The 72,089-nt window shown below is 36.9% G+C and overlaps 1 protein-coding gene across 1 annotated transcript; it reads right to left on the reverse strand.

Annotated features, from left to right (window-relative positions):
- Positions 1-7,199: 7,199 nt before the first annotated feature.
- TMEM67 (transmembrane protein 67) lies at positions 7,200-57,630 on the reverse strand. Its single transcript, XM_080802491.1, has 28 exons — positions 57,396-57,630; positions 55,669-55,757; positions 52,996-53,089; positions 46,028-46,127; positions 44,438-44,507; positions 44,268-44,342; positions 38,341-38,403; positions 37,097-37,251; positions 36,878-36,986; positions 36,039-36,125; positions 35,709-35,774; positions 33,613-33,769; positions 32,954-33,077; positions 31,133-31,238; positions 28,356-28,412; positions 27,199-27,297; positions 25,159-25,257; positions 24,823-24,909; positions 23,559-23,658; positions 23,329-23,468; positions 21,586-21,726; positions 18,123-18,203; positions 17,517-17,633; positions 14,579-14,695; positions 14,366-14,470; positions 13,363-13,465; positions 9,752-9,894; positions 7,200-8,437 (listed from the first exon to the last, which is right to left on the reverse strand). The coding sequence occupies exons 1-28, from the start codon at positions 57,619-57,621 to the stop codon at positions 8,357-8,359; spliced, it is 2,991 nt and encodes a 996-aa protein (XP_080658617.1). The 5' UTR covers positions 57,622-57,630; the 3' UTR covers positions 7,200-8,356.
- Positions 57,631-72,089: the final 14,459 nt, after the last annotated feature.

The following is a 72,089-nucleotide window of genomic DNA, read 5'->3' on the forward strand; positions in this document are numbered from 1 at the left end:
TTAAGGCATCTGTAGGCAGACCTGAGTGACAAGGGACCACTATTATTTAGGCAGCTCTGAAATACCATACAATTCTTCCCTCTCTTAAGCTGAAATCCACTCTTTCTTAGCTTCCATTTCTAACCCTAGTTTGTACATCAGAGCTATATGGATATTAACGCCATCTTCCATAGGACAAACATTTGAAGAAAGCCGTCATGGTCCTGGTTTATCTTTTTCCTAGCTCCTTCTCTTACTCTTCCTAGAAGATCTTTAGATCTTCTACCATCCTGATCACCACCCTCCAAAAAATCCAATTTATTAGGCTTCTTAAAACCAGATACATTGAGAACTAGACACAATACCATGGATAAGATGTGAACAGCACATAATTAGGGCCATTTCCTCCTTTATTTTGGATACTCAACTAATGGGGCCATAAATTACATTAACAACCTCATCCCGATGTTGTTCCATATTGAGCTTTTTGGCCAGGTGAAACTCCTACTCTTTTTCCGGAACGTTATGTTGGGTCAGTTCTCCTCCTCTGGATTTTCCTGTCTACACGTGTCTTGGGTATACCACAGAAGCATTCAAATAAGTAACATGTCACATTAATTTGTTTTGTGGGTGTCCAGTAATAATTCAATCACAATGATGCACAACACTCATTTTGCGCTTACCTATTCCAGGTAACTGATCAGGATTATCTCCCTCGAGCCTTACAATGACCCTCTTAAGACAGATATTACGCAGTTTTAGAGATGAGGAACAGGCTCACAGAGATTGAAGCATCTGCTTATAATCACACACAAAGGAAATGGAGAATTCATGTCCAGATCCCTCAGAATTCAAAGCTTTTGCTCTGAGCTACAGTTCCACTCTGCCTCTTTATCTAATCATGCAAAACATCAAACAAGCCATTAAAAGAGGGCTCTTACCAGATTTATAATAATTAAGAGCAGACAGACTTAGAGAAATGGGTTTGGGGTTCTGGTTTGGTTAATGTCGAAGATAAATACTGTGGAGCATTAAAGCTCATGATCCTTTCCCTTCCAAGGGTTAGAGTGAAAGTGATCTAGCAACTTACAAAGGTGTCATTGAAAATGTCCATTTAATGAGTCTCTCCGGCAGTTGGCATTGCTGGGCTCATGACAGAGGCAGCTAAAAAGAATACTATGGAATGACACCCAAATAATTATTAAAATATTGGGAATCAAAGTGCCATGCAGACAATAGGCTACAATTATTTCTGGTCAGAGCAGGCTTGAGAAAAAAAGTTCAATAGTGACTGACAGGAGGAAGAAAAGAGCTCTATGACTGGTTTGTAAACTAATTTTTTTTAATGCCCTGCTCAGCTAACAGCTGTTTTTCCCTGCTGCGTCTGTTCTGCCCCTCAGTAACTGACAACAAGAGCGGCTGCAAAAGAAAACGGCTAATGTGAAAATAGGATCAGAATGAGGCCCCACCCCCAACAAGGAGCAGGCCTTGCCCAATTAGGATGAAGACATTGGCTTTAGCCTTGTCTTCTGAGCTTGTTGTCTCCTCCACCTTCTAAGTAACAATGCTTTCAAACTCTACGTGATGATGACTTTGAGAGACACTCCAGAAAATGAGAAATGTTCATTGTGTGGAACCAAATTTAGCTACCTAAAACTAAAAACAAAATCTTGCTCTGGTTGCTGTGAAGGGGAAGCCAAAAATAGGAATTAGATACAAGCAAGCACTTTTTTTTTTCCTTGCTTTGAAATTGCACTTTTGACTCTCAGAAATCCTTTCTTTACGATCAGTCAGTTCTGTGAAACAGCTGCTCCCAGGACCTCTCTAAATGAAGTTGCTCCCACCACAGGACCTTTGCGGAAGTTGTTCCTTCTGTGTAGAAATCTTCACCCTCATTCCCACCCCATCATCCTGGCTGACTTCTGCTCATCTTTTATGTCTTAGCTGAATTGTCCTTTCCACCGGCCTTTCGAGACTACTCAAACTATTTCAGATATTTCACGTTTTATGTTCCTGTACCTTATAGATTTTCTTTTTAGTGCTTGTGACAGACAGAATAAGGGCCCCCTGAAGATGTCCACATCCTAATTCCCAGAACTTGTAAATACATCACCTTACATGGTAAGGAGAACTTGGAAGATATGATTAAGTTAAGGATTTTTAGTTGGGGATTATCTGGTGGGCCCAGCATAATTACAGGAATCCTTACAAATGAAAGAGAAAGGCAGGTATGTAAAGACATTTCTATGGGATATTTCCCATAGAGTCCCCATTTGGGGAGATTTGTAAAGGAGGCATTACATACTCTGAATAATGGTTTGATTTTTTTTAAAGGATTTTAAAAGGACCTTTTTAAAGGATTTTTTAAAGGATTTTAATAAAGGATTTTTCTCTCTAGGAGAAAGATGAAAGTGTATTTCTATTTTTAGCATTCAGTTCGTAAACCTTAGCTGAAAACCTGAGAGTAGTGCACAATATTATTGGAACCCCCCCAACCCCTGCTGGGTCAATATAAATGAGGAGTGAAGTGGTTGTCTCTGGGCTCTGCAGGGCTGGGTTCTGCGCTCCCCCAAGGAAAACCCGGGAAGGCTTAGGGTGCGCTCTACTGCCATCTGCTGTCCCCTCTAGCTTCACATACACAGCAGAGATGTTTCATGGTTTGAGATAAAAAGAAATCCAGTGGAAAGTTACAGACTGATCGCCTCCACTTAATGTAATAAACGTAGCTCTGGAAACTTCATTTGCTCCATATCCTTAGCAACAATGTTAGGTTTTTTAATGTTAGCCATTTTGGCCGGTCTGTGGTGAGAACTCACTCATGGATTTTATTTTGTATTCTTAGGATGACTAAGATGAAACACTTTTTAAATACTGATTTTTATTAAATACAAGAATGAATGTCCCTTTTGGCCTGTTTGGGGATCAGATATGTAGTGTTGGTGCTGTTAGTGGCGACTTTATCCAACTGAGACAGCTAGCCACCCGAAAGAACACTTTGCATGCATGCGTAGTGAACCTTTGGAAATCCTCTTTTGAGAGATGCATACTGCAGTCTTTTGCCCATTTTCCTATTGGGTTTGTCTGACTTTTCATTACTGATTTGATGAGTTCTTTATTCTGGATGGAAGTGCTTTGTCAGAGAACGTGTTTCTAAATACTTTTCCTATTGAGGTTTGCCTTTTCATTCTTGCAGTGGTATCTTTGATGAACGGAGTTCATGTAAATCTCAAGTTTACATTTACATTTAATGGAAATAGAACTGTACATTTAATGTAAATTGTCAAGTCCAACTTACCGACGTTTTCCTTTAAGGTTAGTGTTTTTTGGGTCATAAGAAATCTTGGCCTAGACTGAAGTTCTAAATATATTTTCCTGTGTTATCTTCTAGAGGCTTTAGTGTGTAACCTTTCACATTTATATCTACCATCGACCTGAAATTGGGTTTTGGGTAAGGGCGACATGGGTATAAGGATTCTATTTTTTCCTGCCGTGATATTCAGTTGACCATTGAAAAACCACGCTGTCCTCACTGCACAGCATATCACAGATCAAGGGACTGTAGATCCGTTTCTAGACTCCGTTCCAGTGCCGTTTGTTTGACCTGGGCAGACCCACAGCCATGGTCTTTTTTGTACTAATAATAGATGCAAAGTTATTGTTTTAAGCCTACAGACTGCTTTATGTTGGGCAATTTGTCCCCTGCTACTTCTAGCACTCCGAACAATGTGACATTGCCTTCCAGCTGGCCCCAGAGACAAATCTGGGTCTTTCTTTCCGAATTAAATATTAATAGGACTTACTCCTGTGACTTCCACTACAGTAACGCTTGTGTAGTACTAGCTATGTGCCCGACATTCCTTGAAGCACTGTATGCTCGTTAACTCATTCAATCCTCTCCCAAACTCTAAGTGGCGGGTACTACTATCCCCTTTTGCAGAGGGGGGATGTTTTGTCACAGAGAGGTAAGTAACTTGCTCCAAATCACTTAGCTAGTAAGAGCCAGGAGTTGAATACACTGAGTCTGGCTCTGGATTTTGTGTTGTCAACCACTACCCTTTGCTGCCTGTCTTATTGGCATTGTCTTTTTGTTTTTTGTTTTGTTTTGTTTTGTTTTTAAAGGAACCAAAACATGCAGCCAGGCAACGGAGGGTAGAAGCACCAGTCTCCCAGTCCATGGACCACCCATTATTCCAGGGTGATTTGACTGTGGCAGATCCCTTCTTGCCCCCTCTGTCCACTCATTCCCTCTTTGGGGTGTTAAAGTAGTCAGCTGGTAAACTTCGCTTGGTTAAAGTCTTTATACACTGTGGCTTGATGTAAAAATCTTTAATGATGCAGCTCTTATTTTCCTTTCCAAACTCCTCTCCCTCCAAAACCCCCAAATGTACTATTTCCTGTTCTTTTATGTGATGGAGACACAGGAGAGGCTCAGGAAAATGAACTTGATTATACTCACAGGTCCTAAAAATAAGAGGTATGCCATGCGGGTACTCACATCACCTGGAGCCACATGGGGAAGCACCAGTGTCGGTCAGGAGGCAAAACAGGAACAAGGGGACAGTTTAGGTCACAGCTTTTATCAGTTTCTCCATTTCTGCAAGAAGGCAAGGCGGGCCAGGGTAGACAGGATTGCCTAGCCTGAGTAATTCCAGGCGGCTCTAAGCTACCATGGACTCTAAGGGGTGGTCCTTGGTTGCCTGGTACCCGGTCCAGTGGTGATTAAGGCAGAGAGATATTGCTGGGTGTATGGGCCAGATGGAGATACGGATCTGGATGGGTAAGTCTGCATGTCAAAAGCATGCTCCTGGCGAAGCCCTTCACTGAAATTTCAATCCCAGGAAAATGTTTAAGTAAGTCTCCCTAGCCAGAAAAAAATTTTAAGGTTTCAAAACATCATAACATACAGCAAAATTTAAAAATATAAAGAATACATGTATTTTGTATTCAAACGACCTGTAGTGCCCAACCGCTATGGGCTTCATCTCAGAGTACAGACTGTTCTTGCTTTGATTGCCCTTGTCTTCTTTCTTTCTTTAAAGACTTTATTTATTTATTTGACATAGAAAGAGAATGAGACAGCACAAGCAGAGGGAGTGGCAGAGGGAGAGGGAGAAGCAGGTTCCCCTCTGATCAGGGAGCCAGATCCCAGGACCCTGAGATCATGACCTGACCCAAAGGCCAATGCTTAACTGACTGAGCCATCAGGTGCCCCTGGCCTTGTCTCCTTTAGATCAAATACCATTTTTCTCAGGTAGAAGTCCTAATGACCACAGATGCACAGTTTAGAGCTTTCCCATCACACCTTGGTGGCTGTAGCACTTTTCAGATCGCTGGAATCATTGGTTAATACACCTGCTTCCTCTACCAATTCTAAGACCCTTCTGAAGGGCTGTTGAGTGGGAAGAGGTAGAAATAGCGTTTGAATGAATAAAGGCATGAGTAAATGAAACTCCCTTCCAAAGACAATATTCCACTCTCTCCCTTTTTTCTAATCTGTGTCACAAACCATGTCCTTAACACCGTGTGATGACAGCTCCTTCTTTCCTCAGGTCACCGATGGCTGTGACATCTACCAGGGAGGGCCCCTTCCTGGTAAGGCTAGGGGGCTGAAGTGGAAGTAAGGCTCAGAATTTCTGTTGGTCAGTTATTGAGATCAGTAACCTGGGTTCAAATAGTATGAAATTATTTCATTAGCAAGACAGAAAATATATTTGGAGGCAGGTGTTTTAAACTAAAAATTATAAAAATTCTAATGTTCATAGTCCACGCACTGCTGTTAAGTTTATCTTCATGAATTAACCCTTACAATAAGTAGTAAACAAAGGGTATTATTTCCATTGTAGAGAGGCAGACCAAAGCTCAAAGATGTCAAATGACTTGTTTTAAGGTCCCAAAGCTAATAAGTGACAGGGGCAAAATTCTAACTTGAATCCAGGGCTCCCATTATTAAATCTGGAGCATTTTCCATTAAGCCACATGGCTCCTTGACTTACATTTATTTCCCCTCAGCTTTTATTTGTCAGTATTTGTAGACAACAAAAAGGATCCATATTTCATATTTCATGCCTGCAAGCACTGAGTTAGTGGTCACTGTGAATGCTTCTCAGTCTGGGGAACCAGCAGAGCCTTCTCTGAAGGGGCTGTTAGGACAGCAGTGGGAGAGAAATAAGCAAATATTAACATCTCATAACACAGAGACTGATCTGCAGAATTATGTGAGGGGCCCATGCATTTCTTTTCTTTTCCTTTTTTTTTTTTTTTTTTTTTTTGAGGGGATTGCCTATGCATTTCTATGGGGGACACTAAACACACACCAGCTTATAAAGAACCTCTAGGTGAACCTAGAGTTTGCTTCATTATGAAATGATTAGGAGACTTATCAAATGTTTCTAGGTAATCAGTAAAACTGGGGGTATAAGATGCAAAGTACTGTAAATTGGTGCTACAGAAATAGACAAAAGATTATGGATCTAACAGAAAATTAGACACCTGATTACAGAATTTAAATTGTAGCAATATGAACAAAGGAATCCACAGTATATGTAAATTTGAACATTTTTATGTATCTAAACAAAATAAAAAATAATATTGTATAAAACTAGTGTAGGATGATTTTTTAAAATGCCTTTTCTCTCTGTGCATTTATTAGGTGAGCCAACTCATCCTAATTTTTTTTTTTAAAGATTTTATTTATTTGACAGAGAGAGATAGAATCACAAGTAGGCAGAGCAGCAGGCAGAGAGAGAAGGAGAAGCAGGCTCCCCGCTGAGCAGAGAGCCCGATGTGGGGCTCGATCCCAGGACCCTGAGATCATGACCTGAGCCGAAGGCAGAGGCTTAACCCACTGAGCCACCCAGGTGCCCCACTCATCCTAATTTTTGAAATTGCTATTTTCAAACATTCACACTAATATTGACTTCTCATGTGTGGAATGAGAGTTGAATTTCTTTCACATGCTTTTGAGCAAGTGGTTTTAAAAATCCATAGTATTACATTTATTTCTTTTTGCAGCTTTTATAAAGGCAATCCTGTAGTTTGACCCTTCAGAAACTGTAGTTTCAAATACTTGACTTCTTAGCCCTACTTCTTTCTCTTCGGTCATCCTTACAATTCAAAGAAATGTAAAAGATTCAACTCTGGCAAAGGCTGGGGACATGGACCACAATGGTGTTGTTCATTCCTAAATGTTAGTTTATGAAATACACATTAATCAAACAGGAAACAGAGACATCAAATGTTTTACTCCATATTTTCAATTCAAAAATATAAACAATATTTACATAACATTACATTTAAGTATTTACATAGCATTAACAGAAAAGGCAGTAAGAAATGATGGTTTGGGTGTTAATGATCATTATACTTGAAATATAAGATGTCTTTCAAGTACATGGTATACAATGAAAATCGTATCATGGAAAATTATTAACTACATGACTCAGAATTTACATTCTGGATCCTAATATTTTTTTTCCTTATTTAAAAAAAATACAAGCCTACTGACTTATGAGGCCTAAGTTTGTTTTCAATAAGTCACCCTGTCAATATAACATGATAAATTTATAGTTCATTTTTATAATCTTTAAACATAACTAAAAAGCAAAATTTTGGGAGTGCTCTTAAAATATTAAGTAATTTAAAATGTATGAAAAACTACATTGGGGAAAATGTCGTACACTGACTTTTTTTTTAAATGTAAGTGATATTTAAGGTATATACATGCTTGATGGGAAGGACATATTGACTTAATGATACAGGTATACAAAGGAATGAATATAGACCATTTCATGAGATACCTATTAATCCAATAGTGAATTAGTCCACTGCCAAATAGGGTAAACAATTAAAATAAAGCAAATTGAGTCAGCAATATAAAATTTCAAATTTCTAAGTACTTGAAAACATTTTTCAACATTTATTTACCATAACATACGTAAAAACTAGAAAATACTACACTGAAAACTAGGTTTGAACTTGGAATTAAATAATTTTGTCAATGTGAGAAAATGTAAGCAAATCCCAGTTTATAAAATTATCTACAGAGACCAACAATGGGGACTGTTTTATCATTAAAAAGTGTTCTGCTGACAGCAACACTTAGATTTCTTTTGCCCCATTGTCAATGTATCTAATTTATGAGTTGGTGAATTAAATACCACCACAAATGGGAAAACAACATTTTTCATTATATCACATTATATATTCACAAAGAAGTTATGTATCTACAAGTTATAAAAATAAATCTTTCTTTAGATCAGAAAACAAATAAAAATAGAAAAATTTGTATTAAAAGTTATAAAAACTACAGCAAACTAACCTGATAATTATGACTGTTTTTGACACAACTATATTGTCTTTAGGTTATCTATTCAAAAAATTAAATCAAAAATCTTTGATCCACCAATGTTTTGGATGCCAAGTTCTTCTGTCCTACTGTATTCCGTATAAATCTAAAAATCTGGAAAAAGAATTAAAACAATTCAGAATAAAACATATAGAAAGAAAATTAAATATGTACATCAATTAAAAGATCTAAATTAAACTAGGTAATTCTCTCAACTATTTACTTTCATTTATTAGGCATCTGTATTCCATGGTGATACACAAAATTGTTTCAAGAGTATTTATCATCTTTCATAATATCAAAGATTACGTATCAAAGATCACAATATCACAAAGATCACAATATCAAAGAAGTACATATCCCTCTTTAGAATATATCTTGATGAGTTAATAATACAACCTGCTCATGTTCACAGGGATACACCATCAAATATTTTGCAAGGCAACTTACCTCTAGCCCTAAAAGCTCTGGAAATATCAAAAAAACTGTTAGGGATAGAATTTGTTTATAATTTTAGATCTCTGTCAAAGACTGATAAATTATATATTACTAACTCATATACTTCCTCAACATGGGGGAATACCTGAGTGATATTAATAACAACATTTCCAGAACAGATCTGTCATTTTTTTAAAAATCTCCACTTCAGGCTCCATTCCCAACCAGCAGTTGTTTTTTTATCCACACAGGTAGAAAATCTGTTGACAGTTCCAGTAAAGGGGCTTCTCTGTGGCTGAGTCCTGAGCTCTTTGGAGCCTGCCTTTTTGTTACCTTAACATCTGGCACAGAGGGTGAAGGGAACTATAATTACTGCTACCTTTAAAAAAAAAATTCAACTTACTTAAGTTTTAGTTAGTTAACATATATGGTAACATTGGTTTCAGGTTCTAATTACTGCTACTTCTGGCATCTGGGAGATCAACAATTGCAGTATCTTCCTACTGGATTCCTTTCACATTTGCTCAAGCAACTTATGCCCTCCACAATACCCCAGTATTTCAATGACAATGAAGGAGAGTGTAATTGGTTGAAATGTTTCTTCTTTTTTTGGTGGGGATAATTATATTCTAAATCTTAACAAATTCCTAGTGAAAGCAGACACTGTTATTCTCTGCTATAAAATAGCTACTTCCAAAGTATTTGTTTTTAAGGAAATCCAGTAAAAATTTTTATTTTTTTTTAATTTTTATTTTTAATTAAATTTTATTTTTTTAAGATTTTATTTATTTGTTTACTTATTTGTCAGAGAGAGAGAGCACAAGCAGGCAGAGTGGCAGGCAGAGGGAGAGAGAAGCAGCCTCCCCACTGAGCAAGGAGCCTGATGTGGGACTGGATCCTAGGACCCTGGGATCATGACCTGAGCAGAAGGTAGTGGCTTAACCGACTGCGCCACCCAGGCGTCCCTCCAGTAAAAATTTTTAAACTTACCTCTTGTTGTAGGTATGTAAGAAAGGCTGCTAGAACAAAATTTTGGCAAGCCAAATCCACAACACAGAAGAACAGCAGATCAAAAATAAGAAGAGTGGCTTCATTTCCATAATATAGAACACTGCTGAAAGAATACCCTTCATCTGTTTTTTGAAAAAAGCATTTTATAAGATGAATTAGAAACTTTAAAATAGAACAAACTTCTGATAAACTTCCAGTGATAAAATCTGGATATTTAAAAATAGCATAACAGAAATTACTATTTATAATACTTCATGGTTGTCAAAAAAAAATAAAGGGGATTAAAATTTGCTAATCTCAAAAGTTAGGCAAGGAACCCTGCTCATAAAAAGTAATTCTAACATTTGTACCAAGGATTGGTAACTGCTAGTAATGTAAGTATATAGTCAATATCTTTCAAAGACCAGGTAATGAATACCCCTTATTTGTTTATATAACAAAAGGCTGAGGAATCTCAGAAAGATTCTCTAAGATAAAGTGAAAAAACAAAAACAAAAACAAAGAACAAAACGTGCAAGGACTGAAAAGTGCATAGTGAGCTGTAATTGTGTCTTAAATAGTCCTCTAAGGTTAGTTTCATATTTTGTGTTTATTTCCCTTGCCTTCAAGAGACATATCTAGAAAAAACTGATGTTCTGTACAAATTTCTTTGCCTCTCTTTCTTTGACCTCCTGCTTGACAACAGCAACTTTTTTTAAGATGCAGTTCAAACTTCTCCATGTTGCCTCTTCTTGCTTGACTCTACGTCTGGTTAGATTTTTCACTCACTATTCTGTACCTAACCTGTGCCTACACACACTTCCTCACCAGCATCACCCCACTCCTACATTCAAGATGCCCCCTGGTCTATGCTGTGTATCCCAGGACTGGCACAACACCCAATGATGCAAGAACAGGTGATATGTAGGCCAGGACACAGGTTACACCATTTCCATTCTTACCAACCCATATAAGAGATTATTAGTCACATTAAAAGTGACATATATACTACCTTTTTAAGGATAAGAAACCAGGCTTAGGCACTATTTCTATCTTAGATATCTACGATTTTTTAAGAACTTGGATAAAATGATAAACTAAATGTTAAAGATTAATCACAAATGTTATTCTTCCTTAAGTGTTTTATTGGTTTTCCACTAAAATCTGAATTCCCATAAAATTCCCATAAAATCTGAATTTTATTTTCACTCTTGCCCCTTTTATTTAACATACTACTGGAGGTCCTAGCCACAGCAACTGGACTAGAGAAAGAAACAAAAGGCATCTAAATTGATAAGGAAGAAGGTAAATGGTCACTATTTGCAGATGACATGATACCATACTTAGAAAACCCTAAAGATGCTACCAAAAAACTACCAGAAATAATAATGAATTCAGTAAAGTTTAGGATACAAACTCAATACCCAAATATTAGTAGCATTTCTATACACTAATAATGAAGTAGCAGAAAGAGAAATTAGGAAAACCCTTTCATTTACAATTATACCCCAAATAATAAAACACCTAGGAATAAATAACCAAGGAAGTGAAAGATCCTGTACTTTGAAAACTATAAAACACTGATGAAAGAAACTGAAGATGCCACACACAATGGCAAGATATTTCATGCTCACGGACTCATGTTCATACTCCCCAAAGTAATCTACAGATTTGACGTAATCCCTATCAAAATACTAACAGCATTTTTCACAGAACTGGAAGAAATACTACTAAAATTTGTATGGCACTACAAATAGCCAAATAAATCTTGAGAAAGATTTAACAAAGCAGGAGGTATCACAATTCCAGATTTTAAGATATGTTATAAAATTGTTTTAACCAAAACAACATGGTACTGGCACAAAAACAGACACATAGATCAACAGAACAGAACAGAGAATATAGAAATAAACCTACACTTACATAGTCAATTAATTTATGACAAAGAAGGCAAGAATATACAATGAGGAAAAGACAATCTAATAAATGGTGCTGGGAAAACTGGACAGCTACACGCAAAGAAGGGAATTGGACCCCTTTCTTACACCAAACACAAAAATAAATTCAAAATGTATCAAAGACCTAAATGTGAGACCTGAAATCATAAAACTCCTAGACATAAACAGTAATTTCTTTGACATCGATCATAGCAACATTTTTTTCTAGATATGTCTCTTGAGGCAAGGGAAACAAAAACAAAAACAAATTATTGGGACTACATCAAAATAAAAAGCTTTACACAGTGAAGGAAACCATTGATAAAACCAAAAGGCAACCTACTGAATGGGAGAAGATATTTGCAAATGACATACCTAAAAAGGGGTTAATATCCAAAATGCATAAAGAACTTACACAACTCAACATCAAAATACAAATGATCCCATTTAAAAATGGGCAGAGGAACTGAGAGACATTTTCCCAAAAAAGGCATATAATGATGGCCAATAGGCACATGAAAAGATGCTTATCACTAATCATCAGGAAACTGCAAATCAAAACCACAGTGAACCTTACACCTGTCTGAATGGCTAAAATAAAAAAGACAAGAACTAACAAATGTTTATGAGGATGTGGAGTAAAGGGAACTCTGTGTATTGTTGGTGGGAATATAAATTGGTATAGCTACTGTGGAACCGTACAGAGGTTACTCAAAAAATTAAAAATAGAAATACCATATGATGCAATTAATTCCACTACTGGGCATTTACCCAAAGAAAACAGAAACACTTAAATTCAAAAAGATACATGTTCCCCTACATTTATTGCAGCATTATTTACAGTAGCTAAGATATCAAAGCAGCCCAAGTATCCATTCATAAATGAATGGATAAAGAAGAGTAATACATATATATTCACACACACACACAGTGGAATATTACTCAGCCATAAAAAAGGGTGAGATCTTGCCATCTGCAATAACATGGATGGATCCTGAGGGTGTTATGCTAAGTGAAGGAAGTCCGAAAAAGACAAATACCATATGATTTCACTTACATGTGGAATAAAAAAAAAAGATGAATAAGTAGACAGACCAAAAGCAGAATCAGACCTATAAATACAGAAAACTGATGGTTGGTGGGGTGGGGAGATTGGGGGAAGGACAAATGGGTAAAGGAGAGTGTGAGATATAGGCTTCCAGTTATGGAATGAATAAGTCATAGGAATAAAAGGTACAGCATAGGGAATGTAGTCAGTGGTATTGTAAAAGCACTTCACGATCAGATGGTGAACACTTACGGTGAGCAGAGGAGATACAGACTTGTTGAATCACTATGTTATATACTTGAAACTAATGTAACATCATGTCAATTATATTCAAATTTTTAAAAAATCTAAATTTTATGTGTTTTTCTATCTCTTCCATGTCTACAACTAATTTTAAAATTCAGTTTTTTTACTCTTGTGGAATAATTATCTTTTATATGTTTGTTTCCTGCTACATGACATAATAAAATGAAACACAGAAAACTACTATAATACCAAAAAGTTAACCAAGTTCATTATGTTTCCTTTGTTTTTATATAAAATTAAAAGAAAATAACATAAGTACTTTTTTTTTTTTCAAACTTTGAAAATAGGAATCAAGTGCAGCAAAGGCATTTGAAGGATACCATTGTAAAAGATGCTTTTTTCCATTGGTTCCATGAATTCCATTCCAAGAATTCTTTCAAGAAGCAATTTATCTTTTATAAAGTAGTCCATTTCCTTATGAACCTAACATAAAAAGACAAGAGTCATTTCAAAAATAGCAGTGAAATGTTTCCCAATTAATGTAAAATCAGAAAGGGAGAAAATGAAAAGTGAATAACACATGAAGAAAATCTGTTCTTTAAAAAAGACTGATTTGGTGGGGGCGCCTGGGTGGCTCATTTGGTTAAGCATCTGCCTTTGGCTTAGGTCATGATGTCCTGGTATCGAGCCCGCATTGGGCTCCCTGCTCAGTGGGGAGCCTGCTTCTCCCTCTGCCTGCCCACTTCCCCTGCTTGTTCGCTCTGATCTCTCCAACAAATAAATAAAATCTTTAAAAAAAGAAAAAAAGGCTGATTTTACTACGGTGGGCTTTACAACAAAATTTTCTTTAGAAATGTTAAAAAAAATTTTTTTATTGGAGAGCAAGTGAGCACACGCACAAGCAAGGGGACTGGCAGGCAGAGGGAGCAGCAGATTCCCTGCTGAGCAAGGATCATGACCCAAGCCGAAAGCAGACACTTAACCGACTGAACCACTGGGCGTCCCAAGAAATGTTTTAAGTTTTAAAGGTCAAGGGCTAGATATACTTGAAATTAATTTATAATAAGCTTTTCAGGAATATAACCATAGCATAGCATATTTCTATATTTAATAAATATAATAATGTTTCAGTAATTAGCTAACAAAATTCCAGCAGACATACTTTAGGGGAATCATCATTTTGCTAACAGATACATAAAATGTCACTTTATTTTTATATAACCTCACCCTATTCTTAAGCCACAGTATTAATTTTGATAGGTACAAAAAGAAGGTCTCTAAGTCCACTGACTTAGTTAACTAAAGAAATAACTGGAATTACTGGTTAAATTTTTAAAAATTGTATTTTGCTTCTAGTTGAAATATAAACACTGACATACATACATGATCGATGAAAGAGCCAAGAAATTTATTCATAGTATGATATGCTTTTATACTCTGCTCAAAAGTACTTGCTGATGAACTCAATAGTCTGGCTGGGCCATTTTTCTAATGTGAAAAAAAGAGATAAGAATAAATGCAACATGTCTTACATTCTTGGTTTTTAAGTAACATGAAACACTGGCAAAATATACCCAAATTGTACTTTATACAAACCCTTGTGAGTGTCTCATGAATTCTGTCATAGTGTTGTCTCATCTGGCTAGAAATTGCAATCTGAAAAGTCTGACCATCTGTGTTGGGTACCAAACCTCTCTGGCTACACAAATTTTCCTGAAAAGTTAAAAAAATTAAAATAAAGATCACTGAAGTTTTGCCTATTTCAAAAAAAAAATACAACATTTTTCTTTTAGTTGGTATCACAAGATACTGAAACTGTATTTGAGACAGAGATTCTAACATTATCCAACGTTCTCACTCTCCTCTGGGTTTTACTCATTTCTGTGTTGTCCTATGCTGTTTGGGGCTCTGTATCATCTCCTTTTACCCTGCTTTAAAAAAAGAACCCATACTAAATTCATTGTATATTGATATTCATAGCTTTCTTTATGATTAACTCTATTGCTCTTTAATGCATGCCAAAAAGCCTAGTCTTAGATTAACTATTTTTATAATTATAGTCTTTTTTGTTTTCTAAAAAATTAAAGAATACTTCCTTAATTAAATGCAAAAAAAGGTAATGTAATACATGACCAAACAGTTAATGTCATGGACCAGATCTCCAGTTCAGGTTTCCCTGACACAACTTGAATCCTGACAACCACAAACATGTAAAATTTTGTCTTACCCCACCCCCTATCTACTTCCCATCTATGCTTCAGGGTCAGCTCCAGTCCTGCCTCCCTTCTCTTGCTGTATTTGCCTACTCCAGAGCTTAATAATCTCTTTGTCCAAATTTAATCTGCAAATATAATATAACACTTGGTTTTCTACAGACTGAAAGGAAGTCTACATGCATTGAATTTCTCTATTAAAAAAAAAATACAATCTTTCCTTTTTCCTGATTAAAAAAGCACATGTTATTGCAGAGAATTTATAAAATATAGAGAGGTACAAAAAGAAAGAAAAGAAAAGTCACCTATGAATCTCAACACCCAGAGATACAAATATTTTAAGGTATTTTATTTCCAGTCCTTCATCCAGGCATATAGATATAGATGGCATAAAACTGGGATCACACTAATTTCTTTTTTTTTTTTTTAATTTTTTTTGAAGATTTTATTTATTTACTTGAGAGAGAGAAAGAGAGTGAGAGAGAAAGCATGAGAGGGTAGGGGTCGGAGGGAGAAGCAGACTACCCGCTGAGCAGGGAGCCCGATGCAGGACTGGATCCCCGGACTCCAGGTTCACGACCTGAGCCGAAGGCAGTCGCTTAACCAACTGAGCCACCCACGCGCCCTCTTTTTCACCTAACATTATATCATAGCAACTCTCTATGTCATTAAGTATTCTATAAAATACGATTTTTATGTCTACTTAAGAATTTCAGTGTATGAAAACCCACTGCTTTAATACTCTCTTTTTGCCCTTATAAATAACACCTGTAATAAAGATCCCGAGCCTAATTAGCTATTCATATTGCTAATTATTTCCTTGAGTTAGATTCACAGAATTAGTGAGTCAAAGATAATGAATTCTTTAAAAGCTCTTGGTATATATATTTCTAAATGCTTTCCTGAAGATTTGTAAAAACTTATCCCAAGACCAGTAGTTTTATGGGTGCCCATTTCACCATGTCCTTGGTACTATTAAGTATTAGCTTTTTTTAAAAAAAACTTGGCTAATTTGAAGAGGGCAAAAATATTATTTTTTATACATATTTATTATGAGCTATACATTTTTAAGAGGTTTATTAGTCTCTTCTATTTCTTATTTATGTACTTAATAATTGTCTTTTTTCCACTGAGGTTTTAAGTGTCTGCTTAATGATTTGTATGACTTCCAATATTGTTATCAATATCTTTATCATATTTATTTATGGGAATTTTAGCCAAATTCTTTTATTTATATGATTATTGGCTATGTAAATATTCTCCATTAATAAAGTAAAATAAATTAATATTCCCTTTATGATGCTTTCTATTCTTTATGCTTAAAAATTCATCTCCCAATCTCAAATATTCTTTTTTTACATTTAACCTTTCAAACCAGGTATAATTTCTAACAGTTAACCAACCAGTTCATGTATTAAATAAATCGTTTTTCTCTGAGATGCTATTATCATATATTAAATTCTTATAAGTCACAGGTATAGTCCTTTAGTCATAAATCCTCTTGATTTTTCCTCAAGTGTTTATTTTTCTTTTTAAACTTTACTATGGATGTTTTCTAATGTACACAGTACAGAGAACAGTAAACCATCCATCACCCAATGCCAAATCTGTGAATACTTCTGTATCTCTAACAAATAAGGTCTTAAAAAAACAAAACAAAACCCACCATGCCATTTTCACACCTAACAAAATTAATCATTCCTTAATATAATTTAATATTTAGCTCTTAAACCTTCCAGATTATTCCCAAGGATTTTTAAATTTTTTTATTTTTTTTATTTATTTTATTTTATTTATTTATTTATTTATTTTTTCCCAAGGATTTTTTTAAATTTTTGGTTTAAATCAGGATCCAAAGTCTACACGCTGTACTTGTTTGTTTTGTTTCTAAATCTCTTTCACCATCTGACAGTTCCTCCTCCACCACCACCACCCATCCCTCCTCTTTATGTGCCTTGGATTTGCTGGAGACACTGGGTCATCTGTCCTGCGAGACATTCTGCATTCTGGGTATGACTGATTGCTTCCTATGGCATTATTTCATTGATCCCTCTATCTCCTCTACTTCCTATAAATTGGTGGTTAGATCTAGAGGCTTGATTATATTCAGGTTCCATTTTCTCAGGCAAGAATATTCCACAAGTAATGTTATGTACTTCCTATTGCATCATAACTGGACGTGATTAATGTTGGTTTTCCCAATTTCCCCTTGTAGTAAGACTGAGCCAGTGTGCTGATTATGTCAACCTGATAGCTCATTATAAAGCTCCCTGTCAATCTCTTCTCAGTTGAAAACTAAAAGATGTTAAATATATTCATACCGCTTCTCTTTTAAGGTTCATATTCATTTCTTCCATATTAGTATCTGCATGCCCATGCACTGATCTACCATGAATGTAATATCCAAAGCATCTGTGAGATAACAGAAACACTGAGATCTATAAAAAGAGAAAAAAAGAATAATTAGTAACTCACATAGAAAACAAAGAAAATTAAGTTTTTCTTAAAATTGCTTCCTTTCTCAGAAAATAAAGAGGGTTGAATTCCTGGAAAATATATAAATAGGACAATAAAGGAAAAAGGATAATATTATTTTAAAAAAGTAGACAGAAAAGAGATTGAAGATATTTTCTAAGAAAGGAAGAAATAGGATTGATATATGAAAATTATTTTTCAGGGACTCTGCTAAGTGAATTTATTTGTTGGATAAAGAATTCATAATTAAGAAATTACAAATGAAGAAGAAACTAAAGCAGTAAACATTAACTTGTAGCTCATTATAACTATCTCTGGAATTAACAATCAGTAGGAAATTGGACTAAAAAATTCAATCATACCAAATCACTTTTAAAGCCTCTCTTAAATGTACTCATGACCTTTAAAAAGGGAAAAATAACAGTTACAAGATAAAGTCAGAAAGTACTTACATTGCTCATACAGCATAAATCCACAAACTGTCGAATTTTATCTTCTATGAATCTCTCATAAAAGACAACAAAGAACATGATCTGAAACATAAAGCCAAGTTCATGCTTATTAGCTTTTAAAATTTAATTTTCTTTTATAGCCACAGTGTAGTATCTTAAGAAAAAAGAAAGTCCACCAAGGAACACAGTGGCCTCAAAATGGTTCCTGTGGGATAAAATCCTATTTATTATCTCTGATTCCTCTGTCAAAGAAATAAGGTTTTGGAATTGTGTTAAGATTTATTAAGGGAGCCTATTTCGAATTTTAAAAACTTTCCTGTATCATTGAAACACAATAGGACTAACGGGGGGAAGAAAGAGAGAGGCTTTAAAAAACTTAGCATAAACCAATGTATTAATGGCCAGATTTACAACTGGTTCTGCAATCCTACCCATCTCCTAAATTCCAAAGCCATTAGAAAACTTGCTGCTTTCAAATTAATCTTCTCTGACAGAGTAGCAAATAAAAGCATACATCAAAAATTCTATTTCAACTGCAGATAATACATTAAAGATTCAAATGGAATGGTTTCAAGTGTTCTTAGCTTTTACAATACTGGAAAAGGAAATTATTTTATAACTCAAAAGAGAAAAGTTTACATCTTAGACCTAATTAGATATATTTCAGAGAAAGATAACATTTCCTAAACACCCAGTTGAAAGGTGTCCCCCATTCCTAACTCCCGTCCGCCTCGCCTCCATTTACTCCATATCTCATCTCCCTACATGCCCTTTACAACATTTGCCACAATCTGTAGCTTGTTCTTGTTAACCATATCCTTGAGCCCAGCACGGTGCCTAGAACACAAAAAGGGGGGCACCTGGGTGGCTCAGTTGGTTAAGCCTCTGCCTTCGGCTCAGGTTGTGATCCCAGGGTCCTGGGATCGAGCCCCACATCGGGCTCTCTGCTCAGCAGGGAGCCTGCTTCCCCCTCTCTCTCTGCCTGCCTCTCTGCCTACTTGTGATCTCTCTGTCAAATAAATTAAAAAAAAAAAAAAGAAAGAAAGAAATTTTAGAACACAAAACGGACTCAGATATGTGAATGAATAAATAAATGAATCTACAGCAGCTGATTACTGAACACACTTCGCCAACATTCTGTATACGTCTTGTTTTAAATCCCTTTAAAGGACCTGAAAAACAGCAACTTAAAATTTTAAAACTAAAGGATACCACCTAAAAGTTGAAGAAGCTGGGTTTAGGCAAATAACAGGAGAAAACAATAAAGACTAACATTATGAGAATCAAGAAGATTTTTTTGATTGAAAAATCAAGAATCTTTTTTTTAAGATTTTATTTTATTTATTTATTTATTTACTTACTTATCTACTTATGAGAGAAAGAAAGAGAGAGCACACATGCACACATGTATGCAAAATACTAACAGGATAATAGCAGGGTGAGAAACAAAGAATGAGGTGAGATGGTGGTGCCCGAGATGACTAGTTTCTACCCCAACAATCCTTTCCCCTTTCTCCTTGGTGACAGACCCCTCTTGGAGTGGGCACATTGCTGCACAGCTAAGAGACACCAGTGCAGGGAGGCGTGGCCATGTGCCAAAGTTCTGGCCAACAAGATGCTGAACAGCACTTCTGAAAAGGCTCTCAAAGACAAGAGAGGGTGAACCATTCTCCCCGACTCCCTCCTTCAACTCCAACAGCCTTCATGGACCACAAGGGAACCTGAGAGATGGACGTCCTGAGTGGCAGAGCTTCTGAGTCCTGGTGGCAATACGTAGCCACTTTGCACTGCACATCTCCATTCTCCTTTCTCACGGGACGTAACGGTCATTTTAGCTGCAGCCACTGCTATCTTGGGTTTTTTTTTGTTGTACTCAACCAAATATGAAAAGCTTCAGATGCATTCCTTAAAATTCTCTACATCCAGATGAATCCAATATACTCAGAAAAATGTATACTGGTATATCTTTAAAATGAATTATTTTCTCACTATCATATTGATGATAAACATCAAACCCCATACTCTTCTGATCCTATGTCAATTCAAATTCTAATGTTTGGCTTTCTTTTCTGATTACTAAGCTATCCCACACTGGATCTATCCCTGTAGCTTCAAGTTTAAACAAGTCTTACCAATTTAAAATAAACATAAATTTTAAAAGTCTATTCTCAAGTTACAGAATGCCACCTGGAATCAATTCTGTAGGAATTTTTGGATTTAAATCCCACCATATTTAAAAATGGGCTGTTTTTGGCAGAAATTTGTTTGCAGGTTAGAGGTAGTTTAACCCGATCTTTCCAGAGGTCCCATGTTCATTTGATGACTTAAAAGTTCAAGGAATTTTTAATCAAACAGAAAGGCTCTTTCCATTCATGGGAGTGTCTGGTAACAAGAGAAAAAAGTACAGATATTAGAGTTAAGTTCTTTAGCTGATGCTTTTCTTCCATTCTCTCTCTCTCCCTTTTTTTTTTAACATCTAAAAAGATAGGGAAGCAAACATAGAAAAGTTCCTTTGTGGGGCGCCTCAGTGGCTCAGTCAGTTAGGGGTCTGACTCTTCATTTTGGCTCAGGTCATGTTCTCAGGGTTATGAGATTGAGCCCCATATAGAGCCCTGCACTGGGATCCGTGCTGGGCGTGGAGCCTGCTTGGGGTTTTCTCTCTCCCTCTCCCTCTGCCCCTCCCCCTGCTTGCCCTGTGCATGCAAACACACACACACACACACACACACTCTCTCTCTCTCTCTTTCTCTCTCTCTCAAATAAATAAACCTTAAAAAAAAAAAAAAAAGGAAACAATCCCCTGTCCTGTCCTTCACAGGACCTGAATCTGAGAAGATCTATTTTAAGTTTCAATTTCCTCAATAAATATTTCAACAAATATTTCACAAGGAGTACCAGCAATCTGCGTGAAACTTAATGATATATAAATAAAAGTAGACAGTGAGTTGTATTTCAAAAATAAAAAGAAAGAAAATATTAAGGGTAGCTTAGCCATCCCTATAGTTTATATAAACTAAGCTATGGAGTCCATCCTCTGACTAGAAAGCCGCAGGCTCTCAAAGACCCTTCAGAACTCACTATGGATAAGAAAGTGAACGAACTCTTGACATCAGACTGCCTGGGTTCAAATTCCGGTTCTGCCAATCTCTAACTGCATGACTTTCGCAAACTATTTTGCATTTCTGTGCTCCATTGTCCTCATCTATAAAATGAGGATACTAACTAAGCCTACCTACAAGGGCTACTGTAAAGATTAAGCTAATATGTGCCATGCAATTAATTAACACAGTGCCTGGATTATAACACTAGGTAAGAATTAGCTATTAGCTATTATTGTTGTTCTTGCCATTATCTTCTTTCTGTTGTAGAAACCAGGGTGTGATCAACAGCTGAAGATAATTAGTATGTAAACAGCTATAAATATAGAAAGGCAATGTTGCTGAGAAGTATAATCTGTTGTTACCTGTATAATTCCAATGACGAGCCAAAGAACAGTAGACACAGCATATCTCAAAATGCGGCTGTAAGGAGCTATGTAGCTAGGTGGGCTTCTAGAAAGACTAGAGGATGAGTCCATTAATGCTAAGTTCTTGAATCCAACAACCTGGAGTAAAAAGGCAAAATTTAAACAGACATAAATAAAGAAAATAGCTCTACTCTGAAAATGAGACATTCCTCCCTATTTCTTACCTTAAAAACTAAGATATTTATGTAAGTTTATATAAACAGTAGAAAATCTAGGTAAAAATAATTATGCAGTATTTTTAATTACAAAGAAAAAAATTAGTTCATTTGGAATTCTCTTCAATATGACTAAAGGCCAAATGTAACCTATTATACACACTGACAAAACTCAAAAATTTGTCAAAAGAATAATACTTTTTTCAGTAAACTACCAATGAACAACCAGCATTTCACACACTTTGAACATATGCCAGACACTATGTAAGATACTTTTTTATACTTTAAAAAAGTATTTTCCACAATGTGTTTTAAGGAAGATACCTTCTTTGATAAAAGGAAACCATGGTTAAGTAAGTGTGGTCTGTACATTACACTCATGTTCATGCCTTCCACTCCCTCAGAATAATGGCTCTGGGAAGTTTCACAGTGAAGAAATCGACATGATTTTATTGAACCCAATGTTTCCCAAATGTGCTTAACAAAAACAATTCTTTTTCATGTAACACCTTTTAAAGCTCTATAAAACACTCTTAACAAACAATACTATAAATGAATTTTTGAAAAATTGTTCATATGCCTTAGAGACACAGATATTCTTCTATTGGCTTTAAAAAAAGGAAAGAAGAGGAAAGGAGGGAGAAAGGAAGAAAAGAAGGAACATGGAAGACAGATGTAAGAGTTAACAATTCATATCTAACTTTATATAAGCAGCGAATTCCTAGGAAAAGTTATTACCCACAGAAATGGTTTTCATAGTTCAGTCTCATATTCAGTACAGAAGACTTCCTTTAATAATACCAGCCAGATCTGTGAGATAACCGTGAAGGTATCATAAGTGTGTACCCATTCTCTGTGCATAGGTCAGCTCCAGCTCCAGCTCTTAGCGCTGAACATAGTCCATGGTAGGCATTCAGTGATAATTTGTTGAAAAATTTCACCAATAATACTTGTTCTAATGCAGAATTCTAATTCTAATAGGAATGTAAATTAGAGAGGGAGGAAGTTTTTTCCAAAACATAGATAACTAGGCTAACTTTAGAGCTACCGAATCAAACATCATCTCTAGTGGTGAGGCCAGGCACAGTACTTTATAAAAGTTTCCCAAGGGACTGTGATACAAACCAGTCATTTAAAAGCCGTTCCTTACCCAGAACAGTCAAACTGAAAGAGACAGAGTAGAATGGTGGTAACTGCCAGGGGCCAGGAAGGGGGAATGGGAAGTTGCTGTTTAATGGGTACAGAGTTTCAGTTGGGCAAGATGAAAAGAGATTTAGGAGTTGGTGGACAACAATGTGAATGTACCTAACAGGATTGAACTGCATACTTAAAAATGGTTAAGATGGTAAATTTCATAGTATGTATATTTTAACGCAATTTTCAAAAGGCACTCTTTGTAATGGCTTGAGAGCTTCAGAAAACTCTTTAGAAAACTCTTCCACTGATGTGAAAATGTAGCTGGAATTATACAAAATTAATATTTATGAGGTACACAGAAGTTTCACACAATTACAAAAGTTTATACCTCCAAAAAAAAGAGGACAGTAAGTATTTGAAAGAGTGGATTAATTTTTCTCACAGTCTGAATTTCATTCCACTCATTTGCTACAAAATATGTTCTCCATATGCTCACAGGAACCGTGGCACTCCGAACACCACCCTCACCTGGTCAGAGAGATAAAATAAGTAAAAAGGTTTCATCTTTGTTCTGAAAAAGTAGCAAAAGAATTTTGGTACAATGGTTACTTCAGTTACCTTCAACAGCTTTAAGAACCTTTCCTTTAGGTCGCTCCCAATCAATAAAGAATATATCTATGGTAATCTGGGATATGAACTTATGTAAAAATTGCAGAGCCTGAAAATGACAAACAAAACATTTGAAAAGTATCCACATTAAGCCTACTTATGAAAATAATGATTTTTTTTAAAGAAACAAATATCCTGTAATCACAAGAATATACAATTTTCACAAATGACAAATAAAGTTATAATATCATTAGGGGATCACTAGAAGCTCATCAAATAACATGGAATCACCAAATTCACAAAATTTTCATACACATTAATCTGCCTTCTCTTCTTCTGTCTTTCTTTAAAATAGGGATATGAAAAAAGTAAAAATCCTACCTCTTCTTCATACAAGGGCCATGCCTAATTAATGCTTTCCCAAGGTTTCCAAAAGCATACTTTATTTTCTAGTCCATCTGATTTCTTTATAAGTAAAGGTATTTTTCAGCTATAATTTGCTGTCCTAATTAAAGCTTTAAGATGCCTTCTCTATCTTTTTTTCTATTCCTGGTATTGAGATACTTAATTTTTAAAAATGTGTTGTTGAAACACATCTTTTTCATTTAACAGAAGTAGTATGTTTAATCTAGGCTGCTCTTCCTCGTAGATGCATTATTCATCAAAGGATAAAAGGATAAGGACAGGATGATTCCTCTCTTCGAGGAGCTCACAGATCAATGGGAAAAGCAGACACTGAATAATCACGGGACCACGGGATGGGATATACCAGGGGCATGTTAAGGAGCTTCACATACATTGACAGAACAATGAAATAGGGAGAGGGGATGCCATGGGAAGAGGAGAAAAGGAATATGGAGGAAGAGAAAACAAATTCTAAGACCAATTCATCATGTTATTCAGGGTGGTACCTTTTACAGTCCACTAAAGAGATAAAATTCATACCCAAAGGTATTTTATCCCATTATGAATGCATCGTCAGACTTTAAAAAAGAGAGTCATAAAATGAATTATCACTTTATCAAATTAGCTCTAACTTGTATTAATCCAAAAATACTTACTATGGCTTCTTAGGAAAATCACTTAAGCTTGATTTTCAGAACGAACTATTATAAATAAAAGTGGACATCCTTGGTAAAATAAAATAATTCATGCTTCCTTTTAAAATCAAACTAAATTTTACGCCCAAGCCTTTGAAAGCATTTTAGTTTTAAAGACTTATAACTTTATTAGCAGGTCTTTTAAATTCAGGAACCCGTCCTTTGAAACTTACCTTCAGAGCAAAAGCACATCCCACATAAGTAACAAGACGTTCTTCCTGAGCAGGCACTGGTAGCAAAACAGAGATTGATTTCTGTGCCTATGATAAAAATTACACTGTCAAATATGACCACACAAGGTTTTTAATAAACACAATATATAAACCAAAGAAGCATAGAAAAGGAAGGTGGTGATACTCAATAAACAGCACATTCAAGAAATGGTGGTTTAGCACTTGCCTCAATACTCTTCATCAGAAATACCCCCAAATAAAAATAGGTCTGTTATAAGGACAGCTTACCAGTTATTCAGGTATTAATATTTAGGTTAAATTCAGGAACTCACTTACTTTGAAGAAAATAAGCCAATAAAGACCTGTTCCCAGAGTGATGATAAAGAAAACATTGGCCAGATCACCAGCATAGTACACCAAGAATTTCGTAACTGTCTGCAATTTAAGAAGAGAATTATAATTGTTAGAGACTCAATCTATTTATACTGTCACTTTCAGCAATATATTCTCTATCCAGTTTCTTAAGCTTGAAGACTTGTTTGATGTATACATGGATCACTCAGTTATAAAGCCCAACTGTGGCCACCTCCTGGATTCCTTTGGATCTGTACCTTTCAGTCTATTCATGAAAGCACCTGTCCTACCCAATCCTTCTCATCTTTCACCACCTAAGAAAGTTATATTGCTTACTAATTCTTTCCTAGTTTGGAGCCCTCCACCCCAATCAGCCCTTCATACTACCATCATAGTTAGTTTTCTAAAATGTAAATTGGACTGTGTCACTACCTTTCCTAAAAATGTACAGTGACTCTTCACTAATAAATTCCAGATCCACAAAGTCCTTTACAACCTAGACCAAAGTGGACTTTTTAGCCTTATCTGCCAGTTTCGACCAATTACTCCGTGATTAACTTGCATTTCAACTATTTTGTGGAATGAAATGGGCACTGTTCATTATTTCATCAAATATTCTTTCCTTCTTCTCTATGGCAAACTCACATGAGCTCTGAGAATAGTGACTAGATCTGTCTTTGCTATCACATCCCCCAACACCTGGTAGCGTTCTTGGCAATCAGAAAGTAGGTCCTCAGTGACTACTTGTGGAATGCACAGATAACCCAACCCAGCCTAAAGTTCACTTCTCTGGAAAGCCTTTCTTTCTATTTTGAACAGTAAACCAAGCCCCACTCCTCTGATTCCTTGGCACACTGACTTTGGTGTCAGGAAGATATTCCCGTACAAGGAAGTCACTACGTTGCCTTTTTCAAGTTCTTCATCAGCACAATGGAAATAAATAGAACCTATTACTGAGTTGTAAAAATTAAATGAGTAGAGGGGTGCCTAGGTGGCTCAGTAAGTTAATTGTCCAACTCTTGGTTTTAATTCAAATCATGATCTCATGGGTCGTGAGATCATGCCCTACATCAGGCTCCACGCTCAGACGGAGTCTGCTTGAAGATTCTCGTCCTCTGCCCCTCTCACTGCACTCTCTCTCTCTCTCTCTCAAATAAATCTTAAAAAAAAGTATTAAAAAATTTTAAATGAGAGTTTATTTTACTTCTGCCACAATTTCATTCTGTGTAAAATGGAAATGATAATAGTATCTAATTTCATAGAGCTACTGTGAGGATTAAACAAATCATAAATAAAACTTAAAAAGGCACCTAGCATGTAGCATATATTCAATAAATGTTAGATAAAAATAAAAACAAAGATCAATTAAAAAAAGACTAATGGAAGTAAAACTATAAAGTTACTAGAATAAAACCTGGGAGGAGATGTTGAGATTGGGAGGGTTTTCCTAAAAAAATATTCTAGAAGGATATGAAAAACTAATCAGATGTGACAATATCAAAATTTAGAGTTTCTGTTAAACAAAGTAACACACAGATAAAAATAACAGATGGGTCATATTTGGAAGAGATATTTTAACATCAAAAACCAAAAAGGGGTTCATATTTAGAAAACACAAAAAACTCCTTTAAATAAACAAGAGAAACTGGAAACCTAATAGAAAAATTTGCAGTTTACAGAAGGGGAAACCCAATGATTAATAAAGTATATGAGAAGCAGAGAAGTGAAAATGAAACCAACAATGATATACTATTTATACTGCCAGATTGGCAAAAAATGGAAAGGCTGGAAAAATACCAGGCGTTGGTGAGGATGTGTGGAAACCAGAACAGCGTGGCTGGTAGGAGTGTAGCCTGGCACACAGCGACGTGGGAGGGGAACAAGGTGTGCATATACCTCTCCTAGTTATATACCCCAGAGAAACTTAAGGCGATTTTTTACTTGTTCTCCAGCTATATCTTAAAAGAAGGATACAAAGTAGTCAAAGATGAAAATATACTTTTAAAACTGCTGAGCTCATACCTGTAAATCAATCATGGGACTCCCAATGCGCCTCTTCCACCCTGCTGTCTTCAGAAGAGATGATAAAACAGCCAGCCCACCCAAAACACCCAAAGCAATCTAAAAAAAAGAACATTTTGGAATTTATGTAATTTCCTCATCCATGTTCAAATATGCAAATAGAGTATAAAGATGTGCTCAAAAAATGGTGGAGGGTGTGTTGCAAGGACATAAAGGCCAAGTTGAAGGAACTCCCAATGGCTAAATCTAGGACAATTTGAGGAAGAAGACAGATAGTAATGAACTATAATCACTAGAATAAAATAAATATACAGGAATTCATGCTGATTTAAAGAAATAATTGAATAAATAAATCTACGTGAGCAAAGGGACAGCTCCTTATAGAATTCCATTTAACAAATATAGAAAAAATGGCAAAAATAGAAAAATCAGTATCAGGCAAACGTTAGAGTAATACTTTTTATATACAAGAATCATCATTGGATACTAAAATTAGAGACCAAAAGGATAATGAGAAGCAGAGTATTTGCATCCTCCCAAAGTATCTCCTCACAAGTTACTTAATTACAAATAGAAAAATCACAGTGGAGAACCCTACAGACACCACCTTAGGTATATGATCCAAGTTAATATCATTAAAAATAAGACATCCTGACACCATGTACCTTCTGAAATGATGCACTGAGAAAGGCACAATCATATCGGTGGTATCTGTGTCAAAACTACATGAACCTGATTTAGTTGTGGGAAAACATCAGATAAAACCAATCAAAGGCCAAAATGATTGACCAGTACACTTCAAAAGTGTAGGAGGGTTCTAAAAGAAAGAGAAAGCCTGAGGTCCTGTCACAGATTAAAGGAGACTAAAGAGACATGACCACTAAAAGCAATATGTGACCCTGAGTTGGGTCTAAAACAGAAAAAGGATAGTGAAAAAACTTGTGAAATTCAGAGTATGTAGATCAGTTAACACGATTACATCAGTATTATTTTCCTTACTGTGATCATTGTACTATGGTTATGGAAGATGGTAACATTAAGGGAGGCTGGGTGAAGGATACATGGCGGAACTATTTTGATAATTCCCCTGTATATGCAAACATTTTTTTAATTAAGAAATATACTGTAAATATTTTAACAAGTTAAACTAAACTTACATCTGTCTGGACTTGTGCTTCTCCTTGATTCATTTCATATTTAACTGAGAAAGAAACCTGATATTGAAAAAAAAGCAAATTAGCCATACCGAAATTATATAACACAAAGCTACTTTTACTATAAACATGTATTTGTATATAAATGCCATACTTTTAATCTATCATTATTACTAGAGTGGACCCTTACTTATATATAAATGGAAATACTTTGAGGAACTATTCACGATGCTTTGAATATCCCTTTTGAACATACATAAAAGAAAGAGGGGTTTGGGGCGCCTGGGTGGCTCAGTGGGTTAAAGCCGCTGCCTTCGGCTCGGGTTATGATCCCGGCGTCCTGGGATCGAGCCCCGCATCGGGCTCTCTGCTCAGTGGGGAGCCTGCTTCCTCCCTTCTCTCTCTGCCTGCCTCTCTGCCTACTTGTGATCTGTCTGTCAAATAAATAAATAAAATCTTTAAAAAAAAAAAAAAAGAAAGAGGGGTTTATTAAGAACTCATTTAGGTTCTTAACTGCAGTCAAGCTAATGATATTTCATTTTCTGGTAGGTTTTATAACTGAGGAATGTGACTAATCTTGTACACCAAGAATTTAGCAACCGGCTCAACAATCACACCCAAAAATGCAGATTATTCAAAGGGCCGAACAAGAATCTTAGGGATACCACTGTATTAAGAGATAAAAAGAGAAAGAAGAACCAGTAAAGGACAGAAAAACAGGACTGTGAGAGGTAGGAGAGGTGACATACCAAAGTCTGACCAAGATCACAGAACAAAAGTTCAAGAACAAGTCTTGAAATATGATGTCAAATGTTGTATGAATGTCAAGTTATAAAGAAATAAAGCCAGTGTATGTGGAATTCATTGCTGACCTTCTAGAAAGAGGTTTTCAAAGAAGCAAAATGACTAGAGCCAGACTGCAAATGATGAGAGTAAACAGTTGGGAAATCAAGGAAAGATAAACAATAGCAAGCTAAAAGGCTGGCAGAATTGAGGAAAGATTTTATTGTTTGGTTGTTTTACTTTGTTTTTAAGATAGGACAACTTGATGGTTATTATAAGCAAAGGAAAGGGACCAGGAGAGAAGCTGGCTGAAAAAGGGATTAGGGATGAAACAGGATACCGGAGAAATACTGCAAACAAGCACAGGTAGAAGATTAGTTTAAGAAAAGAGGAAGGTCCTTTGTTCTTAAAAATGAGAAAAAGAGACAGGAAGGATAATGAGACAGAGATTTTGAAGTATTAAAGAGGAAAACTGAGGGAATTCATCTGAGGGGAAATCTGAGGAATCGTCCTGATCTGCTCAGAAAATCTGAGAGAAGTTATTTGCTGTTGGTGAGAGAGCAGAGATGTAGGTGAATGCTTAACTAATATAGAATTTTTACAACTGTCATAAAAAATTAAGAAATGATGAAAGAATTGTACATGCTACACTCAGAATGAATCTGAGGTGGACTTCATCAGTATAGTTTCATGATTCTCTCAATTCCTTTTCTATCTGTTATTTTCTAATTTATCAAGACCACTCTTGGAATATTTTAAACAACAACAACAAAAATAGTTAAAGAAAAGAACCAGAAGTGTTTTTAATCTTAAAATAAACATACTATTGGTTACCCAGTAACTTTTAAACCAGCCAGTCTTTTGTTGTTACTAAACCTGATTCTGGATTTTTCTCTCCTCCTATTATGGTACATAAAAGCTCAGGCAATGGAAACTAATTTTAACATCCAATTAGGTCATACAAATGAGGATGTAAAATCCTTTAGAGAAAAGTTATCCTATGTGCCTACCTTTTGCTTCATGAAAGCCTAAATCCAGTAGCAGCTGAGTACAAGTGGAAAAAGAGCAAAAGCACAAAAGAGAAGCCGAAGTACTGCCTAGGAACTAGAACATTAAAATTTAGAAAAGTATAATAGTGGAAATTAAAAGCTGTTAGTGAGGTTTGGAGGTAGGGAATGCTTAACCAGCTCTCATGTTTCCAGAGAGGGAAGGGAATCTCCATTTAATATCTCGGAGAAAAATGTATAGAAGGATTACCTCTGGTTTGATCTCTATCCCTGTGTCATGAACCCCTCCTCAAAGCAGAGAGGCTTTATCTAACTGTTGATGTTGGGAGAAGGAACTCAGCCTTTTACAGGCTCATTCCCTTTGGTGTAGCCCATCTTCAGGGTATATGCAGTCTCTCCTCCACAAAGGACCTCCCAGGCAAGGAGGCCTTTAGTTCTGCACTTAACTTTAAGTTGGAGAAGTAGGAGGATGTAGGAGGATGCCTATGTGGCTGCAGGTCCAAACTGTATTCTCTACTTTACTTCGGCACTACTAGTTATAAACTACTGATAATTTGAATCTCTTTCTACCTGTTGAAGTATATTTCCACCAAATGAGCAAGCCTAGTGAGAAGAGACCACTCGTGCCTCCTGAAAGTTTGAGTTTCTGGTTTAATTAACTAAAAAAACAAAATCTTAGTGCAAGCAAGTTGACCAAAGAGGACAGGAGCAGATGCTGCGTGTCTCAGCATACCCCAGGATCCCGAACGGGGATGCCTGACTGCTGCCAATGGTGTCTAGAAAAAAACTTAATTCTTGTTTTTTTTTATCTGAAGGATCCACAGGAACTCACCTTTATCATTATTAGTAAAAAGTAAATTTAAGACTTGATTATATTAAGTACAGTATTTATACAAAACCTGAAAAAGAACTACTAGCCTCTGACTATAATGTACACTGCATCAGTATCACATTAACGCATACAGAGGCACTGACCAGCATGGGACTCACCTTCACAGACTGGCTGCTGGGATCTGTGATATCAATGTCACTGTACGCAATGGTAATTAAAGGAGGGTAAATGTTTCCATTTTTTGTGTTGGGTACAAGGTGGATGCTGTTTATGAGAAAATACACTTCTAGTTATAAGTATATCTAAGTTTTTAAACATACAGTTAACTTTCTTTTTTTTTTTTTTAATATGGATGGTCTTGGTGATCTCAGAACCAACCAGTTAATAAGGACTAGGGAAGGTCAAACATAAACTAGTGGTACCAACACAAGCTATCTTAAGTAGTCAAAACTTTAATATTAAAATATACCATCTGAGATAAATTAGAAACTCTTCCTGATCTAGGTCTTACGAAGTTCACAAATGAAATCACTGAAGCCCTGTGAACCCTTTCTAAGCAACAGTCAAGACTGAAGTGTTAAAGCCTAGAAAAAGGCAGATAACATCCTGATTTTCAAAAGAGAAATATAGGGGCGCCTGGGTGGCTCAGTGGATTAAAGCCTCTGCCTTCAGCTCAGGTCATGATTCCAGGGTCCTGGGATCGAGCCCCGATCGAGCCCCGCATCGGGCCCTCTGCTCAGCGGGGAGCCTGCTTCCTCCTCTCTCTCTGCCTGCTTCTCTGCCTACTTGTGATCTCTATCAAATAAATAAATAAAATCTTAAAAAAAAAAAACCAAAAAAACAAAAGAGGAACATAAATTCTTAACAAAATAATGTGTGTCATATCCTGTACTGTTTATGGCACATAGTGGAGTATATTTTGCTGAATTCAAGGGATGGGTATAACTTGTAAATTCAAAAAGGAAAGTGCCGAACACTAGCAGCTAGCATGGTTTCACCACGATTTGAGTCAGACCTGACTAGGTCCCATTTCATTTTTACTAGTGATACATTAGTAAATTGAGGGAATGCTAAAAACAGTACATTTGGACTTCAACAAGATATATAATAAAGCTTCTGTACTGCTTATACCTCATAAGACTAACATGAAAATCAGAATGAAATAAAAATGAAAAAAAGATACTGAAGTGCCAGACTCATATAAGATGATGGTGTTGAGGGGCACCTGGGTGGCTCAGTGGGTTAAGCCTCTGCCTTCGGCTCAGGTCATGATCCCAGGGTCCTGGGATCGAGCCCCGCATCGGGCTCTCTGCTCAGCAGGGAGCCTGCTTCTCCCTTTCTGTCTGCCTGCCTCTCTGCCTACTTGTGATTTCTCTCTGTCAAATAAAAAAATAAATAATCTTAAAAAAAAAAAAAAAAAGATGATGGTGTTGATTTTCACCAGTCCTCAAGGTACACATCAAAAAATATTAGAGTGGGAAAGTCGGTGATGATCTAGAGGTAGCAATCTCATACTGAAAACAGAAATAAGTGCTGCATGGCACTACTCTAAGGTAGGGTCATCGTTAAGATTTCCTAAGAGGCTGGAGGTGTTGATACTTAATCTGGGTCAACATAGACCAGTAAGGAGGTGAAAACACACAGGAGGCCTACCCACTGCAAACACTGGGTGGGCTCTTTCTAACATTCCCATTTCAGCCCACTGCTATTCAATTCCTCTCCACCTCTCAACCCACTCTAATTCAGCAGGGCCAGAGTATGAATTCTGACAAAACTCCTTGGGTTCTTCTGCTATAATTCTTCCCTTGGCGCTCCTCACTTCAACTGGTGTATACCAATCGACACAGATATCTAAAAAACCTTACCTATCATTCCAATTCAGTTGTCCTTACTGTTTTCCTCGGATAATTACTAGTAAACACTTTCATTAAAATCCTGTACATTCCAAGCTTAATTTAGTGCAAGGGATGTTTGTTTACCTCAGTGATATTTGGGTGGCAATTCGAATTAATCTTGGCTGACTTCCTAAGTCATTTTCTCGTCCACTTAGTGCATCCACTAAGAAAATGCGCCGAGTCAGAAGCCATTTGCTAGAGCTACTGTCTTTTTTCATAAAAAGAAAGAAAGAAAGACGGCATTTAAAAAAATACCTTCAAATTGTTCAAGATGGCTCTCGAGAAGTTTACTGAATAAATTTAAAACACAAAATTAGTGCACTGTTTTAGATAAGATGGCTGCACAGCTATTGCTGTAAGAAATTCCTGGTAATAGCTTTCCCTACCTGAAAATTACCTAATAAGAAGGATTTTCTGATACAAGAACAAAATAAATGAATTTATCCAAAAAGCAGCTTGAGAACAGCTTGAAGAAGTGCAGCCCCAATTTATAGTTCTACTAATTTTTCTCAGCTTACATTTAAGCAATAATATTAATTTCTTAACAGTAAGCCTGACACTTTTGGTAAAAATGTCCAAATATACCAGCAGTCTTATTATTTTACTTTTTGGCAAACTATATAAAACCGTATAATAAGAGAAAATCCATACTCTTTTTTATAACCCACGGTTTACTAAATTATCATGCTGGTTGACTCATTTATTGGTTTTTAGCTCAGAGAAAGAGTATACAGATGCCTTACCTTGGTTCACAAGTATTTTATTGTATTGAAGATTTAGGTTTAACACAGGCACAGCCCAAATATACTGGTGTTGATTTTCATCAGTATATTCAAGGTACACATCATAAAATATAGGAGAGGGAAAGTCGGTTAGGATCTTAGAAAGAGGAATCTCACACTGGAAAATAAAAGAAAAAAATGAAAGCACTGAAAATTAGAAAGCATATTTAGTATCTTTTAAAGCATTTTTTAATTTTGTAAAATAAAATATCTTTAAGCTATCTTGTTTACATGCATTTCCATGTGATTTCCAAACTTGAATACTATAAATATGATTCTTTTTAAGGGCCAAAAGAACTAGACTAAAGAACTGCCTGGTTCTTTTCCTATAACCCAGATGGAGAGGGTATGCCTTCATTCTCAACATTAAGTGTACATCAGTGAAAAAGTTTAAAACCACTGTCTTATGGGATGAGGTCTTAATTCTTTCTCCTGATGTACTATGTTGTCTATGATTCAGCTTCCCTTAATAGAGTGAGGACTATCTTCCACTGTTCCCTACCAGTCTATGGTCCATTCATACTAATCTACTTGCGGTTCCTAAATACACTACGGTATTCTGTTTCTCTCTGACATTGCAAATGTTCCTGCCTGACATTCCCTTCCCCACTGTGCTTCCCTGGTAAACTTATATTTGTTCTATAAGCCCAAATGTCACTCATCCTGAGAAGTCTTTTAATACTTCCCCAGGGATTGCTGATGACTCCTTCTTTGTATCAATACGGCACCTTAAATACACCACATTCCACATTTTTGCAATTCTTTGTCTATATAGCTGTTTTCTCTAGTAGGCTGTGAACTACTTCAGAGGCAGCCAGGTTCAACGGAAAAACCAGGTACTTTAAGCCTAATTGAACACTGGTTCCACAATTTACCTGATCCAAGACCTTAAGTCAATTAACTAATCTCAGCGAGCACCATTTTTCATCTATGAAGCACAGGTAATGATATATATCTCACAGTTATTCTGTAGATCAAATGAGATAACAAGGACAAAATGCTGAGCATCCAACAGCAGGCATTTAATCAGGGTTGGTTCTCCTGGCTCATGGTAAACATATAATAGTATTTCTTTCTTCTTTTTTAAATAACATCTAAATCATTTATGATAAAAAAAGTAAATTCATGTTCATGATAGAGGATTTGGAAAATGTAAAAAATAAATAAATAAATCACTTGTAATCCCACCATCCAGAGATAACTACTGTTAAAAAGGCTTATTGTAAAAAAAAAAAAAAAAAAAAAGGCTTATTGTATTCCAATCTGGTTTCCATGATGACATTTTTCATTGTAGTTTTAACAAAACTGAAATCACAGTTTTGTTCTATGGTGTGTGTATATGCATTTTATCAAGAAGTAGTTTTGTAGACAAGCAAATGTCTTGCAAAAGTTTAATGGCTTATAATATTCCTTTGTACCATACTGCAATTTCAAAAACGGGTTCCCAAAGGAAGGAAGTCCAGGGAGGGAAGAGGGGAGAAAAAGTATGGAAGGACAGAAAAAGAAGCACTTTTACTTATTAACTGGGGGGGTTGAGGGAGGAGGGAGTAACATATTGGTCACTAAAAATAACATTTTACTTTATTCTAAAATGCTCAAGAATAGGGTGCCTTGGTGGCTCAGTCAGTTAAGCATCTGCCTTCAGCTCAGGTCATGATCCAGGGTCCTGGGATCAAGTACCAAGTCAGGCTCCCTGCTCAGCAGAGAGCCTGTTTCACCCTTTACCCTCCCCCTGCTTATGATCTCTCTCTCTCTCTCTTTCTCACACTGACTCTCTCACAAATAAATAAATAAAATCTTAAAAAATAAAATGCTTGAAATAAATATTATTTTTAAGACCAATATGCCTAGAAGTATATAAATAATAATTATGAAAATCTTACATTATATGTTTAAACTCTATAGATATCAAGATTTTCTGCACCCAAATAATAAAATATTATATCTATGAAATTATTCATTACTATTAAAAAGGTTTCAAAAATTCAAAGATCATTCCAATTATTGCTGATGTGAAAAATGAAGCTAAAATATAGACTAGTATAGTTGAAACTTACATTTTGTTGATAGGTTGTTCCAAAAGAATAAGCAGCATTCAGTCTTGTCTCTGTGTCTGGACAAAGCTATAGCAAAACAACACAACAGATAAATATTTCAAAATAATGTTTCTTCGCTTATAGTCAAGAGTTCTTAAACCCCATCGTAACATACGCTTTATATAATACCACTTAAAGTAGTTTTACGAAATTCCCATTTAAAGCACAAGATAAAAATCAACTGTAGCATGCAAGTGAGCTGTAATCTAGTGAATATCAAGTCTTTCCCCCATTTTTGCCTGAGGCAAAAACAAGGCACATTAGTAATTCTTTAGCTAGAAGTATGCTCACCTGTAAAATACCTCCTTCTAAAGTTTGCCACTTGAGAAAATTTCCTCTTACATCATAGGAAGCAGCAACAAACTTCAGTTTTCTATTCTGATTAAATAAAAACAAGAATAAAATAACATAACATACTCTAGAAGCAGTGCAGTATTCCATAAAGAAACAGTCAATGTTGACAGATCCTTTCTTTTCCCAAAGATCAAATATTCGACTATCTTTACTTTGAAGCAAAATTAATCTAAGTATCTTTATGATTAAACACACCTAAAATAAATGAACTGTGTTTTGCATTAAAACTATTATTCCAGAACTGAGAGGCAATGCTAGTGATGGATAACTTCCTTTCAAACCTGTTACGAGTATGTGTGTCTGTGTGTGTTTGCATGTGTGCGTATGTGTAGAATGGTTGGGGAGTTAGTAGGTGGAAGAATAATCTATTCCATCATTCTAGAAGGTCAAAAAGCTGAAGATAAAAATTTGGATCTGTGAAGTGCTAAGGAAATGGCATAGAGTCCCAATCAACCTTTGGAAGCACTTCTTAGAAACGCAGAGATACAGGAAGACTGAGTCTGTCTGGCATTTGGTGATATAAACAACCTTCCCAGTCCCACAAGGGCTACTTGCCACCACAACCACATCATCCAGAGGTATCCATAGACTCAGGTAAGAATGCTAACTGCTGTATCGTTTAATTCCTACAAGCAGCTGATATTTAGGTTTAGTTTAGTAATCACATTTTTAGAAACAACCTAAAAAATCAAGAATTATGACTAACAACATTCTTATTACCTTTTAAAACTGTAAATCAAAATATAGTTGTTCTTTAATAACCTAGTGATTTATACCTGGTTTTCCCCTTTAAAACTGAAATTTGTAGGAAGAGGGGTGGTACTGAGTACTTGAGGTGCTAATCCTAGCTGGTCTCCATAGAACAGCCATGGAAGATTCTGTCTCCTGTAAACAATTACAGTTGTTTTAATAATGGGGTACCAATGTTAATATTTGTGAAAGTAACTACACTGAATTTGGCTAAAATGATAGTTCATCAATCAGGATATCTTTACCAAAATGAAATAGAATGAACGGTGCGCAGTCCAGCAGTATTTTCAAAGATAAACTGAAACAATCGGCATGCATCAAAAGTGGTAGAGTCATAAGAATTCATGTTCATCACACACATATTTCCAAGAGCTTGGCAAGATGTTAGATTGGCATACACCTATGAGAGAACCATGGCAAACATGGACCTTAATAACTTTAATAACTATATTTGAAAGAAAACTAATTTGTTGAGTTTGCTTCTCAAACTTCTCAGTTTTCCTTATCAGGAAGAGGCAACTCCATTTTTATAGTTATTCAAATCAAACACTGCAGTGATCTTTCTTTCCCTTCCCATACCCAACTCCTCAGTAAACCCTGTTGGCTCAGTCTTCACTGTATATCCAGAAAGCGAACTTCTCTCATTTCCATGCTACCATTCTTGGCTATGGGTCCAAGCTCTCACTCAGACTGCTGTAATACTCCGCTGACTGGTCTCCCTGTTTCTGCCAAATCTTCTCTCCATGCTGGTGAGCCTTTCAAAACCTGAAGTTCAATCATATTTTCCTTTGCACAAAATCCTTCTATACCCCTTACAGTAAACTCCAGGTCCTCACCACAGCCACCCTCTTCATCCCCAAATCCATCTCTCCACTTTCCCTTACTTATTCTGCTCTGGCCGCTCTATCCTCCTTCCTTTTCTTAAGCATGAACATACCAGAGAACTCCTGCTTTGGAACCTCTGCACTTGCTGTGGTCTCTGCTTAGAACATTCTTTCCCTGGATATTTACACGATTCACTCTCACTTCCTTCAGGGCTTTGTTCACCCGCAGAGATATGTATGACCACCCTAAATAAAATAATACTCCCTCCATTCTCTATGCTCTTTATACTGGCTTATTTGTCTTTATAGCACTTAGAACCACCTGCATTTACTTAGAATATAATTCTGTGAGGGACTTTTTTTCTCCTGTCTCTTTCTGAGATATATAACCTGATTTGAGAATAGGGTCTAGCATGTAGTAGGTCATTAATAAACATTTACTAAATGACAGTATGAATCACTTTCCCCCAACACTCAATTCCAGCTAAACAAGCTGGAAGACATTCAATTTTGTGTATTTTCTTTCCATTAGAAATGACTTATTCTTCTTATAGAATATGACCAAGGAGACATATACTGAGAAGACTTTGATAATCTGGGGGAAAAAAAAAGGTGCCCAAGTCTTCAAAATGAAATAAAATTACTTTTAAAAAATTCAAACTTACCCAACAAGCAACTGCTGATGACTGCAAATACTTTGCAAACCATTCTGAAGTGAAAGACATGCCCTGTTCACAAAAAGGCAAGTTTTAGTTTTAAATTCAAATGAAGATTCCTTACGTACATCGCTAGGAAAACATTAGTATGCATATTTTCCAGTGGGAAATGGCTATTATTACTTTCTCAATGTTATAAGAAAATAGTTTTAATGGAAATATAAGAATTCTAACCAAACTCAGTTATTACAAGTAGGGACTGTACTGCAAGATCATGTTACTTAGGCAAAAGATATAAGGAAACAAAGTGTGTCTATAATAAAAAAAAAACAACAACATACTATGCCCATTTTAGTAATACAAAAAACAAAGAACAAAATGGCAAGAAAATAAAAGAAAACCTGGATACTGATTTAGTATTTCATTGTTAACATTTGCTGATTTAGGATTATTATGCTGCACTAAATTGGCAAGTAATAAAAGAGAAATATTTATGAATGATTTCTAAGCAAAGGGATATATAGAGGAACTAACATTTAAAATCTCTAAAGCGGTGATTCTCAACAATGGACATTAGAATCACCTGTGGGATTTCCTAAAAAATGCCTGGCTGCATTCCAAATCAATCTCCAGGAAGAACCAAGGCATGCATGGGCTCTGAAAGCTGCAGATACAAATCTCTGGCTAAGAACCACTGCTTTGGAGCTTATCTGCACATCTTGCTAAAAAAATGACACACCAGGGCGCCTGGGTGGCTCAGTGGGTTGGGCCTCTGCCTTCGGCTCGGGTCGTGATCTCAGGATCCTGGGATCGAGTCCCGCATCGGGCTCTCTGCTCGGCGGGGAGCCTGCTTCCTCCTCTCTCTCTCTCTCTCTGCCTCTCTGCCTACTTCTGATCTCTCTCTGTCAAATAAATAAATAAAATCTTTAAAAAAAAAAATGACACACCAAGAAACACCATTCAGGGTAATTTACTGGACATGTACAGAGGAGATAAAGCCAAATTATATGGAACATCGCACCACAGCTACCCAAAAAATCTAAAATAAAATCATAAGTCACTATTTTCATTTCTTTAAGGAGGAAAAATTCTCCCTTTTTAAGAAAAAAACTCCACATCTGTGTATAAGATTGAAGATAACATAAAAAAAAACTAGTTTTTTTAGTTTTATAGTAAAAAAATGGAAAGCAATGACTTTCTAAGCAGTGCTTGGAAATTCATGTAAAATAAACCCACAGACAATTTTAGAAGCAGTGTTAAAGCTGCATGATCCTTTCATTAAATAATACCCGTACATTTTAAACCAGGAATTTAAAAACACTTAGGAAATTTATCTTAAGGAAATAATCTCTCCAAAAGGAAAAACATACCTATTTCCATAAAATGGTTGACAGCAATATTATTAATAATAGAAAACCTAAATATTCAAAGGCACAATTATATAAATTTCAGTGCATTAATGAGAGTGTTAGGTAGCTATTAAAAATTACATTGGTTGAGCCTGGAGCATGGTACAGAGAAACCAAGGAAGTACAAAAGGACTGATGGAGACATGTCAAAATAACACAAGAGCTTATCTCAAAATGTGGGACAATTTGAGCTTCGAAAAGAAAAATAACAGTAAACAATTATCACACACCGAATAAACAAAGATTTCATGAGTTCACAAAAAAGTAAAAAGAAAAAAAGCACAGAGAGAAAGGAAAACACTCTTTACAGAAGACTGCTAGCTAATAAATGTAGAGGGAGTAAGAGAACTGTGAAATTATTCTGAAATGACCAATTTAAAACTTGATTCAGGCAAGATTGGTTCATCAATGGCCACTAAATGTATATTTACATAGTCTCAAAGTAAAATCTCAGACTAACTTATTAACCACAGTACCTTTACAATGAAGAGAAGTGGCAAATACCATGGCCAGGCCATCAAATTTAGCATCACCAGGAACTGGACCACCTAACGTGTGCTCTTTGTTACGATGCAATGGCTGCCCACAACACCATATCACATTCTTGCAAAAAGATGTTTCACTGAGTCTAATCATAAGAAAACAACCAGAAAAGTCCACATTATGGGACACTTCACAAGAGAGTTGGCCTTGACTCTGCATGTCAATGGCATAAAAACAAAAACAATAACAAAAACCACAAAAGCGAAACAGAGTAGGGTCTAGATTAAAGAAAACTAAAAGACTAACTGCAGTGTGGGATCCTTTTTTTTTTTAAGATTTTATTTATTTATTTGACAGACAGAGATCACAAGTAGGCAGAGAGGCAGGTAGAAAGAGAGGAGGAACCAGGCTCCCTGCTGAGCAGAGAGCTCAAGATGGAGATGAGATGCGTGCTCGATCCCAGGACACTGGGATTATGACCTGAGCTGAAGGCAGACGCTTTAACCCACTGAACCACCCAGGTGCCCACAGTGTGGGATCCTTAAATTGATCCTTGGATTCTCGCTTCCCCCTCTTCTGCCCCTGCAGAAAGGGGAGGGAGCATAAAGGGCATTATTGGAACAAGAGCGGAAATTTGGAAATGAACAATATATCAGGTAGTTCTATTACATTAATTTTAAATTTCTTTGGTGTAATACCGGGGGAAAATCCCCTTGTTCTTAGGCACTACATAGTAAAATATTTAGGAGTGAAGTGTCATACATCTACAACTTACTTTCAAGTGGCTCAGAAAGAAAAAAAAGTGTGTGTGTGTGTGTGTGTGTGTGTGTGCATGCATTTTACATGCACATGGAAAAACATTAATGACTGGTTAACCTAGGTGAAAGATATATGTACAGTCATGGTATTGTACTTTGAGCTTCTCTGTGATTCTGAAATTTTCAAAATAAAAGTTGAGAAAAACATAAAAGATGCTAGATCACTATTACTATCTTTGGGGAAAGATAATGGGAAGACACTGACCCATGTACACAGAAATTCTTTATTGATTGGCAGGTATAAATGCCTCTCATAAAATTTTACAAAACTAATTATGTTCCAATTCTGTATTGTTCAAGAAAACATTTGATATGTCATGTTCTAATCACACTTTTCCAATTAGGAAAAGTGTAAATTATCAAGGTCATATAAGTACTTTAGTCTAGCTGCCAATTACAGTGTCAACATAAACTAATAAACATGCATTCTGGTTTACCAATCTATCTAGTCTCTTGTGGGCTGAATTATTTTGAACTGTTCTCTTAGGCCATGACTAACCTCCAGGTACACTGCTAAAACTGAGTTCTTACACCTGCCAGGCTGAGGACTGGGCCAAGATAGTCACATAATCTTAACTACATTTGTTTACATGTCTCATACAACTACACAGACCCTGTCTCAATGCTCGTTATAAAGTGACTTAAAATCAAGGTATCTCTAAATGTGTCCTTAGGAAAGCACCAGTGTCCAAGACTGATATGTTTAGAAGAAATGCATTAACTGAATCAGATTAACTTTAAGAACGGAATTGCCTTTCTCTGCCCACCTTTCCTTTTTTTTTTTTTTTAAAGACTTTATTTATTTATTTGAGAGAGAGAGCATGAGAGGGGAGAAGGTCAGAGGGAGAAGCGGACTCCCCATGGAGCTGGGAGCCCGATGTAGGACTCAAACCTGGGACTCCAGGATCATGGCCTGAGCTGACACAGTTGCTTAACCAACCGAGCCACCCAGGGGCCCATGCCCACCTTTTCTTAACAGAGAAGTCTGCACTGGATCTACTGCACAGTGGCATGAAGAAGGGAGGATGTGGAGGTGGTATGGAAGACAGCAGTATGGTTCAAAGACTGTTAGACTGAACAAACAAATTAAGTGAGGATGAGACCCAGATTTCTCACTACTGGAGAAGGTACTGAAAATCTGTCAAAAGGAAAGGTTAGAAGGAACACTGAAGAGCTGCTTTAGAATTGCAAGTATTAGTATGAACTCATTTACTTCAATATATATATAAAATAAATAGTTATAAATATATATATATGTATATAAGTGTGTGTGTTTGTGTGTGTATTTTAGCTATGTCTCCTAAAAGGGTATACTAAGTGTGGTAATCCTGCTTTCTAAATATTATCCTCCACAAATTCTTAGAAAAATGGTTGATTCCAGGAATGATGTAGGAAAAGTACAAAATGAACCTGGAAATCTTCTTGTGCCAGAAAGGAAAGAAATCCTCAAGGAATGATGGAGACATATCAAAAGGCATAGGGGCCAACTTGAAGGGCCTTCAGTGGCTAAATCTAGGACAATCTGAACATCAAAACAATGCATGTATTGGATTACAACCAACTGAATAAAATAGGAACCCACTAATCTATACTGACATTAATAAACAAATACATACATAAATGGGAAGAAGGAGAACTACTTCCTTACAGTAGATGGTTAATTAATAAATGTAGAAAGAATGATGGAAACATTTGGCAACCTCATAGTAGTGGTTGATAAAGGCAAGCATCACCAAAGGAGACTAAAGCTTAGTGTTACTTATTGTTAATGTTTGGTGAAGACAAAGCATAATCTTGAAAATTCTCCTCACAAAATACTAATCAATTACAAAGGGAAAACTGGTACCCTTAGAGCAGACATGGTGGCTTGACAGCAGGTGATCAAAGTTAACATCACCAGTGATAGGACATATGAATGTTGCATGCCCTCTGTTATGGTACAATGCACTGAGAAAAGCAAGACATCTTTTTTATGGTTTCCTGCCAACCATGTCCTGATTATGAGGAAAAACTGGATGGACCCAGTCAAGGGTCATCCCATAGACTATAAGGCCTATAACCTTCAAAGCTGTTAAGTTCATGTAAGGCAGGAAAAGACTAAGGACATGTTCCAGATCAAGAGACTGAAAGAGATGGGAGCTCTATATGACTGATCTGACACCAAAGAGGAAAAGGAAATTTATTGGTACTTTTGACAGAATTATTTTAAAAAGGGAAAAGAGAAAAAAAATAAAAATAAAGGTCTACAAGTTTGACAATGGTACACGGAAGGTCACTATAACCTGAGACTGGGGAAGAACATTCCAGAAGGTATCTATCTTATTGCTAAGGAGCTAATTTTGGGGTGATCTCAGAGCTCCGTATCTATACCCCTATCTTAGTTTATTTTGTTGTTTCGCAAATATTTGGTACTTGCCTATCACACCAATAAGACGATACTGGAGAAGAGGAATTTTTGCTTTGTTTTTCAAGAGCCCAGATTCTACCTTCATTATGGTTGTCCTCCAATTCCTCCTAACCACTCCCACTGATCTAAGGATGATTTGAGCAACCAGATCCTAGCCTGTCCACCCCCAGCTCTGCTGGCATACTGGGTATTTTCAGTGCTCATTAACTAACTTCTAGTTAGTCATCTAATTCCTATTGCCTCGGATTCATGATCTCCTCAGTTCCAATTCATCCACTTTCTTCCCATTTTACAAAGCAGACATAGACTAGCAACTGTTGCAAAGGCTCTAACCCTAGGCCTCCATGCTCTCAACTACAAAATAAAGAACCTGGCCAGATACGAATAACCCTCATTTCTCCAGTGATTACCATGTATAGGTACTATGAGGTAAGTTTGATTACTATATCCAATGTACAGACAATAAAACTGAAGTTTAGAAATATTAAGTAAGTCCAAGGATATATAATTAATGACTGGCAAATCCAGGGTTCAAGTCAAGAGTCTCTGGTGCTCTTAATAAATAATGCTGCATCTTTATAGAATCTATAAAAGAACTCTCCAGCTTAAACATCTGGAGATCACCAAAAAAGGATGAGCCAAGGCAGAGAAGAGAGGAACGGTACTTATAAATAATAACACTGAGTTGTCAATGTTTCTCAGATTGATAATTTCTGTTTTAAAGTGACTTATACAGAACTGTTTCTCATTTTAGTCCCAGACTAATGAGCAAAGGAAGTACGCAACAAGGATGGAACAAAGAAACTGCAACATACTCACAAGATCTCCATAACGGGCAGATGAAATTACACGTGAAGGAAAATTCCCTGTGTTGCTGAAACATAATCCCCCTGTCTTCATAAATAAAAAATAAATAAGTAAATAGTTTATGGAAAGGTATAACCAACTTAATTTTAAAATATATGCCTTATTAATTTGATTAGCCTTACTAAAATGTTCGGTGCTGAACAGGTACAGGACCTGCTGGTATTGATGAATGTTGGTTCGCATCGGACACATCTGTCAACATAACAAAAAAATTTTTAAATGTCAATGAATTATGCTAGACCTAATTACATCAAACACTTGTCTTCCTAAATGCTGAATTAGAATAGATTCATTCAGCTAAGTAATAACTTGTAATAAATAAATTAAAAATATTAACACTGATCTGATTAATTTTATTACCATTCCTTCTATTACAAAGCAAGGTATAAATAAATAAGAAAATTAACCAATAATAGGAGAGCATTCTTTTGAAACTATATCGAGTGTGTAGCATAAATAATATTGAATAGGATTGTTAAGTCACTCAATTAAGAGCCCAAAAAACTATTATAAATGAAACCCAATCTGTTTTCATAAGTAGTTTTATCAAATCTACTTTCGTTATTTTGTCTGTCACAACGCAAAAAAGGAAACATACGCTGAAAAAGATATGTGTATCTATTCCTTCACCAAACCTACAATAAACATTTTCAAAGTCTATTCATTACCCTTATTTATTTTAGGAAAATATATTTGTCATTAATGTATGATATACAGGGAGGAAGAGGATCCACCATAGTAGTGGGGACACTGAATGGTTTGTTGTACTCATTACTTGTAAGATAGAGCAGGTAGGAGGGGATGGGGCATGGCACAGCTCTAGGCTTGAGTTGGTACTGGAAGGGAAGGCTTGGGCATGAGCCTAGTAGTCAATATTTGGACACCACAGCCCATATCATCCTAAGATAAGTAGTGATCCAACACTAAGTATCCCCAGGAGATACTACTCAAGTATTTTCTATTTTAATCTTGGAAACTGAAGAGAAAACTATACTTAGAGGGAAGTCATCATGTAGCTCTCTCAACAAAAATTTGAAGAGATTAAAATAGGAATATTATGTCTGAATTAGAGAGAGGCAGGGGTGTGTGTGTGTGTGTGTGTGTGTGTGTGTGTGGTGTGCATGTATGAAGGGGAAACAGGAAGTGATAGAGAATAGGGCTATAAATCAGGGTTCTTGGGTTACTATAATTATCATTTACTTAGTAATATGTTCTTTATATAACTTTATTACAAAGCACAGTTCCAGGCACATAGCTAGTATGCTGTAAATAGAAGTTAATACTTATATGCCATATATATATATATATATTATAGATTATGTACAAATTACATAATAACAAACAAAAACAGCTACCTTTTACTGAGCGTTTACTCTAAAACACTATGCTATGCTATGCTAAAAATTCCCATATTGATTTCTGAGCTGTGATAAAAGCCTATGAAGTGGGTGGTTTATCTCCATTCTAAAGACAGGAGGACTGACTTACTAAGTTTGCCAAGGTCAAACAACTGAAAAGAGACTGAGCCAAGCCTTGACCTCTAATCAGTTTCATTCTCTAGGCTTCACCTTCTTTATGTGTCAATGTCTATTTCCATCCTTCTTTGAGTTATTGTGAGGAAAGTGATATCACAGGAAGTATTTTTAAAAGGTACAGATTCCATATAAATGTAAGATGATATTTAAAAAGTCAGCACCCAGCACATGGCTTACCTGTTTCCTAAAGCATTTGCCACCGTAAAAGAGTTTTCATTTTCATCACAGAGCTTACAAGTTGCTTGAGACAACAATGTTCCATTAACAGCTCTTTCCACTAAACCATTTAGAAACAAAATTGTAACTCAAAGTCAGCAAATAAGTTTCTAAATACTTTGTAAAGCCCACTAGTAATTATTGTTCTAATACTCAAAATACCTGATCTGCAGAAGAGGCATGTCAAACACCACCAAAACTAAGTATAGAAAAGTGAAGACTTCCTCATTCCCACGTAAAGAAATACAAAAACTAATTTTCCAAATCATAATAATAAATTAGTATTTTTTCTCTAGTTTTGTTTGTTTGTTTTTTACTTCTTACCTGCATGTTTCTATTACAGTGGGTATGCAGAAACAAGTAATTTCATAGACAGCTGAAATGTCTCTACAACTTCAGGGTTTTTGGTAGTACCTATTAAAATTTTAAATTCATATAACCTTCAACACTACAATTTCATTTTTAGGCACCTAACCTACAGAAACACTTGTCCATGTGTATAACGACATTTACTGAAGCGTTACTTGTTGGAAAACCTAAATATTTACAATAGCAAAATGATGGTATATTCAACCTATGCAATACTATGGAGTAGATTAGAAAGAATGAGGTAATCTATAGATCATACTGGTAACTGAAAAAAGTGTGCTGTAGAACAGTATTTTTGGTATGAAACATTTATATAAAAATTCCAGTTATATTTCTTGCGGCTATAATGTATATTTTAAAAACAGGGAAAAAAAGGTCCTAGAAGGAAACAGACATACAAACATGTATGTGCACACACATCAAAATGATCAACAATCACTTCGGGGCTAAGGGAATTAACAGAGAACCAGCATTGGGAAAATGGGTCAAAGACCATTAGTCCAAATCATAATGCTATCAATAATGTTTTATCCATAACACTTTCAGTTTTCACAAGGTGGTAAAAATGATTTTAACCAAAGTAAAGGTGAATGACTTGTTTCTTCTACAGTCATCCCCGTCTTAAATGGCAATTCTATTGGATTGTTTACTCAGGCCCCAGTCCTTAGAGTCTCCTTATTTCTTTTCACACTGCATGTTAAAAACAATAAAATTAAAATTAAAAAAATAGATCTACAAATCTTTTTAGCTATTTTTTCAAATTATATCCAGAAACTGAATTATTCTCTCTACTTTCACTCTACCCCAGGCCAAGGGCTATCATCTATCACCTGGACTTTAATGACAGCTTCCTAATTGGAGCCCTGGTTCTATTCTCCAGGCAGGAGCTGAATGAGGCTTTTCAATACTAAGTGTGATCATTTCAATCCTCTGAAAACCTTCTAATGCCCTTCCACCTTACTTGGGGTAATTTCTAAGGTCACTATCACAGCCTAAAAGGCCTTACGTGATCTATACACAATCACCCCAACTTTCCAAAGCCATCTGCTTCTTTCCATACCCTTGTGTGCTTCAGCCACATTAGTGTATTTACTGCTCCTTGAACTTGCCCAACCCTTTCCCATCTCAGGATCTTCATACTTGCTAGCCTGAGTCCCCTGGTCATCAACATGGCTTTGTCCCTCACTTCCTTCAAATCTTTGCTCAGATGTCACCTTTCCAAAGAGGTCTTCCATGATCATACATGTAAAATAACACTTGCGCTCTCTCCCTTGCCCTGCCTTATTTGTCTTCATAACACTTACCACCCCTGGCATACACTATTCATTTGCTTATTGTCTTCCTCTTGCCACTAGAACCTAAGTTTGACTCACTGCTGTATCCCAGCACCTAGCAGTTAGTGCTCAATAAACATTTTTTTTTAATTTGAAGAACTTAAAATTGTAAAGTTTCACATAAAAACTGTGTATTTTTAGCATCTTTTAAGAAAGAGGTCTGATTTCATGAGACCCATGTTCTTACATGATGACAACAGTCTGCTGGTACTGAACTGGGGCTAGCTATGGTCTTTTAGCTTAACTGCCCTTCTGTTAAATGAAGTTTCAAAAATTTATTTTAACATTTATTTTAATCCTGTCAACAAATATTTATAAATAAATAAGCATGACAATATATAAATATTTTCAGGACTGTACAAAGACATATAAGTATTAACAGCATTCTTGGAAGAACACAAAACTTAATAATGACTACATTAGAGGAATAGGAGTGAGAGTGAGGGAAGAAGGGAAAGCACTTAGTTTTACTATTTTTCAATACCATTTAAATTTCTAGCCATATACATATATTACTTTCATTTCAAAGAGTAAAATTTTAAAGTTGAAAAATAAATGACCTTTTAAGCAGTAAATCTACATGTGCTCTTATGGTACTCTCTCCAAAATACACTGCAAATAAACACTCCAAAATATTTGCAATACATTAAGAAACTTGGAAAGGATAGAGAAAAAATAATTGATTATCTAGGGTAATTTTTGGGAAATGGAATAGGTAGGGAGTGTGGACTTTCATTTCTCATCTTACAGCCTCATGAATTATTCGATATTTTTAATGATATGTACTTTCTGCATTAATTACTTTTTAAAAATTATTTACCTGGTTATCTGAGCATTTTCTTCTTATGTCAGAAATGGGAAGAGTTGAAAGAAGTTGTGTAAGAAGTAAGATGCACCCTCTTTCTATCTATTCTTCCTCTCCCCCTCAGCCCCTCTTACAAATCCACAGAACAAATTAACAGCAAAAGTTCAAGATGGCTCTAAGAAGCTCCCACCATGGAAAATTTTAAGTATGTAATATAACCCCTAAAATAGTGAAATACTGGTTTCATAGCGGTCACCCAACTATAAGGGGTTACTAGGTGTCAGAGCCACCATCTGGCCCCCCTGGCATCTAGCCTCCATTCTCAGAAACTCATTAAAACTGCAGCTTCTGCACCAGTGATCTCTGACTGTCAAAAGTCATTTCAGAACTCAGTCCATTCTGACTTCCACACTGTATTTGAATCTGTGAACATCATCGCCTTCATCCCCACTTAGATATCCCAAGGATATTTTTTACTTCCTTTTTCCTCATCCCCATATTCCTTCACTCATCTAAGTCTATTATCATCCTTTTAATATTTCTGGGATCTACTCCTTTGAGTACAACATGTTCTAACTCTGGTTTAGGTCCTTGTCACCACCTGTCTACAGCACCCCAACAGCCTCTTCACAGCTCTATTTCTGGTCCCCACTCTTTAAATATCAGCTTCACAAGGACAGGGACTGCATTCCTGTTCAATCTTTCTTTCACTGCTTTACCCTTCATCCCCCTGGACAATGGACAGCACCTAATAGGAGCTCAACAAAACCCCTATGCCTACAGAACACCCTACCATTCAAGACCTTCCACAATCTGGACCAATGCACCTTTTAAACTCAGCAAACTGTTATTTCCATAATCCCTTCATATTCAATCTGGATGTTTATATTTGTAACAATATGTTCATATTTTAACAATATGTTTATATTTATAACATTGCTCTTGTTCGTACTCTTCCTCCTGCGTGAAATGTTTTCTTTCTTGCTATCTTTTGAAATGCCATTAATTCTTCAAGGTCTCACTATTATACTGCCTCCTCATGCCCACTTTCCCGAACAACCCTGGCTTAAGTGAGTTCTTCCTTACATTTATTGTCTAGAATGCTCATTTCATGATGTGCTCCTATAAAAATATTTTGTGGCTATCTTGCTCTGCAAATCAGTTTTCCATATGCATATCCTGCCTTCTAACTAGATTTTAAATAAATTGATGGCCTGGATTTTTATTTCTTTTACAAATTATTTTTGTATAAAATATTTATTTTTGAATAAATAATATATAAATAAAAAATAAAAGGCACAGAAGAATTTGAAAATGAAGTCTCTTTCCCACCCTTTCCGTCCAGATACCCAGTTCTCTACCCTGGAGGCAAGGCTGTTATCAGTTCCTTGTAAATTTCTCCAGAAATAGGGTATGCATAGCACATATGAATTTGTAATTTTTAGAAAGCATAAATGGTAGCTCACCAAATACAGAAAACAGTACCAATAAACAGCAAGTACTGAAATGAATATTTGTGGGTGAATACATAGAAACTTTTCTATGTATTCACCCACAAATATTTTTTTTTCATTTTTAATGTATCTTGGATTTGTTTCTTGAGCAATACTTGAAGAACTGCATTATTTTTCTATATAATAATCCATATTTTTCTGCATCCTACATGCCTGCATGGATGTATGACAGTTTATTTGACTAGTATCTTCTTAACAAACTTTGACATTGTGTATGCTATTTTGTCTTAGGACAAAAGTTGCAATAAGAAGCCATGCATATACTTCTTCAGACATGTATTTTCCTGCACTAGAAAAGGAAATTCCTAGTTAAAGCCTACCTGGGTGATGATCTGCATTTGATAAATACTGTCAAGTTGCTCTCCATAGAGACTGCACCAATTTATAATTCCCCAGTAATATATGAATAACTACTACCCTGTATCCTTGCAAACACTATCACAGTTCAAAAGGTTGATAATAGGGGTGCCTTGGTGGCTCAGTCAATGACATATCTGTCTTTGGCTCAGGTCATGATCCTGGGTACTGGGATGGAGCCCTGCATCAGGCTCCCTGCTCAGCAGGAAAGCGGCTGCTTCTTCTCCCTCTGCTGCTTCCCCTACTTGTGCTCTCTCGCCCTTTCTCTCTCTCTGCGTCATATTAAAAAAATCTTTAAAAAAAATGTTGAGGGGTGCCTGGGTGGCTCAGTCGCTAAGCGTCTGCCTTGGGCTCAGGGCATGATCCCAGGGTGCTGGGATCAAACCCTGTATCAGGCTCCCTGCTAGGCAGGAAGCCTGCTTCTCCCTCTCTTACCACCTCTGCTTGTGTTCCCTCTCTCGCTGTGTCTCCCTCTGTCAAATAAGTAAATAACGTCTTTTTAAAAAAAGTTGATAATAAAATCTGGTAGGTTAAAAATAAAATTTATTTTAAAAATAAAATTTTAATTAATATTATTCTCTGAGCAATGTTGAACTTGTTTCTCATGTTTAACGTTTTTTTGTTTGTGAATTCAGTTTATTCATGATTTTTGGCCACTGTTTAAATTCAGCTTTTCCTCTTGTTCTTATATTATTTATAGAAGTTTAACATATATATATTGTAGAACTTAGACCTCTATTAATTGCATGCATTATAAATTTTTCTCTAGTTTGTAAGTTTTTTCCTTGTATTCTTTATTATTTTTCTACATGATATTTTAGAATTTGTATTTAGTCAAATTTGCCAATATTACCTTCTGTAGGTTCTGGGTTTCTCCTTATACTTAGGCCTATTCCATCTCAAGACTAAAAAAATTTTTCCTGTTTTTTATGATCTTTTTTTTTTTTTTTAAAGATTTTATTTATTTGACAGAGAGAGACAGAAGACAGTGAGAGAGGGAACATAAATTGGGGGAGTGGGAGAAGCAGGCTTCTCACAGAGCAGGGAGCCTGATGCGGGCTCAATCCCAGAACCCTGGGATCATGACCTGAGCCAAAGGCAGATGCTTAATGACTGAGCCACCCAGGCTCTCCTTTCATGATCTTTTATAGAATCATATTTAGTATTTAAATATTTGACTGGCCTGAAATTTATTTTTCTTTAAGAAATAAGTTTGAAACCCAACTTAGTATTTTCCAAGTTTCCCCAACACCATCTACTAATCAGTCTTTTCTCCACTGACAGGAAATGCCACTTTTATCACATATCACATTCCGACTGAGACTCGGTCTATTTTGATTCTTTACTTTAAGTTCCACCCATTAGTATGTGTAATCCATATGCCAGCCATACTTGTTATTACAGCGGCTATAAAATGTGCATAATACCTGATAAGGTTGTTTCCTCTCTCCTTTTTCATAATATTCTTGGTTTTTCATATTTTTTCCAGATAAATTTTAGAGTTAGTTGTGTAGTCTCTAAAATAGACAAACAATATCCTAGTAGAATTTACCAGGGTTCCATTAAATGAATAGACTGGTATTGGGACAGCTGACATCTTTATAATATTTAATTTTCCCCTTCAAGAACATCCTATGTATTTCACTTACTAAAGCCTACTTTTGTATCCTGCAGGAGCATTCTAAGTTTTCTTCAATTGATCTATCTTATACATTTCTTCTAAAATTTATGCCTTGGCATTTTTTTCTTTTTGTTGCTACTGTAGATGAGATTTTTTCTTCTTTCATACATTTTAAAGAATTGTTGTTTAGACAGAAGAAGGCTACTAATTTTTGGAAAATAATTTTGTATCTAAAACCTTTATTGTTTATAGTAATTTTTAGTAATTCCCTCGGGTTTTCTAAACATATAATCAAATCATTAAAAATTAATTTTTAATGATTTTTACCTCCTTTTTAATTACCCTACCATCTATTTCTTTCACTTACCTAAGTGCACAGTTTACATCTTTATCTGGGTCCTGACATTAATAGAAATGCTTATCATTTGTCCCTATTAAGCATCATGTTGGCTTCTGAATTGAAACATATATACTTTATCACGTAATTTTAAGGAAGTATCAATCTAATCATATATTATAAAGAATATTTTTTAATTTTTTAAAAAGATTTTATTTATTTACTTGTCAGAGAAAGAGAAAGAGAGAGAGAGAGCACAAGCAAGGGAAACAGGCAGGCAGAGGAAGAAATAGATTCCCCAGTGAACAAGGAGCCTGATGCAGGACTTGATCTCAGAACCCCAGGGAACATGACCTGAGCTGAAGGCAGACACTTAAGTGACTGAGCCAGCCAGGTGTCCTGAGAACTTTTTTTTTTAAAATCCGGGAGGGCTTTTTATTCTCTTCTCAATGGCTACTATTGTCTTAAACATCATTAAATTTTGGACAATTGAAAAAAAATACTGTTCACCTAGCTATTTCAATTAATGTCCTTTTCAAACCACCTAAGTGAAGATTCATTACTACTTTTTCATAAAGAATTTACTTCTTACCTAAAATATGGCCAGTGGGACAGTGGCATTTTCCTTCTGCAGTTAAACCTCCAGGGCAAGAAATGCAATTCCAGCCATCTTCAGTAATACCTTTCTAAATTAAAACAAAACGAAACAAAACAAAAGCAAAATTTCTCCTTGATCAGTGATGTAATTCCAAAAAGCCACAACAGTATATAATTTGTAGCCAATATTCTAACAAATCATGCATATATGAGTTACATAAAAATTTCCTGGACAGCCAAACAGTGCTTACATTCCAAAATTAAATTACGTATGATCACTATGTGCTGACTACTGTTAACTCTGAGCAACACTTCTTTCTTCTTCACGATTTTCAGTTCAAATGAGTCCTTACTTTCAAAGTAATACTGTCATTCAGTTTTTCAATTTACAAAAATAAAACACAACAAAATTCAAAAGGATTTAATCAACAGATAGCCAATTAATTGTTTGGTTTTACCTGTTCTAACATATTCTAATTTTTATAATTCAAATACATTAGTTTTTAAAAATCAAACTATGATTCAAAATGGTTGAATTTTATGGTATACGAATAATATGTAAATAAAGTTGTTAAATTATAAAGTTGTTAAAGTTAAATTCAAAATGGGTGAATTTTATGGTATACAAATAATATGTAAATAAAGTTGTTAAAGTTAAATTATAATTATAAAGTTAAACTATAAATTATCTATTGTTTGTATTAATAAGGGTTTTTGATAAAATATGATAACACTCAAAATTGGGCTTACATGGTTTTTCCTAACCTGGGGCAAAACCAAATATGGATGTAACCAAAATGAACAGAGAACAAATGGTAACAACAGAACAATAAGAAATTATTTTTAATTTTGGTTGAAAAGACTGGATATGTCAAGAAATGCTCCTAAATTTGGCAGTACATTTAGAGAGGACTATTTAAAAATTATGATTATTTTGTAATTTCACTGAAGAATAAATTTGCTTTGCAACCATTTCGTATTAGCAGCTTTTTATGATTGATAATTCAGCAATGGTCAATATTTCCAAAAACATAAAATAAGTATTAAGTGGTAATCAAACTTATAAGTTAAATCAAATTAGCCATAAAATTAGGACAACTGGTAAATTAAACTATCAACTTAATAGTAATTAATTTAATAGTAATTTAAGCTATTAAACTGCCAGATTCAATTTTTTTTTATCCAGATGAGAAGAAACATTACTACAAAAGAACTGCCTCATTAGACTCCTAATTATTTTTTTTTAAACATTATATTTATTTGACACAGAGAGAGTGAGTGAGCACAAGCAGGGGGACCAGCAAGCAGAGGGAGAAGGAGAAGCAGGCTTCCCATTGAGCAGAGAGCCTGATGTGGAGCTCAGTCCAGGGCCCTGGGATCATGACCTGAGTTGAAGGCAGATACTTAAACCACTGAGCCACCAGGTGACCCAAAGACTCCTAATTTTCGAAAATGGTTGCAAAAGGTATTTGCATTAATTAAGAATCATTATATATAGTAACTAATTTACTACTTTTCCAAAAATTATGATATAATGACTAACAAGACAACAACAGATATTATTTAACCTATTTAATGATGCAACTGGCATTTCATGAACTTATTACACCTTAGGTATCATTATGAACATGAATTGTTGTAAGACTGCTGACACAAAAGGTCCAAGACAGAACTCAATCTGTACCTGTCAAAATATACATACATCCCAACAACTCTTTATATGTATCATTCATCTATTAAAAAAAAAAAAGAGTTACTCTATGAGAAAATATAAAGACAAATTTCACAGCTTTGCATTTTTTTAAATTTCAGATTTTAAAAACTAAGGCAATACATTTGTTTTTTCCAAGTTTGCATAAAATTTCACTGATTGCCCAAAATTTACTCTAGTAAAAATAAAAATAATTTAATAATTTTAAAGTTGGGGAATATATTAGAGTCCGGCATTAAAACATAGCTTAAAGGGGCGCCTGAGCGGCTCAGTGGGTTAAAGCCTCTGCCTTCAGTTCAGGTCATGATCTCAGGGTCATGGGATCGAGCCCCACGTTGGGCTCTCCGCTCAGCGGGGAGCCTGCTTCCCTTCCTCTCTCTCTGCCTGCCTCTCTGCCTACTTGTGATCTCTGTCAGCCAAATAAATATATAAATAAATAAATCTTAAAAAACAAACAAACAAACAAAACATAGCTTAAAAAATAAAGACAGTTGGGGCGCCTGGGTGGCTCAGTCAGTTAAAGCCTCTGCCTTTGGCTCAGGTCATGATCCCAGGGTCCTGGGATCGAGCCCCGCATGGGGCTCTCTGCTCGGTGGGGGGCCTGCTTCCTCCTCTCTCTCTGCCTGCCTCTCTGCCTACTTGTGATCTCTGTCTGTCAAATAAGTAAATAAAATCTTAAAAAAAAAAAATAAAAAAAATAAAGACAGTTAAGGGGTGCCTGGGTGGCTCAGTTGGCTAAGCAGGTGGCTCTTGATTTCAGCTCAGGTCATGATCTCAGGGTCCTGGGATTGAGCCCTTGCATGGGGCCCTGCACTCAGCAGAGAGTCTGCTCAAGGATTCTCTCTCCCTCTCCCCATCACCCAACTTGTGCTCTAAAATGAATAAAATATTAAAAAAAAAAGACATTCAATTTACTACCTTTTACAGTAAAATTATTTTAAAGTAAATATTTGATACCATGTTTTCTGGGCACTTTTTACAAATAAAATCAGGTCCTCCATTATTAGAGATCATCTGAAATCCTGGTAGACACATACACGAAGTTCCTAAAAAGAAAAGAGCCAATTTTGACCTTAGTAGATAAAAATAATAAAACTCCAAATAGGGAAACTTTCAATATTCTTAAGATCTTAAAAAGCAGTATAGCTGTTAAGAGCAAATCTAGAAACATACTACGTAGGTTCTAATCTTAATTCTGCTATTTAGCTGTGTGATCTTCAGCAAGTTACTGAACTCTGCGCCTAGATTTCCACTTTGGCAAAATGGGAATGATAACAGTACCTACCTCATAGGGTTGGTATGAGTATTAAATTACTTATTATATGGAAAGTGCTTAGAATATGTATGGCACACAGTAGGTATTTTGTTTCCTACCACGTTAACTGCAAGCAGAACTGAATTATTAAAGTACTGAACTTTAATTTTAATAATCAAACTATTCATTAACTGCTATGGGAACTTTTACAGTTCTATTTCATCCAACCATACACATATATTCAATGATCTCAAATTTACTTTACCAAAACAAAACTTAATTAGCAAAATCATCCTGATTCAAATAAATGGCTATTTTCCTCTGAACAGACAGTAGACTTTATAAGATAACCATTATTCAACTTGCTGGATAGGTAAGGACAGCATTCTCTAAGGACACATCAAGTGGAAACAGATCCCATAGGAATCTATGTAGTAGAATGCATTGGATATTTGGGTTCATACGTACGAAGCTACCACCTTACACTTTAAGACTCCGTGAAACGCTTTCTCATTCATATTTCCTCACCTGGGGAGCCTGACCAGTCTTATGTAATGACTTAAATGAGGACATATCAAATTTGAAGATGGCAAAAAGTTAACACCATGGGTGACCAAGACTGAAAGACTTGGTCTTTCAAGACTGAAAAACATCCTAGACTTTAGAATATGGAAGAAGTCTTATTCTGAGCAGTTTCAGTGAGGAGAACTAGGACCAAATGGTGGGAGTTTCAAGAAAAAAGAAATAAGCTTAATCTAAAGAGACTTCAAGGGCAATTAGTAATATTCGATAATAAAAAGGATAAGTCCTAAGGAAATCTATATTAAGGACACACGATATAGTGGGAAAATACACGGGTAGAAACTGAGGGCAGAGAGACAAAAGTTCTTCGGATCCACAATTTAGGTGACAAATAAAATATTACAACATCAAATGAGCTTCAATTTCCTTATCCGTAAAATGAGAAGACTGGACCTGATCCTGATTAAGGTCCCTTATAGTTCTAGGTTTCTAGGATTTGAAAAGCAAAAGAGTTAACAAAGTTTATAAGCGCTCATTTGCGTTCCCTCCCCAACCCGTCCTGCGACCTACTCCTTTATACTTCGCTAATTCTCTATTTCTTTTCTGTCTTTGGTAGGCAACTTTCCCGGTGCCTCCCGAAAGACCCCTCTGATGAGAAGTAGGGGACTGACGCGGAGAAATTCATTTTTGGCGCTGGCTCACGGCGTAGCTTACTCTGGGTTCCCCAACCTCAATTGTGTGCAAGCTGCAATCCTCCAAGGAAACCCATCTCTTAAGCTTTGGCGGTTAAGTTTCCTGAAAATTTCTTCCCGCAGGCGAAAAGGTGTTTCAGACACGCCGGGGACTGAGGGCAGCAACAAGGCGGAGTATTCGAGCTTTGGCTAGGGCCCACCCTGAACGGCCTCACCTCGGGCATCCCGCCTCTGGTTGGCTCCGCACGGGACACAGGACAGCGCGGAGATATCGAAGTACTGGTTGTGGCCGCACGACTCTGGCTGTAGGAATGGAAAGGAGAAGGTCTGGGAGTGTGAGACTCGCGGGAAGACCAACAGAAGGAATACATTCGCAGCAGCCGCGGAGGAGACAGTCCAAGCCGCCATGGCTACCCCGGACCCACCGCCGCCCGTCACCATGGTGCAGACGCCCGCGGCCGCGCAGTCTGTGGCGTCCCATCAGCCGCTGCGGCGAATCTGTAGAGCGGATTGGACAACTCCGCCTGGGGATCCGGAAGTGTCTGCGGTTGCTGCCTGGTTGCTAGGTGAGCAAAGCCGCGGGAAGCTGGCTTGTCTGAAAGGATGGGTTAGAGAAGCAAACTAATCCTGTAGGCTGGCGGGCCTCAACTGGCTTTTAAAAATGTGTTTCAAACTCTGAGACGCGACCCATTACCGTGATGTGCTATCAGTTTAGGAGGTCGGTAAATAGAATACCACAGCAAAGACAGTATCTGAGTTTATTACACAAATTAAGAGTAAGTTGTTTCATTACGCTGTTGAATGATGTTTACATCAGAATTTATTCAGACCAAGCCATTTTCGCATGAAAGAAGACATTACAACGGTGTCTTTGTCAAAACACGTTTGTCAGAAAAAGTAGGGAAAAACCCACTGATTTGAAATATGCAATGCTAGATTGGCTTAAAAAAAAAAAAAGAAAAGAAAGATCTTTCTTGGCAGACTGTTCTTTGGGTTTCTAGTTTCCTTGTTTTGGATAAAGGAAATCATGCATATATAATGAGATTGTCTTTTGTCAATAAAGAAGGAATCTAATTTTTAACCTAATTTACGCATACATGAATGTTGCCTTTCAAAGCAAGCACCTTTGGAGGCTGTTATCACCAAACACCAAAATATTTTAGAATTACCTTTAGAGCCAGTTTATAGATTATAAAAGAAAATTTTATGTTTTAATGTTTAAATCTCACTTCTGTTTTTGTTGCATTTTGTTTGTTTTATTTTGTTTGCACACCTTCCACTCTCCCAATACAATCACCCAGCATAATTTTTAGCCCCTTATTCATCAGTAGGAGCTTGAAACAAATTTGGCTTTCTCAAAAAAAGTTTTTGCAGTAAAAATGATTTGTCACTATTAAGGAAAATACATACATACACAATTCTTAATGCATGTTGAAAATGCATCTAAGGTAAGTTAGATAACTTTAACCATTAACCCCCATCAGGCCTAGTATTTCTCATGTGGCCTTCCCCAATAGACCAGCATTCACTCAGTCACTAATATCAACGGTAGAGGACATAGGAGAAATATGTTCTGAAAACTCTTCCTTAAAGATGAATTCTAAAAAGCTTTTTTGAGTAATTATGCATTGTTGGAGTGTCTAGTTGATAGTGAAAAATTACTTATCTGAATAAGATTTTTAAAAAACGTGACTATACAAATGTTAATGCAGACTCAGAAAGGGTATGGTCAGAATAGTTGAGATTAATCTGCAAAAGCTTTGTATGGATGATTTTTAATTCTAGTCTTCTTTAATTAAGTGCATACTGTTATATGCTCTGTGGAAGGGATTGGAGCAATATTTACTCATTGCCTCCTATGTAATTAAAGCAATAAAAGAGCTTCCATTCATGATGGTTTTCCTTGTGTCCCACACTGTGCACTATACTAAGTTCTTGGCAGCATTAATCTTAATTCTTCATAATAACCCTTTGAGGGAATACTATCCCTTTTTGTATCCTTTAACAAAAAAAAAAAAAAAGAGAGAGAGAGAGAAGAAGAAGAACAAAGAAAGAAATTGAAGATCGAGAAAGTAACATTCTGGGCACCTGGGTGGCTCAGTTGGTTGAGGCTCAGGTCATGGTCCTGGAGTCCTGGGATGGAGTCCCGCATCAGGTGCCCTGCTGAGCCGGGGGGGGGGGGCTGCTTCTCCCTCCGACCTTCCCCCTCTCATGCTCACTTGCTCTCATTCTCTCTCACTCTCTCAAATAAACAAATAAATTAAATCTTTTAAAAAAAAGAAAGCATTTTAGGAAGTGGTGGAACTAGAATTTATCTCCATCTAGCCAACTCCACAACCTGTTAACTTTTCAGTTTATTAAGTGGCTTCTTTGTGGAATAGATGGAGAAAAATGTTGGTATTCTACGTGTAGGACAAACCTATGGCCTTTAGTTAGCAAGATGATACTGCCATCGTATACCATGGACAGTGGAGCTGTGATTGTCTAAGACCTTTGGGCATTACACCTAACAAAACTGCTCCAAAGTGGGGCGCCTGGGTGGCTCAGTCGGTTAAGCAGCTGCCTTCGGCTCAGGTCATGATCCCAGAGTCCTGGGATCGAGCTTCACATACGGCTCCTTGCTCATCAGGGAGCATGCTTCTCCCCTGCCTGCTGTTCCCCCTACTTGTGCTTGTTCTCTGTATATCTCTCTCCCTTGCTCTCTCTGTGTCAAATAAATAAAATCTTTAAAAAAAAAAAACCCTGCTCCAAAGAGCTAAATAAAGACCTTAGTTGTAGTGAAAGGATTCAAAATACAGTTAGGTTTGTCATAACTGTGGATACTGTGTGTTCATCTGTATAAACTACTTATACAAGGATAGCAGAAAGAATATTAGCTAAAACTGTGAGCATAAATTGGGACTGTATCATTAGGGATATTTTTGCTGCAAGTAAATAGATCACATAGTTTAAGCCAGTTTGAAATGGCTTAAACAAAAACAAACATGAGAAGTCTGGAGATAGGTGGTCACTGGTCTTCCTTCAATGATGTCAGATAGTCATTACTGCAGTTTCCTTGGCTTTTCCTCTTAGTTGAGTGTGTTTCCCTTAAACCAGATACCAACATTCAGATTTAAGACAGGAAGAAGACAACGAGCTGAGCTGAACCAGAGGTATTTCCACTGTTTCTTAAAAAAAATGAAAGCAAATGTTTTCTCTGTGTCATGTATAGTGCTAAACTTCTTATATGTATTATTTGAATCTTTTTAACAACCCTATGAATAGACAGTGCATTTACCAGGTTTAAGGACATACCCAGTATCACCCAGCTAAAATGTGAGAGAATTATCCACAGAAGTGGATGAAAGTAGGAGAACATGGTTTAATGTCAGCTTACAAAGGTGTATCAAAATCCATGAGAGGATGAGTTCAAAGGGGATAGCAAATGCTTACTGAACACCTAGAATGAGATAGGTGCTGCACCATGCCTTACCTACATTAAAAAATTAAAGCAATGGAAGAGGGAGAGGCAGGAGAGGATGAATGGACGAGCTGTTTAGGAGGAAGAATCATGAGAATGTTATAACTTGGACAAAGAAACAAAAGAGAAGAAACAAAAATAAGGATCACTCAGTTTCTGACTAGGGTGGCTAGGTGGATTGTGCCATTTATAGGAAGATAGAAATGTCTGGGAACAGATAAAATCTTCTGACTGAATATGGAAAAAAAATATAAGTAGAAATTTAAGTTATAGGAATTGGGGTGCCTGGGTAGCTCAGTTGGTTGAGTGTCTGCCTTTGGCTCAGGTCATGATCCCAGGGTTCTGGGATCAAGTCCCACCGCAGGCTCCCTGCCCAGCAGGGAGTCGCTTCTCCCTTTCCCTCTGCCCTCCCCACCCCTGCTCATTCTCTCTCTCCCTCAATCTCTCTCTCTCTCTCAAATAAATGGATAAAATCTTTTTTTTAAATAAAGTTATAGGAATTATCTGTTTGTGGGAGTTGGGACCATATAATAATTTAAATAATTGATAGTAATTGCTTGTTTTCATGTGCCAGGCACTGTAATATCTCATTTAACAAAATTGGGACCATTATAATCACTTCTACCGTACAGATGAGAAAACCAAGACTTAGAAAACAATATGTCTTCCTAAGGTCATGCTCAGATCTTGATTCTAACTCCAGTAATTTGATACCAGAGCCCACACTTTCAACACTGATTCTTTACTGCTGTTCTTGAATCCCTGGCTGTGCTTTCCTTGGCATGAATAAAGAAAAGGGAAAGGCAAGTAAGTCCATGAGGGGGATTAATTAATTAAAATATTACAAATAATGTGATGGGAAAAAATGCAAAGTACAGAAATGGAGGTTGTGGTCAGAAAGGGGAATTAGTGAAGTCATGATCTTACAATCAGGGCACTTTGTGTGCTAAGCCCCGCTCTCTTTCCCAGTCTTCAGACTCTTGGTGTTACTCTAGTCCCTACTAGAACTGCTGCATCACATTCAATATATTCTGCACTGAACTTGGCTTCCATGATGGAACAGGCAGCTTTTCTCCAGGTTATTCCTAGAATAAACTTTCTGGTTATTCCTGCTCTTTGCCCTTTGTTGGCTCAACTTCCTTCACCTAAATATTATATGGAGAATCCCCAAGGGCTCAGTCCTAGACTTTTTTTCTCTTCTATACTTTGGTTTCCCTGTGGATGATGTCAACCATATCTGTGACATCATTGACCAGTTTTGGGAGATGACTCATGTATTTATATATATCCAGGCCAAGGATCTTTTCTGAGCTCTGAACAGAATTTCCACTCTGGAATGAAGTATTTTTAATTCAAGGTCTCTAAAACAACCTACGAACTCCATCACTCCCCCAACTCCAACCTTGTCTTCTTCCAGTTTTTTATATCTCAGTTAATGGCACCATCATCCCACCTGAAATACAGACCAAAAATCTAAAAGTCACTTTCAATGCTTTTCTTCATCTTCCCATTTCAGTCTAGACTTCTTGTTGTTGTTTTTTTATCTACTAAATATTCCTTGAATTAATTGCCCAAATATCCCCTGAATTCTTTTACTTTTCTTAACCTCTATATCACTATCACCCTAAAATGCTACCTTCTCCCTTTTGAATCATTGCAATTACCTATTTTAAACCTTAATTTTTCAGTGTTAGGCATTATTATTTTATTTTTTTGTTTAGGTATAATTGACATATAACATTATGTTAGTTGCAGTTGTACAATATAGCTCAATATTTGTATGTATTGAGAAATGATCATAACAGTAAGTCTAGTTAACATCCATCACCATATAGTCACAAAATTTTTTTCTTGTAAGGAGAACTTTTAAGATCTACTCTAAGCAACTTTCAAATATACAATACAGTATTATTAACTATAGTTACCATGCTGTATATTACATCTCTGTGACTTTTCTATAGCTGGAAGTTTATACTTTTTGACTCTCTTCACCCATTTCACCCACTCTCTACCCCCCCACCTCTGCAAACCACCAGTCTGTTCTATGTTTGGGGGGGGAGGGGTTTGTCATTTTTTAAAATAGATTCCACATGAGTGAGCTCATATGGTATTTGTCTTTCTCTGTCAGACTTATTTCTAAGTACTTAGTGTAATGCCTCAAGGTCCATCCATGTTGTTGCAAATGGCAAGATTGTATTCTTTTTTATGACTGAATAATATTCCTATATATGTGCATATAATCACATTTTCTTTATCCATTCATCCATCAATGAACACTTAGGTTGTTTCCAAAGTTTCCATATCTTGGTTACTATAAATAATGTTACAATAAGTGTGAGGGTGCATATATCTTTTTGAGTTAGTGTTTTCATCTTCAGATAAATACCCAGAAGTAGAATTGCTGGATCATATAATAGTTCTCTTTTTAGTTTTTAGAGGAACCTCCGTGGAAGGTTTCATGATGGTTGTACCAATTTAAATTCTCACCAACAGTACACAAAGGTTTCCTTTTCTTCACATCCTCACCAAAACTTGTTTTATTTTTTATAATAACCAGTCTAACAGGTGTGAGGTAATATTTCATTGTTTGTTTTTTTAAGATTTTGTCCATTTATTTGACAAAGAGAGAGCACAAGCAGGGGGAGTGGCAGGCAGAGGGAGAGGAAGACAGAGACTTCCCACTGAACAGGGGGCCTGATTGGGGCTCAATCCAAGGACCCCGAAATCATGACCCCAGTTGAAGGCAGACGCTTACCAACTGAGCCACCCAGGTGGTTTCTGATTTGTATTTCCCTAATGATTGGTGATGTTGAGTACATTTTCATGTACCTATTGACCATTTGTATGTTTTCTTTGGAAAAATGTCTATCCAGACCTTCTGCCCCCTTTTTGATCAGATTGTTTCTTTGCTGTTGAGTTGTAATAGTTGTTTATATATTTTGTATATTAACCCTTTATGAGATACATGATTTGTATGTATTTTCTCCTATTCAGTAGTTTGCCTTTTCATTCTGCTGGTGGTTTTCTTTACTGTGCAGAAGCTTTTTAATCTGATGTAGCCCAACTTGCTTATTTTTGCTTCAGTTGCCTCAGGCATCTATTTTTTTTTAAAGATATTATTCAGTCACTTGAGAGCGTGTACATGCTTGCATGCATACGTGTATGGATGGCCAGCGGTTGGGGTAGAGGGAGAGGGAAAAGCTGATAACTCCCCAGTGAGCAGGGAGCCCAACATGGAACTTGGATCATAGGACCCTGAAATCATGACCTGAGCCAAAGGGAGACCCTTAACTGAGAAGCCACCCAGTGCCCCTCAGGCATCTATGCTCTTAAACACATAAACCAAGAATGAAAAGACTATGCAATCTATTAAACTGGAAGGGGAAAGTGGAGTGTTTAAGAGAGATCTCAAGTTAAGTGTATTGCATATTCTCTTCTTTCTTGGTTTGCTTCCTTCTTTGGGTAGAGTAAATACTTCATCAACTTCCTGAAAAAAGATGCATAAGATGTAAATTTTTGAGACCTGCATATCTGCAAGTATCTTTATTCTTCCCTCACAGTTACTTAATAGTTTTCTTGGGTATGAAGTTCTAGTTTGGAAATGCCCCTCAGAATTTTAGAGGTGTATTTAAAAAGAAAAACGGGGGGCACCTGGGTGGCTCCGAGGGTTAAAGCCTCTGCCTTTGGCTTGGGTCATGATCCCAGGGTCCTGGGATCAAGCCCCGCATGGGGCTCTCTGCTCAGCAGGGGGCCTGCTTCCTCCTCTCTCTCTCTGCCTGCCTCTCTGCCTACTTGTGATCTCTATCTGTCAACTAACTAACTAACTAAATAAATAAAATCTTTAAAAAAAATAAAAAGAAAAACTGCTTCTTTTTCTTTTTGTTTCTACATTGCCATTGAAAAATCTTCCATTTTGATTCTTTTGTGTTTAAATTTGTTTTTTACCTCATGGAAGTCTTAAGGTTGTTCCTCTGTATTCATTTTTCTTAATTTTACAGTGATGTGTCTTGGGGTATTTCAATGCCTTTTTCTATTTTATTGTATTTCTTTGAGAGAAAGTGAGAGAAAGCATGTGCATGATTTGGGGGGTCAGGGGACAGAGGGGAAGGATCTCAAGCAGACTCTGATGTGGGGCTCCAGCTTACAACCCTGAGATCATGATCTGAGGCAAAACCAAGAGTCAGACTCCACTGAGCCACCCAGGCATCCCAGGGATGTTTCATTGTCTTCTTTTTGTTGAGCACTTGTTGATTTTAATTGTTCCTTTGAATATCTTTCATTTTTTCCTATTCTCTCTTTCTGGATGCCCTATTTTCAGATATTGGACCTCCTAGACTGTTTTGCTTATTTTCTTTTATTATTTTTTCCATTTATTTTGTTTTGCTCTACTTTCTGGAAAATTTTCCAAGATTTTTCTGTCAAACATCCCCTTGAATTTTTTCATTTCCACTATTATTAATTCAGTTTCTAAGAGCTTTTTAATTTTCTGACTATATCTCATTTATAATATCCTGGTATTCATGAATGCAATATTTTATCTCTTCGAGAACATTAACTGACAGTGTTTCAAAGTTTTCTTCTATCTGCACAATCTCTGTTTTTTTCAGTTATGTTTTGTGGTGACACTTTGTTATTTATGTATATGTGTATTATATCTATGTATATGTATGTTCATATATGTAATGTATGCATATTAGAGTGGGGCACACTTAAAAGATAATAGGAAGCTCTAGGGGGCGCCTGAGTGGTGATCTCGGCTAATGATCTAGGGGTCCTGAGGTGGAGCCCCGCATCAGGCTCTCTGCCTGTCGGGGAGCCTGCTTCCCCCCATCTCTGCCTGCTGCTCTGCCTACTTGTGATCTCTCTCTGTCAAATAAATAAGTAAAAAATCTGGAAAAAAAAAAAAGCTAATAGGAAGCTTAAGGACAAGCAGGAATCGCTTCTCAGCCTTTTGGTTAATATCAAGTGAAGGAAGGACAGGTGGGGCTCCTTGACTGGGCTACAATGTATACTGTGATTTGCCTGGAGAATTTAAGCCTGGCTGCCCAGTTTAGTGGGGTGAGGGTGTGAGTTTCATCATTCAGTTTCATCATTTACATAATATCTTTCTTTTATATAATAGAACCCCTGATCTCATTTGTACCCATTGTCCCCTAGTCAGACTCTCTCCAGGGAATAAGCTTTCAGTTTTCTGCTCTAGTGGGGGAGACACAGGTTTCTTGGTACTAGAAAGAAGGAGTCTTTAGTGCCTGTCTTTAGTGCTTTACAAATTAATGTTCAGCCAACTGTTTTCACCTCCTTCCCCAGCAAAAGATACTGAGGGCTTCTAAGGCCTTTAGGACTTATTTGGTACACATCAGATTGCTTCTTACCTTTTCTGTCAATTTAGGATTCAGCCCTCCTGGATTCACAAAAGAATTTAGAACCTATCCACCTGTTTCCTGCTCACAAAGTTTTATCACTGCTGCCTCCTACTCTGTTATCTTCATTCGCATCAGTTTTTGCTTCTTTCAAAAGTTCCTTTCCTATCATTTTATTAGGCTTTCTGGAAGGAATGGGAGTAAATACCTGTATTCAAACTGTCACCTTAAACTGGAAATCAAAAAAACCTGTTAACCTGTCCTCATGCACATACTCTTGCCACCCTCTAATCCATTCTCCAAACCTCAGCTAGAGGTTTGGAGAATGGATTAGAGAATGGATTTTTTGAAATGCAAGTCTAATATATCACCTCTCTGCTTAAAATAGTTCATTGTTTTTTCCAGGGGGAAGCTCAGAGTCTTGAGCATGAACCCCAACTCCCAGCAGGGTCTGATTCTTCCTGCACCCTTTCATTGTCCTGTGCACTCTCGTGCATTCTGCCTGCATTGGTCTTCTTTTGGTTCTCTAAATGCTAAGCCAGTGCACCTCTCTGCATGGACCACCCCTCTTTCCTCCCCCTCCCTGGGAATTTCTATTTACTTTGTTAACTCACCCTTTTCTTTCCAGCTCATCTGCCACTTCTTTAAGAAACTCCTCCTACCTTTTGTGATCAGGCCAGGCCCTCTTATGAAATACTCTCACAGCATCATGTATTTCCCTTTTATAGCTCTTGTCCCTGCTATAAATTTACATTCAGTTGAATAATTCTCACTAGTTTTCCTGTCCTTTCCTGTATGACCAGATTTATGAGAGCAAGAACAATATCCAATTTTGTTCCCCATTGTCTCTTAGCATCTGGAGTTCTGCATTATACATTGTCATTTAATACAATTTGCTGCAATGGAAAAGATTAAATCAAAACTTGCTTCATTCCTTCATTCTCTATTTTATTGCCATCTTCTAAACTCCGAGGGGATCTCAATGCTGTCTTCTCTCATTTGATCCCTAAGAAGGGGGCAGAGAACCAATGTAATGTGGGTTAAGCCTGGAGTAGGCTCTAGCCAGTCATGAGACAGAATTTTTTTGTGTCCACAAAATTTTTGTGTTACATGCACCAGTAACCAGTCTCATGGAGGACTCCAAACATTTCTGCCCATTGCATCTTGAGTTTGGAGTCACTAAGTAAAGAGTTTGCCACAACACTTTACTTACATAGAAAAGAGACAGCAGGATCAGTTTCAACAGAGGTGTCAGTCCTCGATGGCCAGTGGGTCTCTCCTGGCCACTGACACAAGGCAACTGGCTTATGTGCCACACCCCTCTCATGCTGCAGTGGAAGCAACCTGGTCCCTCTCCTCAGGGGACAGATACAACAGTGGGTTGACCGAGTGACATATAATAGACGTTTTTGAAACACAGACGAGAGTACTTAGTGAGCCCAAAACAAGGAAGGATATTCCCACATAAGATGATAGGCCAGGTGCAGTCTGTGTGGGCTCTTTAACTCTTGATAAGGAAGGGTTCCAGACTCAAGGCTCATTCTTATGCAGCTGAGTGGGGGCTGAAAGACTGCCTGCAGGAGACTTCCAACACAAAGCCTTCTACATTATTTTATTTTATTTTACTCTTTGGCATTCTTCTTACATTGTCTTTGGAATTACAAGCACTGTATCATTTAGTCCTCAAAAATGGCCCTGAATGGTGGGTACTGTTATCTTCACCCTACACATGGAAAAGTTGAAGGATAAAGAACTCGTTCATGGTTATGAAGTGGCAGAGCTGGGATTTAAACTTGGATCTGCCTGACTCAGGAACCCAGTTCTTAATCTCCATGCTCTACATGTCCTCCTGTGTGTGATGGCATGTGCCCTGTCTCTTCTGCTATAGTATAAGCATCCTGAGAAAAGGGGATTGTGAGTTCTTCACCCCATTCTCTCAGGAGCCTTGGCAAGGTACTTGATACACAGTCTGTGCTCAATAAATGGCAGTGGAATTGAACGGAAATCAAGGTGTGCAAGAGGAATAAAAGTCCTTGAAGTTAAGAAAATCAAGGAACTCTTAAGACCAAGTGACAGAGTTATTTTTTTTTTAAAGATTTTATTTATTTATTTGACAGACAGAGATCACAGGTAGGCAGAGAGGCAGGCAGAGAGGAAGGGAAGCAGGCTCCCCGCTGAGCAGAGAGCCCGATGTAGGGCTCGATCCCAGGACCCTGGGATCAGAACCTGAGCCGAAAGTAGAGGCTTTAACCCACTGAGCCACCCAGGCACCCCAGTGACAAAGACTTTTATTGTGGTTGTTGAAGAGCTTAGAAGGGTAGCTAAAAACTGTCTGATACCAAAATCATTCAGGAGGGTAGGAAGTGATGTAGATGTGGCAAAAAGCTTGGAGAGGCTAAATGCCCAGGCAGAGCCACGGAATGCTCATGGCTCAGTGTGGTTACCATATTTTAGGAGAGCCTATAATAAGGTTTTGTTGTTCCAGAAACTTACTTTTCTATCTGTTCTCTAAAATGACTAGGTTTCCATATTGACATACTAAAGGTTCAAGAACTATTCAATAACCAGAATACCATGTAATTAAACCTAATTACTTCGGCCGGAATTTTCTGGCTTTGATTGTAATGGTATTGTTATCTGAGTAAGGCAGAAGGCAGACTATAAAAGACAGGCATTCACTATAGTGTCTTGTTTGTGGAGAAAATCTGTGTGAGTAGAAGGGGCTAGTCATCCCAAAACAGTAAAAAAGGCTGGCAATACCTGTCTAAGCTTGTCCAAAAGAGGCAGCCTGATCTAAGCACACTTGTTCGGACTAGCCTTATAGTAAGTGCTCAATAAATGATAGTTATTATTTTTGTTAATATAGATGAGAATGCTTCCAGGTACCCTTTAAATGAGAACCATTTTTTGAGATGAGGTATCTCCTCATTCCATTTTCATGTTTAGCAAACAATTCTCTGAGCATTTGATTTCATATAGAGAGCATATACAGGCCAGGAAAAGCGCTGGTCAGCCTGAGCTGACCTCAGGTCCCCTTTGCCAGTGTTTCTTCTTGTGAATTAATATTGACAGTATTGACATTCTGGAGTGTATGTTCTGTGTGCTTTTTTAAAGGGAGTCTGCCTCCAAGGACAGACTCCTCCCCTGTGGCCTCTGGGAGCAAATGACCAGGGTTCAATTCCTGGCTTTACCTTGCACTATCCCTGTAGCTTTGAACAAGCTCTGTGATCCTTTATGCCCATATCCCTTATCTGTAAAATAGGAAAAATAATAGTAACTACTTCTGAAAGTAGTTGTAAGAATACAATGAGATAATGCACAGGGCTTGCCACATAGTAAGCCCTCCATAAACTTTAGCTTTTGAGGTCAGGTTCCCCTAGGACCAAACCCTGGACTGTGGGGAATAATCAAGGCAAATGCTATCTACTCAATGAAACTAGCTTCCCAAAGTGCTATCCTTGCTTGTACATGGATCACCCTGACATCTGAAACCATTAATACTTACCTAGCCTCAGGTTTTACGCATATTAACTCATTTAATATTTATGGCAAACCCATGGTGTAGATGCTACTATTATCCCCATTTTACAGATGAGGAAACTGAGGCATGGAGAGGCTAAAAAATTTACCCAAGTGAGTAAATGGTGGCTCTTATTCCAGGAACCACCTTTTATTCACTTGTTAGATGACCTCTTCTCACAATCCTATCAGAGAGATTGAAAATTCATTTTTTTCATCTCCGAAGTGCTTTAAAGATACAGTTTCTGCTTTCTTAGGGAGCTTTGACTCCACCCATAAATACATCATGTAGTTATAAAACTGGTGGGCTGCTTTATTTGCAAAAAAAATGAAATAAAACATAAGGTTGTTCACTACCCATTACGTAGCCGGCATCACAGAACATTTATATAATTGTGCTTTTCACTTACCATTTTTTCAAGATTGGTCTGTCTCATGTTTCAAAAAACTAGAAAGTAGGAACAACAAACGTAAAAAATTGCTTCATAAAGTTATTAGTGTCTATAAATTTGGCATAATTTAATAGAATATAAATAGGCATGCATTTATTAAGCGCCCTGGGTGTTGGCATCGTATCTGCCAAACATCTAAGGCAGTAAAACATTTTTAATCCCCTTTTAGATTTTATAAAGAGCCTTTCAGAAGATGCTTACGCCACACGATAATTGTAGAACTGAAGACAGAAAGAAATCGTCAACTTTTCTCTGCTTTTGTATCTCCTTCCTTAACTCCTGGAAATCACGAACGTTTACGCAACATATCTCAGGAGTTATTTGTTGAAGCTTCTCGTTACCACAAAGAGTCGACCCCGAACTTTGTCTAGGAATCTCGCCTCTCTTTGGTGGAGATTCCCGGATTGGATAGAATCTGAACATGCGCAGAAGCTCATCAAACCCAGGGCGGAACGGCGCGCTCGCGGGCTCCGCTTCCCTTCCCCTGACGACGGGAAGGGGGGGGGTGAGCGTCAAGACGCCTGCGCAAACGTGGCTGGGGCGCCGGGGTGGTGGGTTACGCCTGGAGAGCGCATGGGCAGACAAACTGTACGTCCGTTTGTCCGGAGCGGAGGGGAGAGTGGGCGCCATCTTCTTCTAGGCTCACTGAGGGCTCCACCTGTACTGGGCAGGCTGCTGCGACGAGGAGTGCCTCCCGACTCCGGCCTTGTGTGTCCGACTCGGCAGCAGTGGTGTGTGTTTATTACCAAGTGCGAAGCAGTTACCCTTCGGGCGTCGGGGGTGGGGAGGGGTTGGCGATGGGGACGGAAGAACAGGGAAAGGCGGGGCCCGCAGCCGCGCCAGGAGCTAGCGTAGCTTCTGCCGTTAGGGCACTCTCATTCCTTGCTAAACACCGAGTCTCCCGTCAGCCTCCATGTGGTGTTGTGTGTGCGCTGCCCAGTTTTCTTAAGAGTGAAGATATCGAAGGATTTCATAGGTATTTTTTTTTTCTTTGCTATGTCATCGTAGTCAGTGGTGGCAGAAAAGGGCTGAAGGCCCGGCTCGTTAGGCAGGAGAGTGGCCCAAAGTGTTTGAGTTAGGTATGGGGCAGTACACCGTGTGGCGAGTTAGGGTGGAATGTTTGCCCTTGGGACGGCGTAACGGAAAGGCACGGAGGTTGGGCGGTCCAGGTTAATTTGAAGGCTGATTATGGCTGAAGGTCTGGCGACAGCATCGGATCCCACGTAGCAACTTTGGCCTGGCGCGAAAGAAGGAAGCTCTGACCCCTGGGAGTATGGACAAAGGCTTTGGGCTATAGAAGCAGTGCCTTCGGATGATCCCCATTTGAGGATGATGGATGTTATGGGAAATCCTGTGCCGTGTGGATTCGTCTTCATTTCCAGTTCCTGTTAAGGACTATGGCTCTGTGTCGTCATACCTTTGGTTTTTATTTTAACCATCTACATTATAATATGATAAAAGGCAGATCTTCATAAAGAATAATTGCGGACTGGGCCAGATTATTTTCTGCAGGGGAAACTCCTGTGTTTAGAATTTCGTCATAACTTTGGGTTTTAAAGAATAGTCATTTTCTTTCCCCCACCATATCTGGAAAATGACTTGTTATTCGCTAGTTAAAATCAGATAGGTCTGAAATAATAATACCTATTTAAATTTAGTCTCTTGTTTCCCTTCAGACTTGATTAGAAGATGCACATTTTGTATTGTTTAGTGGATAATGGTGATCAAGTGGGATGAATCCTGGATAAAATCAGCAAGATTATTTAAAATGAACTTATAAATTTCAGTGACTTGCCCTTAAAGGAGCTTTTAAGGACTCACTTCCATCTTTTCATAAGTTAGAAGTTCTAACATCATGGTCTTTAAATCAACACAGTCAAAAGAATATGTGTGTTGCCTTCATAAGTAGAAAAAAATTTAAGTGCAGTGACTTTTGGGTATTTTGTGTATTTCGATTTTTGTGTAATGTTCTAAGAGTAGAATTGCTGAGGAGTTTGCTTAAGGAAATAACATGGGAACCACAGGAAAAGTGCTCATTTTGAGAACTGGTCTCTTTTGAGGTGGTCTCCCAGGTGTGTCGTTGAGAGAGAAAATAGTACATTTCCCTCCCATCCAAAG

The sequence above is a fragment of the Martes martes genome, assembly GCF_963455335.1.
Source record: "Martes martes genome assembly, chromosome: 4".
Classification (NCBI taxonomy): Eukaryota; Metazoa; Chordata; class Mammalia; order Carnivora; family Mustelidae; genus Martes; species Martes martes.

Coding starts and splice junctions, on each gene's coding strand:
- TMEM67 (XM_080802491.1), bottom strand. CDS start 57,621: ATGGTGACGGGCGGCGGTGGGTCCGGGGTAGCCATGGCGGCTTGGACT. Junction 23,659..24,822: donor GATGTGCTTTTGCTCTGAAG/GTAAGTTTCAAA, acceptor TGTCATTTTCAG/GCTCTGCAATTTTTACATAA. Junction 21,727..23,328: donor CTGTCCTCTTTTTTTTGGAG/GTATAAACTTTT, acceptor TTTTTACTCCAG/GTTGTTGGATTCAAGAACTT.